General features: G+C 44.4%; 6 protein-coding genes across 6 annotated transcripts; 2 read left to right on the top strand and 4 right to left on the bottom strand.

The window, feature by feature from the left end:
- Positions 1-5,070: 5,070 nt before the first annotated feature.
- On the bottom strand, positions 5,071-9,981 carry CNGA4 (cyclic nucleotide gated channel subunit alpha 4). The gene is made up of 6 exons (XM_016217261.2): positions 9,920-9,981; positions 9,685-9,786; positions 9,386-9,492; positions 8,449-9,094; positions 7,350-7,699; positions 5,071-5,531 (listed from the first exon to the last, which is right to left on the bottom strand). The coding sequence occupies exons 1-6, from the start codon at positions 9,979-9,981 to the stop codon at positions 5,071-5,073; spliced, it is 1,728 nt and encodes a 575-aa protein (XP_016072747.2).
- Positions 9,982-15,108: 5,127 nt separating this feature from the next.
- On the top strand, positions 15,109-37,768 carry FHIP1B (FHF complex subunit HOOK interacting protein 1B). The gene is made up of 12 exons (XM_016217278.2): positions 15,109-15,197; positions 25,226-25,554; positions 25,687-26,325; positions 26,684-26,842; positions 26,988-27,074; positions 27,282-27,449; positions 31,200-31,279; positions 31,473-31,636; positions 32,041-32,817; positions 35,762-35,940; positions 36,099-36,261; positions 37,241-37,768. Exons 2-12 carry the CDS (start codon positions 25,417-25,419, stop codon positions 37,600-37,602), a joined length of 2,916 nt encoding a protein of 971 aa, XP_016072764.2. The 5' UTR covers positions 15,109-15,197; positions 25,226-25,416; the 3' UTR covers positions 37,603-37,768.
- Positions 37,769-38,089: 321 nt separating this feature from the next.
- Positions 38,090-42,860, bottom strand: C11H11orf42 (chromosome 11 C11orf42 homolog). The gene is made up of 3 exons (XM_016217279.2): positions 42,789-42,860; positions 38,474-39,272; positions 38,090-38,220 (listed from the first exon to the last, which is right to left on the bottom strand). Exons 1-3 carry the CDS (start codon positions 42,858-42,860, stop codon positions 38,090-38,092), a joined length of 1,002 nt encoding a protein of 333 aa, XP_016072765.1.
- Positions 42,861-47,960: 5,100 nt separating this feature from the next.
- Positions 47,961-48,923, bottom strand: OR52W1 (olfactory receptor family 52 subfamily W member 1). Its single transcript, XM_016217263.2, has one exon. It carries the CDS (start codon positions 48,921-48,923, stop codon positions 47,961-47,963), a length of 963 nt encoding a protein of 320 aa, XP_016072749.2.
- Positions 48,924-61,699: 12,776 nt separating this feature from the next.
- On the top strand, positions 61,700-62,696 carry OR52B2 (olfactory receptor family 52 subfamily B member 2). The gene has a single exon (XM_016217268.1). The coding sequence runs from the start codon at positions 61,700-61,702 to the stop codon at positions 62,666-62,668; it is 969 nt and encodes a 322-aa protein (XP_016072754.1). The 3' UTR covers positions 62,669-62,696.
- A 3,772-nt stretch (positions 62,697-66,468) lies between these two features.
- On the bottom strand, positions 66,469-67,434 carry LOC107540500 (olfactory receptor 56B4-like). Its single transcript, XM_016217271.2, has one exon. It carries the CDS (start codon positions 67,432-67,434, stop codon positions 66,469-66,471), a length of 966 nt encoding a protein of 321 aa, XP_016072757.1.
- Positions 67,435-69,712: the final 2,278 nt, after the last annotated feature.

Raw genomic sequence — 69,712 nt, 5'->3', positions numbered from 1 at the left:
GAATCCCCCAGCTAGTAAGTAATATTTCAGAACAAAAAGCCGACTCTGGTTCCAAGCACCCGATTCGCTCTCAGCTCTTTCCCATCAGTGACTTGGACCATGACTCTAACCCCAGCTTGACGACTCGTTTCTGATCCAAGCCTCAAGCCAAACCCTAGCTCCAGACCCAAGCTGGAATCCACCCACCTCCTGTCCTGCCTCCTAGTGCTTGCACCAGATCTCTCCTTGGGTTGAATGGCCCCTCTCCCTATGCATATGATTTCCTCCAAGCTTGGTACTTTATTTTCATCTGTCTTGGGGGAGAGGAGGCTAGCAGCCAAATCCTCAGGAAAGGATGAAGTGGGGAGGGCTGAAGAAGCTTCTAGGGGGAAGTAGCTAACTGGGAACACTGAAGAGGAGCGTACACATCAATTCCTAGTTAGGTTGAAGTGTCCTGAGGTTTGTGACCCAAGGAGGAAAGTGGGTGAGATTTTGGTCTGGAAAGTGGGAGCGAGAAGAGCTAACCCAAAAGCAGCTGGGCTCTCAGTAGGAGGCCCCTTGGACAACTCTTGACACCCCTGTAGGAATCTAGCACAGACTCCAAAACCTCTGCCCTCCTCCCACAGCTGCATGAATGGAGTCAGAAGAGCAGGAATTGGCAGCTTTTCTCTAGAGCAGTGGGTGGTCCCTTGTCTTTGGCTGCAGCCCTGAGATCACACTTCAGCACACTGGGCAGGCTGGCTGGTGATTCACAACCTTTGCTCTGCTTCATTGGCTCCTTCTCCCTGGTTACCACTGGCGACTGTCTGTAACAGTCATTCTCAAAAAGGCAGGCAGCTTGCCTGGCCTGGCCTCAAGCTGAGGTAATCCCTTTCCTTATCTCTAAAAGAAATAGTAAGACAGACCTAGGTTTCATTCCATGGCCCTTAGGTTCCCTATGATATGGGGCAAGGTGTATAATCTCCCAGAGCTGTGGTTTCATTTCAAAATGGGGTAATAATAGCATTTTTCTCATATCGTCGTAAGGATTAATTAAGACAATGCATTTAGCCCAGGACCTAGCATAAAATGGGTTGACAATAAATTGTATCTAACATTTTTAGTTGCTCTATCAGTTTCAGTTTTCTGATCTAGAAAAATAAGCATAATAATAATAATTTAAATTTCCTAATATTTTTCTAAGAGCCAAATGAAATAATGTATGTGTAGCAGTCATGAGTGATTCCATAACAGTGTGTAAATGTTTGGCCATTTTCTTGATTCTTTAAATCAACACTTCTCATCTAAGCTTTTAACCACCAGCCTGTGGAAGGTTTAATCTCAGTTGTGTTTTGTGGCTTTCTTTCCATTCTCTTTTTCCCCAACTTAGAGTCTTGCAAAAGTCTCTAAGGATTTTATATTGGACAGAATATTTGGAGGGCCTCAGCCTTCAGACCATGGAGGTTATGCTGATATGCACCTTATTCAAGCTGGCTCTCCACCTATGGGGCGCTGCTCTGAGGCCCATGCCAGCTAGCGCACGGTGATCTTTCTCCAGTTTTCAAAGACTCAGTTCTCAGTGTTCCATATTCTAGGACCCCTGTGGAAGTGGGAGTCCAGGCTGCTTTCCTCCCCAGAAACCCTGTGATAGGTAGAATTATGGCTCCTATTACCTTTGTCCTCTGGTGTTATTCCTGTGATTAGGGCAAAAGGGACTTTGCAGATGTAATTAAGGTTAATAACAAGCTGGCTTTAAAATCAGGTATTATCCTAGATTATTTGGGTGAACCTAATCACATGAGCCCTAAAAAGCAGAGGTCTTTCTCAGCCTTTTAATAGAAGAGGAAGTGAGAGATTTGGAGAGTGAGAAAGATTTAATGTGCCTTTATTGTCTTGAAGATGAAGGGGCCATGTGTCAAGGAGATCAAATACCTCAGTCCTGTAACCAAAAGGAATTGAATTCTTCCAACAACTTGAATGATTTTGGAAAAAGATTGTTTGCCAGAGCCTTCAGAAAAGAGCCTGGCCCAGCTGACACCTTGATTTTGGCCTTGGGAAGCCCTGAACAGAGGACCCAGTTGAGCCACACTGTGTGGGCTCATAGAACTGTGAGATAACAAATGGGTGATGTTTTAAACTGCAAAATCTGTGCTAATATGTTACAGCAGCACAAGAAAACTAATATAATGCTCAAGAATCTCATTCCTTTTTTTTGGTCTTGGAGAATCTTTTGTCGCTGGGCCTAGAAGCTTCTGCTTTTTTTTTTTTTTAATATATCTTTATTGATTTTGGAGAGAGGAAGGGAGAGGGAGAGAGAAATAGAAACATCAACGATGAGAGAGTCATTGATCGGTTGCCTCCTGCATGCTCCTTAGCAGGGATCGAGCCCGCCACCCAGGCATGTGCCCTGATCCTAGGCCGACTCTCAACTGCTGAGCCACACCAGGTGGGGCAAAGCTTCTGCTTCTTCAACTCTAAGCCCTTGCAGAAAATCAGGCACAATTCACTAGGTGAATTATTTTTGTGAAAACTTAGGACTCTTCCTTTTCATAAACAAAAGCTAGGGCATAGAGTTTCTGTTTTTGATGCTGCAATTAAAAAAGCTTTAAGTCTGGGAGACACAGAGATTCAGGGACATTCTTATAGTGCGAGGAGGGATAAAATGAGCCCAAGTGAATATGTCAGTAAAGTTTTCTGCCACATATATAAGTTCTTAGTCTAGTAACTAACATTCTTTGGGCTAAAAAAATATTATTTTGGTTATTCCAGGAACTTAAACTTTGGGTTCCCTTCTGCCCATCTTGATTGAACTCTATCCAGCTTAATCCCAAACTGTCAAAGCACTGTCTTCCACACAGTGGTGGAAATCACTCCATAACTAGAAGGCCCCAGCATGGAATTGCTGATATTCAGGGTGTCTACTGGTGTGGTGGCTCCACCATGAGGAATTAGCTCCATGTGATTTGAGGGCTGAGATGGTATGAAAACCTCTTGAGAAACTGACATGCATCTTTCTCCAGCATTGAGCCTCTGTCTACTTCAACTTTCATCTCTTTGGTTGCCAAATATATATTTGGGGACCTACTATGTGCCAGGTACAGTTTTGGCCCTGAGGATCCATATATGAACTAGAGAGGCTTAGGGTCAGTCCCATGGATCTTATATTTTGCGAAGAAGATATCACAAAATAACCACATATTTTAAAATAATTTAATGTGCAACGTCCTTCACCATCTCTTCTGACACCTTGACTTCAGTCTCAGCCTCAGTTCTTATGGCTATTTGAGAAAGTGTTGTTTTAAGTCCTTCATGTCTGAGTGCACCTGTGTCACCTGCATCCACCATATTCAAAAGGTTGGTCAGCTCTGAAGACACCAACAGCTCTGGGGACTGTCCCTATGACCACACATCAGCAGATGCTCTCCATACATCCTGCCACCCTAGCACTGAGGGCTGCACTCTGCATTCTCTTGCACTACCTGTAATAATCATTCTTGATATTCAGTAATTGATATTGGGTATCTTGAAATCATGGGCCCAACTAATGACCAAAATGGTTTACATCGCCCCTCTTGCTCAGCTTTCACAGGTGCTTGGAAATCATATTATGAAATCTTCAACCATAATCCCCCAAATCTGTGTTTTGCTTTTTGCCTAATAGGAGATATTCCCACATAAAAACTTCACTGCTATAGTAATAAAGGTGTTTTGCCCATGATTTCTCCTTGCTCCTCCTGACCAATCCTGGTTCTTCCTTGTGTGATCCTGCATGGTGCAGTGTGCCCCTTCCTGTTGGGAATTGTAAGCAATCAATTCTTCTTTCAATGGTATTGACCACTCTGTGTCATTACTCAGCCATATTGATAAATTAAGTCCCAGGTACATGTTGAAATACCAACTGGCTACAGCTTACACACAAAGACTGGCCAGGCCCTGGAAGAGCTATAGTTGTGACTAGGAAGAGTGTGACTCAGATGATATCAGACTCCTCCATACAGATCTCACAACACCTTCTCTGCTCCAAACCTGCAGACCTTCCAAGCACGTCAAAACCCTCAAAACCCTCATCTTCAGTTGTCCCAACCATGATAATCCATTCCATCTAGTCTCTAATTTTCACCCTATGTTTTGTAATATCTGCCAGCATCAAGGTCAGCTTCAACAACTGGGTAGGACAGGGCCAGGTGAGTGGTCCTAGGAACTACTCTTCTCTTGGAATTAGTCCTGAATGCAGGGTAGCCCTGACCCCAGGATCCAGGGCTGGGCCAGAGGAAGGAAAAAGGAGCAGAGGTATCTGCTCACACCCCATAGAACTCACAAAGTTGAGGATATACACTCTGCTATGAGATGCAGTGAATGTACCTATGGAAGCGTGTACACACTACAGCAGTGTGGGGTATAAGCCTGCTTCACCTTGGCTCAGTACTGATTCTTGATTCATCAGGTACCTGGGCCCCTTTGAATCCAACCCACCAGCTACTACACAGCCCATGCCCCTCACCCCTGTGACTCAGAATTCAGAGAGAAGTCATATGGCCCACTACTAAAGCCAACAGCCTTTTCCCATCAGCCCTGTAAATGCTTAGTAAGGAGGCAAATACTTTATTGAAATGCAACTTGCAGGGTACACTTGTGACCCCATAGGGGGACATTTAAAGGATATCTTGGAATAAGAGGGCTCTGGGTGTGCTTTTGTGTATTTACAGATGTGTGCACACCTGTGGAGGGCATCTGTGTGTCTGTTGGTGGATGGCTCTCAGTATATGTGTATTTATGAAGTGCATGACTGAATGTGTATATAAGACATATCTATGTTTGAGAGACAGCATGTGTGCCCTGAGAATGGAAACTCCAGAGCATTTTTTGTGGAATGCACAGTCTTGGAGCCAGTGCATGTATGTGCAATTGTAGTGTGCATGCATGTGTGTGTGGGGGTGCCGGTGAGTGCAGGGTGAGTGTGTGCTGTACTCCTACATCTCCAGGTGGGCATCTGCAGACCCAGTTCACTCCCATCTCTGTGACCTAGCAGATAAGATGGCAGAGTTTCTGCAGGAAGGCTTTCCTATAGCTCTGATTCACTTGGAGATGGGGCTCCTAAGGATAGGGATGGGGTTACTCTGGGCCTGGGGGTCCCTCCTGTCCAGCCCTGCCTTCCTCATCCTTGGAAGTTTCCTCCCCAGACTCGCCTTCATCATCGGCCTCGGCCAGTTCCTCAGGCATTGGCCACTCTCGAGTCTGCCACTCGAGCCGTTCGATGCGATAAGCGATCTTGAGTGCACTGGACTCCAGCTCAGCCAGGAGGCGAGCGAACTTGGTCTGTAGATCATCTAGTTGTTGGTCGAGCCCTCGCAGCCGGGACTCCGTGGCCTCCTGTAGGGCGATCTCAGCTGCCTCAGCGTTTACGTCCAACTTGTTCATTTTGAGCAGGATCTCCCGGCCCTTTTCCTCCATGATGGTCTGGGCCTGTGGATACTCACTCAGCACTTCCCGCAAGTCCTCCTTGCTCAGGCAAAACAGGTCGGAATAACCCAGACTCTTGATGTTGGCTGTGCGGCGGTTCCCAGACATATTCCCTGTGGCACATGGGCAGATGGGAGGCTAATTAGTCAGGGTGGGTGTGAGGGAGCATTTCACTCCTGAACAAGGGCCTCTACCTCCATATTTGTGCTTCTGAGGCTCTCTCCTTCAGTAATTCTTTCATTCAGTAACTTACTGAGGGGACTGACCTGTGCTGGGAGGGTATTAGGGACCTGCCTCCAAGAAGTCACAGTCTAGAGGAGACAGACATTTAATTGGATGGTTACATAACAGCATAGCTGGTGCAGGGTGGATGTGTGCATCTGGGTCTGTGGGAGGACAGGCAAAGAGGCCCCCAACCTTAAGGCCGAGACTTTAGGGAAGCCTAGACAAAGTGATGCCTGACTGAGGGGAGGTAACTAGGGAAAGCGGGGCTGGAGCAGCTATGCAGAGGGAGAAACATAAACAGAGGGATGGAGGTAGGAAAGAGTTAGGTTGGAGCAGAAAACAGAAGGCAGTCCAGAGTGGCTGAAGTGTAGAGTGTGAGGACAGTGGAAAGAGGAGGTGACAGCCAGGTGACTACAGGTCTCGTAAGCCATGGTGAAGAGTTCAGACCTTATGCTGAGGGCAATGGGAAAGTACTGAAATATTCTAAGCAGGGGAGCTGTATGACATCATTAGCATTTTAGAAAGATATTGTGGGGGGAGGGTGGGTGGGTTAGGGTTAGGCGGCACACTGCAAAGTCTCAGAGCTAGAAGTACCTTAGAAGAGGCAAGGGAGCTACTGTTTGTTGAGCACTTGCTATGTGCCAGGCACTACTCTGGGTGCCTCATTGATATAGTTCATTTAATCCTCACAAATAACTTTTTGGGTTTTTAATATCATCCTTGTTGGACAGGTGAGGCCTACAAAAGGGAAGTGACTTGTCCAAAGTCAGGTAGACAGCAGCTGACTGCACACAGGTTGCAGAGGGCGGTTCTTGGAGGACAGATGTGAGGCCTTTAGGACAACTGAAGAATGGGATCCCCAGGTTGAGACAGTATCTAGCCTCAGTCAGTGACAGTGTGCTCACCCCCTTTCCAGGTTGTCCCATCTCCCATGACCTCAGTGTCTACCTGTGATAGGAAACTCCTACTGCATAGGCTGATAAGAGGAATAAATGAGCCAATGTACAGTATTTGGCCCTGACTGGAGTTCATGTTCAATAAATGGAAATGCCTTCATTTCCATTTGGCTGTGAGAAAGTTGTTCCTGTACTGACCCCAAATGTGTGTGCTTATTACCTGTGTGACCTTGGACAAGTTTCTAAACCTCTTGTGCTCTAATTTCCTCATATCTATCTATATATCTATCTATATCTATCTATATTTGTATATGTATATATCTATATCTATCTGTCTATCTATCTATCTACCTACCTACCTACCTACCTACCTATCTATCTATATTGATTTTTAGAGACAGTGGAAGGGAGAGGGGGAAAGAGAGAGAGAAACATTGACCTGAGAGTGAAACATTGATTGGCTGCCTCTTGCACGCCTTCTCCCAGGTATCAAGCCCTCAACCCTAGGCATGTGCCCAGGATGGGAACTGAACTGGTAACCTTATGGTGCACAGGACGATGCCCAACCAACTGAGCCACAGAGCACGTCTACTCTCTCTTCCAAGGGCCCACCCTACTCACTGATCTTGGCTTAGCTTCTTTTCATGTACTCCTTCTATGTCCTGCTTCCATCCTGGGCCCTCTAGTGATTCAGGCAAAGGCCACATATCCTTAATCTGTAGGCTCTAAAGTACCATCTGGTCTCAGGGCTGGTTTCTGCTGTTCCCATCCCCCCCAGCCCTGTCTGGAAGCAAATGCTGGGGTACCCACCTTTGATGTTGATGATGCTGATCTCCCCAAAGTAGAGCCCTGCACCAAGCACAGCATACTGTGTGACACCATCGTCTGCAACCACGGCCAGCTGACCCTCGCGGATGATGTACATTTCTCGGCCAATGTCCCCCTTGCGGCAGACATATTCGCCTGGTGAGTAGGTCTGGGGCTGTAGCTTCAGCACCAGCTCCTCCAGCAGGCTGGCCTCACAGTTCTGGAAGATCTGCACCCGGCTCAGAGTAGACAGGTGCACAGACACGGCCACTTCTGCCCGCAACCGCTCTGGCAAGTGCTCTAAGATGGCGACCTCGTTGGTCATCTTCTTGTTGATCTGCAGGTGCTGGTACCTGGAGACGAGGGCAGCACCAGTTCCTCACCCGCCTCCGATGTGCCTCCCTCCATCCCTTCCTTCAGGGCTCAGCTCAGCTTCGCTTCAGCCAAGAGCCCAACCACACTGCGATCTCACAGGGGTCATGGGAACTCTGGAGGGTGGGCTGATGAATACCTTCAGTCCACAGTCGCCTTTGTGGGTCACAGATATGTTTTGACCTTTCCTCCCTCACCCAGGGCCTGGAAGCCTCCCTCAGCAGACAATGAATGAGACACCCCTGACCGCCTGTCAGTTTCTGCCCACCAGCCGGTGATGTCTCGTAGCACCCAACCGAGAGCCACTTCAGTCACCAAGCCCCATCGCCTCCAAAGGCTTCTGCTCTTGTTGGCGACACTTCCTTTCGTTGGGCCCACAGAGTGGACTAACCGTGACATAATGGACCACCTTGCTTTTGGCCAGGCCCTGACGGGTGCTGCCCTGAGGCCTTCCGGGGCCTTCGGAGCCTTCCCAGGCAGGGGCAGTTCCCAGGACCTAGGTTATCCTTCCTTGCGCATGAGTTTCTTTCCTTATCAGTCTCACCCAACCCCTCCCTCCAAGTCCAGACCCAGTTACCCAGTTAGTGGATGACATCCCTTTCCAAGTCCCCCCCAGTGAATGCTCGTCCTGCCTGCCTTCCTGCCCCCCCCCCCCCCCCCCCCCCCCCCCGAGGCCCCAGGCCCCGGGCCCTGTCCGGCGCCCGCCCCGCCCGGCCCCTCCGGCGCTCACCAGTCAATGACGCGCCGCTCCAGCCGGCGGTTGACCCGCTGCAGCTTCATGTACTTCTTCACCAGCGCGTGGTCCGGGTAGAAAGCCGCATCCGCCGTGTTCATGTTGTAGATGACAGAGCTCATGCTCCCCATGATGGTGGCGAACCCCATGACGGCCAGCAGGAAGTCGCCCGCCATGAAGAGGTACTCCTCCTCGCGCGCGGGCTGCGGCGTGTCGCCCACGGTGGTCAGGATCAGCGTGGAGAAGTAGAAGCTGTAGAGGTACTGGCGCCGCAGGCGCGCGAAGCCGGGCCGCGCGGGGTCCGGGTACACCCAGGCGTCCCGCCCGAAGCCCAGGTACTGCGACAGGGCGAAGTAGAGGCAGCTGTTCCAGTGGATGACCACGAAAATGTAGAGCATCAGCTTGGCGATGCGGAAGGCGTTGGGGTGAGCCGTGCGGGTCTCCGTGCGGTCAAACGCTTCGAAGAGGCGGGGAGCCCGCAGAAAGCGGTTCAGCCGCAGCGTGGGCGTGTGCGGGCCCAGCCGCGCGTAAGCCGCGTCCGTGGGCAGCAGCGACGCCAGGTCCAGGCAGAAGCTCCAGGTGCGAAGGTAGCGACGCCCGATCCTACCCTTGTCCACCACCAGGATGCCCTGTTCCAGGAATCCTGGCGGGAGGAAGGGGAGGGCGGGGTCGGGGGTCGGACGCCATGGGGCAGGCGCGGGGCTGAGCCAGGCGCCCGCCTGCCCCAGCAGCGAGGGTGAGGATGGGCAGGCCAGGGTAGGGCAGGGAGACAGCGGCGGGGAGAGGCGGGGCAGGTGCAACCCCGCTGCAGGCTGCCTGGTGTGCGGCAGGTGCTGTCGGGCACAGAGGCATGTGAAAGTGCTGGGGGGGGGGGGGTCACTTTCTCTCTAGGAAGAGAACTTCTAACAAAGGGTCAGTCCTGGGGCTCACTGACCCGTGTGGAAGCGCACCACGATGTCCAGTAGGTACAGCAGGTCACTTGTGTAGTCCAGCACTAACCAGGCCACCAGATAATCGTGTTGCAAGTCGGGAAAGCAGGCTCTGCGTGGCAGAGACAGAAAGGATTGGCTTAAGGACACCCTTTGTGCATGAGGTGGTCCCCCCAAGCCACTGAGCACTCCCCACGGGGCCCTCGCTTAGGCCCCTCTGGTCCCCAGGCCCTGCCCCTTCTCCCGAGCCTCACTCTTTAGCCCGAGTCTCTGCTAATGCCCCTCACTTAGCATCCAGCCAAACCTGCACACGATGATGACGAGGTTATACATTACTGGGAAGACCATCGTGTTCAGCCACCAGTAGTAGTAATCCCCAGATGGGTCCAGAACAGGCAGTGCCTTCCTGTGGGCAAGAGGGGAAGTCATGTTTCATTTATTCATCATGCAATGTTGAGTTTGTGACTGGGGTACCAAGAGGAATCCGGCTCCATCTCATGAGGCAGACAGATCTGACACAGGAGACCAGGATCGCTCACCTGGCCTTGGACGGGGCAGGAGGGCTGGACTCTGTCGTCTTCACTTTGCTGTCCTGGCTCATGGTTCTGTGGCCTGGTGCCTGGGTGTGATATCAAGGGCTTCTGCTGGTAGGAGGCTTCAGGAGGTGGGGGCTCGTGCCTGCCTGCCTGCCTGGAAGAGGCTGCCCTTAGTCTCCAGCTGCAACTCCTCTGTCTTTGGCTTCTGAAGCTCTTAGCAACACAACCAGAGCCAGGTTTCCTGAAGGGGTGGAGGCAGTGTGGCTCCAGCGCCCCGCCCTGTCTCCCAGGGCCTGAGTTTACACCTGCCCAGCTAAACATCTCTAATGAGGTCCCTGGAGAAGGTGGGGGTGCATGCCTCCACCCCTCTCCCCCACGCTGAATTACATAGGGGCCTTCTAGTCAGAAGACTTTGGTGACAGTGTAGGCTTAGGCCATTCATTCTGTTTTACTTTGTGCAAGTTCCCAGCTTGGGCCTCAATATTTACACATTTAACTCTTTACTAAATGGCTCATTTGTGATAGGTGCTGAACTGGTCTCCAGGGACAAATACGTGTCACATCAGATGTGAGCTCTGTTTTCATTATCTGTACCTTATCTTACAACCACGCTCATCTTACTTAATTCCTGCTGGATGAGTGTTATGGGGCCATTCTGTGGTGTTTTTGCCCCATTTCCTTCTTGTTACTTCTAGTACCTGATCCCACTGGCTATTCCATGTGTTTTCTAGATCCTTCAACTCTTTCATTTTCCTTTCTGTGAATATGCTTAGACCTCTCCCATACCAAAACAAACACAAAACCTAAAACTTCTCCCTCAGCTTGATGTCCCTTTTACTACTATAGCACTTTTCAGTCAACAAAGAATAATGAGAATACTTGCTACATGCCAGGCCAATATTATACTAAGTATTGGGGATAAATGATGAATGAGAAGCACTCCTTGCCCTCTAGAAACTCATAGTCTGGTAGGGGAAATAGTTGGGTAGATAGGTAATTACACATCTGTCTATCTGATGGGTACTCTATTAGGTGGGTATTTAGAGGGCTGTTACATTAGGAAGGTTCTCAACTGAGCCTGGGTGCTGCAGAATGAATAGGAGTTAGGTTATAGAAATGGGAGGGTAAAGAGCACTTGAGGCAAAGTGCATGTAGTGTGCAAAGGCACAAAGACTTCAAAAAGCATGGGTGCCTTGGGGGAACATTCACTGGTTTTTGTAGAGAACTGGAGGGGCTAGTAGTGAGAGAGGTGGCTGAATGCTGAACAGAGGATAGCTTAGGGAGAGCTTTGTCAGCCATGTTAAGTGATGTGATCAGATTTGTGTTTTTGGAGTATTTCTTGGAAGGAACATCTATAGTCCCCAACATTTTAATTTTTTGAAATCCTCTGTTCTCATAGCTTCTGTAACACTGTAATTTATTTTTTTAAAAAAAATACTTTATTAAATTTATTGGAGTGACAATGGTTAACATGAACATACAGGTTTCAGGTGTGGGTTTCTGTACTACAAGATCTATATATTGCTCTGTGTGCCCACCATCCAAATCATATCTTCTCCCATCACCATATATTAAGACTCCCTTCACCCCCTACCCCTGTACCCCCTTCCCTGTTGCAACCACCACACTGCTGTTTGTGTCCACAAGTTTCAGTTTATATCCCACATATGAGTGAAATCGTATAGTTCTTACCTTTTTCTGACTTTTATTTCACTTAGCATGATATTCTCAAGGTCGACCCATGTTGTTACAAATGGCAGTATTCCATCCTTCCTTATGGCTGAGTACTATTCCATTGTGTATATGTATCACACTTTCTTTACCCAGTCCTCTACTGCAGGACACTTTGGTTGTCTCCATATCTTGGCTACTGTGAATAATGCTGCAATGAACAGAGGGGTGCACATATCTTTGTAAATACATGTTTTCTAGTTTTTCGGGTAGATACCCAGGAGAGGGATTTCCGGGTCGTATAGTAGCTTTATTCTTAATTTTTTGAGGAATCGCCAGACTGCTTTCCATAGTAGTTGTATCAGTTTACATTCCCACCAGCAGTGAATGAGGGCTCCCTTTTCTCCACAACCTCTCCAACACTTGTTATTGCTTGTCTTGTTGATAATAGCCACTCTAACAGGTGTGAGGTGGTATCTCAATATAGTTTTGATTTGCATTTCCCTAATTGCTAGTGAGGTAGAACATCTTTTCATATATCTATTGGCTGTTTGTATGTCTTCTTGGGAGAGGTGTCTGTTCAGGTCCTCTGCCCACTTTTTGATTGGGTTGTTTGGTGTTGAGTTTTACGAGTTCTTTATATACTTTGAAAACTAAACCTTTGAAAACTAACCTTTGTCGTTTGCAAATATCATCTCCCGTCTGGTTGGCTGCCTGTTTGTTTTGTTGTCAGTTTCTTTTGTTGTGCAGCAGCTCTTTAGTTTTGTATAGTCCCATTCATTTATTTTTGCCTTTACTTCTCTTGCCTTTGGGGTCAAGTTCATAAAATTCTCTCTTTGACCATGGTCCAGAAATTTGGTGCCTATGTTTTCTTCTACGTAACTTATTGTTTCAGGTCTCACATTTAGGTCTTTGATGACACCATAATTTCTTGGTTTTACTTCTTCTTAGTCTCTTCCGTCAGCCTCTCTGCCCATTCCTTGTGTTGGTGTGCTTTAGGACTCTGTCTTAGGCCTTCCCCCTTCCCATCCTCCCAGTTCTCTCTGGCCAATCTCAGTCACCTACGGGAATTCCTTTGCCACCTAATGACTTCCAAGAACTCTCTCTTAGCTGCAGACCTACGTATTCCACTAGCTGCTCACTGGGTGTCCCTGCTTGTATATCCCACAGTCACCTTCAGCCCATTGGGTCTGTAACTGAGCTCTCTATCTTCCTCTATCTGCTTTTTCTCTTATAATCCCTGTCTCTGGCCTTTCAGCCCAAACACCTGGCACCAATATTTATTATTACTATTATCATTGTTATTGTATGACATTTTGGAGGTTTTTAAAAAGAGTCACGAATTCTGGTTCTTTTTGGAATGCTCCTTGCCTGGAAGCTCCCTCTCAGGATGGCTCCTCTTGGAAACTAGCTGCCACTTTGTGAGAAGCCCAAGCCACAAGGAGCAGTCACATGTACTTTGACAGTCCCAGCTGAGCTCAGATTTTGAATTGTCCCAGCCCAGGTATCAGACATGTGAATGAAGAAGCCTCCAGATGATTCCAGTCGCCAGCCTCAAGTCACCCGCAGGTGTCTGAGCATCCTAGATGAGGTTCCAGACATCATGGGACAGATATGCCGTTCCTGCGGGCTTGTTTCAACTCCCAGAATATCTGAGCATAATAAAACAGCCTTTGCTTTACACCACTAAGTTTGGGATGGTTTGTTACACAGCATAATAATCAGAATGAACATACGTATAGAAAAGTTCATATTTCCTAAGCATACAGTTTGATGAATTTCACAAAAGTGAACACACTCATGTAACCAGCACTCACATCAAGACCCCCACTCTGCCCACTTCCAGTCAGTGCTTTTCCAAGGATAATCACTATCCTGACTTCCAATATCACAGTTTAGTTTTGGCTGTGTTTGAACTTATATAAATTAAGCATCAGTTTTTAATACTCTTTATTTTCCTTTCATATTCATCCAATCATCAATTCCTGGTGACCTGCCTTGTAATGTCCACATGTCCATTTCTCTGCATCCTTACTACTCTTATTTCGACCTTACTGATCTGACAATGTTTAAAATTCTTTTACAGTTCTCTATTATCCTAAGGATAAAACCTAAACTCCTTAACATGGCCTACAAAGCTCTCTAGTACCTGACCTATGTCCATGCCTTCAGCCTCACCTAACAGTGTTTCCTCTACATGTTCTCCAGGCTCCAGAAACGCTGTACTGATTGTAATTCCCAGAGCACTCCTGACATGCTGACCATTTTTCCTTGCCTTGGTAAGTGCCTTTGAACTGAAACCTCCATTTCTTTTAAAACATTTTTTTTTTTTTTTTAAAAAAAAGACTTTAAATTTCCAACTTATTTCAGGCTTGCAGAAAAGTTACAAAAACAGTACAGAAAGTTCTTGTAAACTTCTTACCCACGTTCCTGTTATCATCTTATATAACCGGAGTACATTGTTCAAAACCAAGGAATTAACATTGATACAATCCTTTCAACTAAACCACAGACCTTATCTGAAACTTCTGTATCTCTTAGTTTACCTTTCTCTAGCATGTTTCACAAGATTGCTCAGACACTGTCTCCTCCTGGAAGGCTTCCCTAAGGCCCTGAGCTCTTATGTTCCCTCAGCCTCTATACGCCCCAATCGTGCTAAGTGCTGCTCTTCCATGGCACTTTTTACACTGTGCTGCACTCGTCTGGTTAAAGCGCTGAGCTCCTGGAGGGCAGAGGCCGGTTCTGATAGATCTGGGATCCCGCCTGACATGGAGGCGCTTATTAACCGTGTTTCAAAGAAGCTGAATAAGACAGTGCCCAAGGGGTCACGGGGCAGCAAGGTGCTGAGTAGTCGAGAGGAGCGGTCATCGCCCAGGTTCTATGCACAGTTGGAGCAAAACCCACCCAGGCTGTTAGCAGTAAGTCCCTCCTAGGGCTCCGCTTTTCCAAGGCCCCGCCCCCCTACCGCCACCTCCCCTGAGACCTGCCCTTCCGTGCTGGCCCCGCCCCCTTCACGCCCTCTCTTCCACTCCAAGCACCGCCCGGGACCCGTGGCCCAGTCCCTTCCGTGTTTGTCTCTTACAGCCTCATCTCTCTCCTAAGCCCCGGCTCTCTGGTCTTTCCCGGGCTCGTAAGGTCGCGTCCCTCCTTAGATGCCGCCTTCTGCCCACAGGTTCGACCTCCCCTCTCCCCCCTGGGCTCCGCCCCTAGCCCGTGGGCCTCCGCCTCCCCAGAGGTCTACCCCAGTGACCCGCCGGAGTCCTCCTGAGGGGCGGGGTGTACAGCGCGAAGGGGCGGGACCTGGGGAAGAGGCGGTACCTCTCACTGGGCGGGGGAGGGGGCAGTCGGTGACCCCGCCCCTGCGCTCGGCCGTTGCCAGGAAACAGACACCGACGCTCTGGCTTTGGCCCGGTCTAGCCAATGAGCTGGCACGCCACTGCCCAGTCGTGCGTCTCTGGGCGGTTACGTGTGGTGCGCGGGGGCGCGGATTGCGTGGGGCGCGGGGCGGGGCGCGGCTGGTGCGCCTGAGGAGCGATGGCGGCGGCCTGAACTCACCTAGCGGTGCCGCGGCGGTGGGGCCTGGTCAGGGTCCAGGTTCCGTGAGTGAAAGGTAAGTTTGGGCGGGAAGGCTCCGAGGAGAGCGCGTGAGGGGATGAGGCCCTGGGCCATATCGGCTCCTGGTTTGGTGACTGTACGGGTTGTGAGGGGACAGGGTGAGGGGCTGGCATGTGGTGAGGGGCCGGGTGTGTGTTTCAGGTAGGGGTGCAGGGTTAGAGCCTAGGGGTGTGTGCGCAAGTAAAGAGCTGGCCTGTATGGGGGGCTGCGGTGCTTTCCGAGGGGTCAAGTGGAAGGGGCTTGTGAACAGGAGGGGCTGGGGCTCCTGTGGGCAGGAGTGAGGGACGCCCCGTGTCCCGAGTGTGGGGGTCAGCCCTGTGCGGGGAGGGGAGAGGAAAGGGCGAAGGTGAGAGTGTGCGGGCTGGTGGTGAATTGGCGAGGGAGATGAGCGCAGGGCACGGAGGAAGGACTGAGGGTTGGCTGTGAGACTTGGATGAGGGTGAGAGCTGGGTTCTGAAGCCTCCTTGGGTGGACTGTCCTGGCCAGTGAGAGCGGCAACTCTAGTCTGAGTAGGACAGCCTGGGTGGAAGTGTTGTGCACTTGGCACTTCTGCTGCCATGGGCCCTACTCATTTTGGGGGACAAAAAATATGAAGGCATCTCGGGTCATAGTAACTGTGATGTCGTTTTTCTGGTCTTAGTCTTCAACTGGGTAATAACTGGGACCCCGTTCCCTCAGGTTCCTCCTTGAGACTGCAAACTTGAAAGATGGTGCCTCTCATGGAGGTGTTTTGGCTGTGACTGCCTATGCTTGTTTTCTCTCCACCTGCTTCTGGGCGACCTTACTCCTCTGCTGCTCCTCACCCATGCTGAGCCGTGGGGCTTTGATGGTTGTCATATATATTGAATTAACCACATTCAGTTGGTAATTCTACTTTCATGGAAGTCACATGGTTTGTTACATACAACATTATATTTAGGTTTCCAAACAGGAAGGCTTTGCTCTCATATTCTTACAGTTAAAACAAAAACAATTGAGGTAAGTTTTATGTATAGTAAACTGCTGTTTAAAATGTACATGTGTGATGAGTTTTGACACATGTTTACATCTGTGAAATCATCACCACTTTCAAGTTACTGAACATTTCTACTACTCCCGAAAGTTTTCTTCTATACTTTTGCAATTTGTTCTTTCCTCCACGACTTGATACTGGGTTCACTTTATTAGCACATGAAAATTTAGAAAGTTCTGGAAAGCTGGCTTGGCACTCAGTGATAATAGTCACTTTCACACCAATAAATTTTCCTCTCTGCCGACAGTCTACCACACAGCCTAGACACCTTCCCCAACAAGAGGAAGAGCTAGGCCTTTCCTATCTAGACCCTTCTCTGAGAATTGGGGGCCGCCCACATTCCCATTCTGCTCCAGAGTCTCAGCATCAGAACCAACTACTACTATTCTGTCCCATGGTATGTTTTCATTGCTTCTGTTTGGAGCCAATCAGGTTTTCATGCTGGTGGAATCTGTGGCAACCTGCACAGACAGTCAGAACCCTATAGAACCTATATGTATCATAACAGGGTTTAGAGCAGTGATTCCTAAACACTGGGCCAAGGGTTTTGCTAGTCCATGATAAAGTTTTCATCCATCCAAGGTGAAAGGAGAGAAAGACAACATATGAAACATGAGTTTTTCATAAAGAAATTTATTCTGAGATTATTATTTCTCTTCTTTTGGTGTTAAAGTGTTCTCCCACTAATGAAATAATGGTGATAGTATATGGCAGGTGTAAAAAAATGGTCTTATTTGCCCAAATGAAAAGTAACAGCCCTGTATTTTAATATTTAAAAAATATTTCTACTAGTTAATGAATTCCAGAAATTCAGAGTGATGATGATGTGGCTGTTGTATTATTTTGAGGAAGCATGTCTTTAAACAGTAGTTCTATATAACTTCTGACATCTGAACAACATTATGCTTTACATAGCAATCTGAAATTTTACTGGATTTATAGATATCTTGTGAAGTAGGTAAGGGCAGGAATTCTTGTTTTATAGACGAGGAATCAGATTCAGAAGCCAGAGGTCAACTAGTGGTAAAGTGCCAAAGCTGAACCTAAAATTTGGTCTCCTGAGAGTAAGAGTGACTTGGAGAAGAAAGTTTGTTATAGGGAGTGAAGGTGATGTGGACTAAAAGGAGGATATCATACCTGGCAAAAAAGTCTTTTTTTTTTTTTTTTTTATGATTTGCAATTTTTCTATTTCTAAAAGATGAAAGATATTTTGAGGGTGATATAGGGTTGAGAGTTCTGCTTAAATTGTGGCAATGACCTAGGAACAGGTATACATAATACTTGGATCACATCATGATAGTGATAGGATGATTCGAGTCACATGTCAGAGGGTTCTTTGGGATTGTCTAAATTCTTGATTATTTTGGAGAAAATATTGGGTTTGGTAAGCTTATTATTTGTTATACTGAACCCTTTGTTGAATAGTGGTACATTACGTGTAATGGATTTTGACTTTGGCATATAACTCAGTGGTAGACCTGAGAAGATGAAGCCTAGATGAGCATGAGGATGCAGAGACAGAAACACGTTGTGTGTAACCATTTATTCCACATCTGCTCCTGCCAGGCATTCTCCATGTGCTGGGAGAACAAACTCATTCATATATTAATTCATTTATTCATTCAGCAAGTACTTCTTCAGCACACAGTGTGTCCTTGCGATGCTCGCATTTTATGAGATAACAAGATAAATAAGACATGTTCCTCTGAGGTTTCAGGGAATTCTCAATCTAATTGGGAAAGATAGATGAAAAAGTAATTTCAATTTAGAGAGAGAATATGAAATAAAAAACATATAATGAGGTTATTACTTCTCTGTATATAGTCTCAGTCTCTCCCTGTGTTCCAATTATATATATTCAGTGATCTGCTATATATCTCCAAAGGTATCTCAAATTTAACATGCCCAAAACAGAACTCATTGTCTTTGCTCTGAAAGCCTGCTTTTGCCCCTCCTGCCCCATCTCAGTCCAGGCTAGGACTTCAGTGTCATCTTATGTTATTTCTGCTCCTTCACCCCTTGCATTTAATCATTCACTAAAATCTTAATACATTTTCTTATGTTATCTATCTTCTCTTCATTTCCACTGCTACAACCTCACTGTTAAAGTTTTAGTTTACTTCCTCCTCATTTCTCATCTGGAGCTCTTTTTCCTCCAACAATCTCCTGCCTTCAAACTTGATTTTTTTCTAGTCCATCCCTAGAATGATCTTTCTAAAAATACAATTCTGGTCATGGAACTCCTGAGCTTAAAAACTTTTGGCTCTTTGTGTACTGTAGGACAACATCCAAATTCTTTAATATGGCTTCATTTGGCCTCAACTCACCTCTCCAGCCACATCTCCTGCCACTCCCTCCTCTGTGTTCTAGCTTGAATAAATTGTTCACAGTTCCTTAACAAACTTGTTACTTTTTTGAGCCTTGAAATCTTTGTAATAGCTGCTTCCTCTGATAGGAATGCTTTTTCTTCTCTGCTCAGTGAACTTTCCTCATCTTTAAGATCTAGTTCAGCCTCACCTCCTTTTTGACATCTTCTTTGACACTCTCACCCAACAGGTAGAGATAACCGTGTGTGACGTGGGAATTCACTGTTGTAAAGGGGAGTTAGGGTGTGATTCACGTTGTGAGTTACAAGGGCTCTGCTGGAGTCAAATGAGGATTCCCTGTGAGAAGCAGAGGTACTGGGGAGAGGTGAGGTAGTGATTTGGGACCATATACTGATAGCCTGTTTGTCTTACACATATAGGCAGAGGGATAGACAAGATACGTAAGCTGAGCTCTAGGTTGATAGGCTTCTTTGAAGTGGGTTTTAATCCATTCTTTCTACTTTCACTATTTAGGGTAACAGCCCATCCATACCTCTTATATCAGTATCAGTTATCTTGCCTGGGAAGAGCCATTGTAGGGAGAGGAGCCCTAGAATTTTACTGACCTATTCTTAGAAGGTCATTCTGGTCCCTTCCTATCTGCTGTGCATGTTGGCAGGTGCATCCCTGCCCCCATCTTCCTTTTTCTCTTTGCCTCTCCCAGGGCAAAGGTTCCTAAGTGAGACTGAGCCATTTCCTGCCCTGTGCTTGCTGTTCTGAGGTTGGTGAACACTTGTTGAATGTGCCTGTAAGGCTGTATTTTGGACTCTAAGGAGAGTGCCTGACCTTGGCTGTTTGTGAGTCTGAAAGATCATCTCCTCTTCCCCTTTTTTTCTTTGTGGCTGGAGCCTGAAGGTAAATCTGTAAAGAGGGGGTCTTCTTTTTTCTAGACTTTACTTTGGGAGGAAGAGGGTGGTGACTCCACAATCTTCTTTGCAGAGTTAACAGAGGGAATCCGGAAATCTAGGTGATAAGAGACACCAAATTATGATTTCTTAAGTTTCTGCATTATGTGAACAGGGCCCAGGTTAACTGTTGGCTTTAGGTGCTGAGACACTGATTCCAGCCTGGCTCTTGTCTTGGAGGTCTTTGTAAGAAGATGGAGTGGGGGTGAGGGGAGGTACTAGAGGCCAGTTCCTCTTCAGCCTGTGAGCAGTACCCTTTGTTGGTCAAGGAGTGGAGCACAAGTGGGCACTCCAGGTATAGTGCAAGGTAGGTTTGTTAATCTTTGGAATTGAGTTCTACAAGCTGGAGGCAGTTTAGTTTTGGGCATGTTAATGCCTTACTTTGCTGGGATTGGATGCTTGGCCTTTCTTCTGCTGACTGGGGTATAAGTGTGAGGTGGTGAGGATGGACGTGTCAGGGCAGGTTAGATCTTTCCTCTTTCAGATATGAGGACACCTTGGTCAGACAGGATCAGGAGTGGGAAGTGGGGAAAGATAAATGTCATTTACAGTGCACCTGCTTTATGGAGTGCTACACAGTGATCTTATTTAATTCCTAAAATATTAACTATTTCATCAGAAATTTATAGATGAGGAAACAGGCTCCAGTGTATGAAGTGATTATTTAAGGTCACATAGCTGGAAAATGGTGGACTGAGATTCAAGCCTTTGTTTGAGGGACCCCAGAACTCATGCTTTACTTACTTCTATTTGCTTCTCTTTCTTGAGCTTAGGGCCTCTATTTGTTTTCAGTACTCAAGATGTGATTGAGAAAGCAGTCTGTAAACAATAATATTCCTGTCTCAGGGTCTTTGCAAGTAGCAGATGACACAAATGGGGTTTGGGGAAAATTTAATAAAGGGATGATATTTACAGTTATATGGACAGAGGTTAAGGAATCCAGCAGAGATTATGCAGTATCTCAGGGCCAATAACAGTGAGAGGGCTAGGAAGGCTAGTAACAGGAGACTTCTTACTGAGATTCTCAGCTGTTGTCTTTGCCTTCTTCAACCCATGCCTACTTGGGACCGTAAGTATTTGGGTAGATGGGTAAGTCCTTTTCTGGTGTATTCTTGCTGCTGATAGTTACTAGTTTGGACAACTGTGTTTGATGGTTTATAGGAAATCTGGTATGTAAGACTGAGCATCCATTCTGTGGCTCTACCACCTTCTCAACCCTTTTCTCCCTCACCCCCACTCTCTTGGGTGCATGATGGAGGAAAGGTTGGGTGGGGATGGTAGTGATAGATGTTAGCTCCCCTCTTTCAGATTTTGGATTTACTTGAAGTGGCACCCATCCTTTATTTATTACTGTTGACCTCCTTTCTTAGAGAAAGTGGTATACCTCTTTTTCTCAGACTAATCCTATACCTTATTTTATTTGTCAGTTATTCCCATCTTATTTACCCATAACCTGTTACTTTCTTCAGATTTCTTTTCCTCACTTGACAACTACCTTTGAGGCTCCCCCCATCCTAAAACCAAACCAAACCAAACCAAACCAAACCAAACCAAACCAAACACTAAGAACTCTTTCTCTTGACTTCCCACCACCCCTCCCAGCTTCTTTAAACTATTGTCCTATTTTCATCCTTCCCTATATTACTGAATTTCCTGAAATTGCATCTTAAGTATCTTTGGCTCCTAGTCATTCTTTAACCACTTTCGTAAGTTTGTCTAAAATATGATTCCTAAAATGGACTGACCATTTTCAATCTTCATTCTACTTAATCTCTCTAGACTATACACTATGGGCAACCTCTAGTTTCTTGAAACATTTTTTCCCTTGATTTCTAGATTACCGCTATTTCTTGGATTTCTCCTTCCATTTCTGGCTAAAGAAAACCTTCACAGTTTTCTTTAAAGACTCCTCCTCTGCCTGGCTGGTGTGGCTAAGTGGTTGAGCATTGACCTATAAACTAGGAGATCACGGTTCGAGTCCCTGTTCTGGGCACGTGCCCTGGTTATGGGCTTCATCCCCAGTAGGGGGCGTGCAGGAGGCAGCCGATTGATGATTCTTGTCATTGATGTTTCTATCTCTCCCTCCCTCTCTGAAATCAATAAAAGCACATAAAAAATTTTAAAAAAAGAAGACTCCTCCTTTGCTTTCGTAAATCCTTGTTTTCCCCAGGAGTCACCCTTAGTTCTTTTTATGCTCTTTTGATATCTCTGGATGATTCCACCCACTTTTATAGCTTCATCTACCACTTATAAGCTGGTGACTCCTGGATTTATATCTCTAGTCTTGAATTCACTCTTGACCTCAAATATAATATTTTTACTTGCTTTCCGGACACGGATATCCTATAAGTGTGTCAAAACTTAACATGTCCAAAACTGTTCTCATTTTCTTTTCTAGAACAGTTCCCTTTGTTATGTGTTTCTAGTTTATTAATGGCATTATCTTTTACTGAGTCTCCTATACTTCATATTAGGGCCTCTTTTATCTTCCATTTGTTTGCTATGTCTTGTTGCTTCTATTTTATGAGTAAGTTAAACCTGGAAGCAGATTTTCTACATATGTGTCCGTCTTGCACTTATTAGCTAGCTAGCTTTGACAGCTATTCAAACTTTCTAGACTTTGATTTCCTCATGTGTAAAATGGAGATAATAGTACATCTAGGGTTTTTATGAGGTTTAAATGAGGTACTACATAGACTAGAGCCTGACATATAGTGAGTACTCAATATACGTTAGCTGTTATAATTATTTTAAGTTCGTTATTCAGTTCTACAAGCATTTTTGAATGCCAGGCACTATGTTGCCACTTAATGTCAGAGAAGAATGAATGATATGGTCACTCTTGGTAGGGAACTTCCTATTAATGGCCGAGATATTATAGGTGTAAATAATTTCAGTATAGGACATGCTAAGATAGAGGTGAATCTCAGATTTACCTTTTCTAATCTTGATCTTACTACCTTAGTTCATGCCATCCTTTTTCCCCCCTTTAAAACAGACTATTGAAATAGATTCTTATAAATTGTCCACTGCCATCTGTCTCTATGCTCCAACTTATACTGCTATCTGACATATTTTTAAAGACAAATTTGACCTTGTCATTTCCTTGTTTAAAAACCTCCTTTGTCTCCAGGTGTCCATAGATAAAGCCCAAACTTCTTAGCATGATATTCAATGATATTTATAACCTTCATCCATATTTACCCTTCAACTCAATATTGTATCTCTTTTCTGTAGATAGTCTGTAAGCGGCAGCAAACTTGTAACTGTTCTTCAGATTTGTCATGCTCTTTTATAGTTCCATATTTTTGTACATACTGTTTTTAATATGAAGAAGGCCTTTCTTTCCCTCTGTTCTCTTTGTGGCCAATATCTATTGTTAAAGATTTAAGTCAGATACCACCTTTCTGAAGTCTTCTTATAACCTCCCAGGCAGAATTAGTTGCTTCCCCTTATGCTTCCATGGCACTTTTGTAAATACCTCTGTTATAATATTTACCGGAGTTTTTGTTTATGCTCCCCCAGCATTTGTATCCATTTTTGTATTTCTAGTGCTTATGCAGCACAGTGCCTAGTACTTTATCAGTGTGGATGTACATTGACTTAATCAGTGAGTGAGTCTTGTTTGCTATGTAGAACTGCCCCCACCCTTTATATAAGACTGTCTCCTGTTGTATAGAAGGTTTCCTTAAGCATAGTTGCTACATTGCTTTAGTTGTGAGTTGGCATTGGTGAGAGAGAGAGTATCTGGGTTGAAGGGGATGGCAGTGTGGGGCTGTTGCCTGGTCTTTGGGTTTCTTCAGCCCTTGTTGAGTAGAAAGAGGAAGGACAGCTGAACCACACCTTTCCTCTGAAGTTTTTACCTTCTTGAAAGACAATACTGCTCAGGGGGGTGATGGGTGTGATGGAGAAGGAACTGAGCCAACAGTTATTTTGGCACTTTTCCCCTTTCTTTAGTGAAGGTGTCATGTCATGTCCCCAGGAGTGAGTGTTGGTTGTATATGACAAGAGTGGGGATTATGTGTATATGGGAGTGTGTCCATGTGTTCCTTGGTAGAATGAAAATTGTTCTGCTCTTTTGGTTTGGCTCTGCATTTCTACCTTTTAAGAGTATTCAGACAACTCAAGGTCTATTTGTCCTCCTGGGTGGGCTTCTAGGAAGGAAACTCATAGGCAGAACAAAATTTATTCCCTAATAGTATCAGAGGGCTGAAGTCAGAGCAAGACTGAGTTTCTTGATTGTTCATATGTTCATTCATTCATTACTTCATTCACTTAAGCATTTATATATTCAACAAATATTGAGTCTTTAGGCACTGAGGATACAACAGCAAATAAAACAGATAAACCATGCCCTCTATGTCCTTACAGTCTAGTGGGGAACATAGGTAAATAAATAATTTCAGGTAGTGAAAACTGCTAAGAAGAAAGTAGGATTAGGAAGTTAGAGAGTGAAGGTAGGAAGATGCACTATTTAGATAGAATTGTTGAGTGAGGCCTCTCTTAGGAGATGGCATTTGAAAAGAACTGAGTGATGCGAGTAACATGAAAATCAGAAGAAGAGCATTCCAAGCAGAGGGAATGGGGAAGTATTAACAAAGGCCTATATGGGTAAAGTATGTGTGAGGAGGGGGATGGTAGGAGGTTGCACAGATTAGATTATGTAGGGCCCTATAGGCCAAGGTAAAGGGCTTTGGATAATTTCTAGTATGATAGGAAATCATTGGAGGGTATTCAGCAGAGGAGAGAGATAATTTATATTTTAAAAATATCATTATGACCCGGCTGGTGTTGCTCAGTGGTTAGAATGTTGGCCTGTACACCGAAGGGTCACGGATTTGATTCCTGGTCAAGGGCACGTACCTGGGTTGCGGGTTCGATCCCTGGCCCTGGTCAGGGCTTGTGCGGGAGGCAACCAGTCGATGTGTCTCTCTCAAATCGATGTTTCTTTCTCTCTGCTCCTCTCTCCCCTTCTCTTTGTCCCTCTCCCTCTCTCTCCCTCCCTCCCTTCCACTCTCTAAAAATCAATGGAAAAAATATCCTTGGGTGAGGATTAACAAAAAATAAAAAAAATCACTCTGGTGGCTATGTGTATAGACTCTTAAAGGGCAAGACTGGAAGTATGAATACCATATTGGACACTGTTGCAATAGTGAGACGTGTTTTGAGGGTAGAGATGATAAGGTTTGCTGATGAACTGGGTATTAGAAGTAGGGAAAAGAAATAAGGATGATATGCAGGATTTTGACCTGAGCATGTAGGTGAATGTTGATATTTATTGAGATGGAGAAGGCTGGGGGAGTAATAGGTTTATTGGTAGAAATGATTTCTGTTTTATTTTTTAATTATTTTTTAATCCTCATCTGAGGATGTTTTTTCCATTGCTTTTTCAGAGAGAGTAGTGGAGGGAGAGAGAGAGGGAAAAACATTGATGTGAGAGAGACACATTGATTGGTTGCCTCCCGCACATGTCCCGACTGGGGCTGGGGATCAAGCCTGCAACCCAGGTACATGCCCTTGACCAGGAATTGAACCTGAGACCCTTCAGTCCATGGGCCGACACTCTAACCACTGAGCCAAATCAGCTAGGGCTAATTTCTGTTTCAGACATGTTAAGTTTAAGATGATGATTATGTGCGTGTGTGTGGAGTTTTCAGTGGAGTGGTGGCTGAATTCTTCCTGCTGGGTAGTAGAGAGCTGCAAACTTCTGTTGATCTCTTCCATTCTCTTTTTGAATTAGATTTGCAAGTCTGGACTGGTCAGTAACCTCTGGGCTTGCTACTCCAGCCTGGTATATCTTCTGGCTCCATGGCCAGCTACTGGCTCCTACAGACCAGATGAAGCTGACTGGAAACACAAGTGGAGAAAGCCTCCAGCTGGCAAATTCTCAGAGTGTGCTCCTCTGGCCGCTGGCCCTGCCCAGCCTGCCTCATGGAGAGGATGAACTGGTTGAGCAGACTGGCCTCCCGAGGCCCTGGGCACCGTGTACCTCAAGGTGCCAGTCTGCAGACCCCTGTCATGGCTGACCCTGAGACTTGCCTTATGGTCTTCAAGAATCACTGGTCCCAGGTAGGAGACTATATGCCAAAGGCCCTAGTCTACTGGTTTCCTGAGTCCTCCTAACTTTTTTTGTTCTCTCAATGTCTCATTTAGTCATTTTATTATCATAGATTACCTCTATCTTCTGTCTTATGTCCCCAGGTGGTGCGAATCCTGGAACGGCAAGGCCCTCGGGTAGCTCCTGGGGGTGCAGATGATCTCAGTGCTGTGCGCAACCATACTTACCAGATGTTGACGCTGCTGGCAGAGGATCGTGCAGTCCCTTCGGCCCCCACTGCCCCTGGGCCCCTTCTGGAGTTTGCTCTGCGCGAGGATCTGCTAACCCGTGTGTTGGCATGGCAGCTTCAGTGGGATGAGCTTGGGGATGGGGTTGAGGAACGGCGGGCTGAGCAACTGAAACTATTTGAGATGCTGGTGAGCGAAGCTCGCCAGCCACTGTTGCGGCATGGTCCAGTTCGTGAGGCTCTGCTGACCTTGCTGGATGCCTGTGGCCGCCCTGTGCCCAGTAGCCCAGCACTGGATGAAGGCCTGGTGCTACTTCTCAGCCAGCTGTGTGTGTGTCTGGCCCGGGAGCCTTCATTGCTTGAGTTCTTCCTGCAGCCACCTCCTGAGCCTGGAGCTGCCCCCCGTCTTCTCCTCTTTTCTCGCCTTGTTCCCTTCGTCCATCGAGAGGGCACCTTGGGCCAGCAGGCCCGTGATGCCCTACTCCTGCTTATGGCTCTATCAGCTGGGAGCCCCACCGTGGGCCGCTACATCGCAGATCACTCTTACTTCTGCCCGGTCAGCACCTCCTGGGATGGGGGGGGGGGTAGGGTATGGTGTGTGGGCACTGGACAGGAGATGTAGAGGGCCTGTGTATCAGGACTCTTTCCTCAGGAACTAGGCTCCTGGGATTGAAAGGAATGCCTAGAGTTGGGCTGGGGATGAAAACATGGCTTAGGTGGATAAGGCAGGTACTAAGGCTCTTCATAGGACAATGTTCCCAGGTGATGTCCTGGAACATTGGGTATCTAAATAATCTACTCTGGTAATAGCACTTCCCCCTGCTCCAATAAAAACTCTGTATTAGTACCTCCCCTGTTCCCTTTTTTTATATTGTTTGAGCCTTTGGTAACCTGTCCTTGGGGATCACCCCCAGGTGCTGGCCACAGGGCTGAGTGCCCTGTACTCCTCACTGCCCCGGAAGATTGAAGTTCCAGGGGATGACTGGCACTGTTTGCGACGGGAGGACTGGGTAGGAGTGCCAGCCCTTGCGCTCTTCATGAGTTCCCTAGAGTTCTGCAATGCGGTCATTCAGGTGCGATTGGGATTTCCAGGTCTGGCCCTTGGACATTCTGGGGAGATGGGGTTGGAGGGGGTGCATTCCCTGGAGTTCTGCTATTCTGTCATCCTGAGCGTGCCTACTTATTCAGCCCTCTTTCCTCTTTCTCATACCCGTACAGGTGGCTCATCCTCTGGTGCAGAAGCAGCTGGTTGATTATATCCATAATGGGTTCCTGGTACCTGTCATGGGCCCTGCCCTGCACAAGGTGACAGTCATGGGTAGCAAGACAGAATAGGGGATTAGGCTGACAGATGGCAACTTCAATGCCAAGACCAATGTGGGAAACAGTGGGCTAGGTACTCCTCCCTCTTTCCCTGTCTGCTCCTGGTTCCTCCTTGAAACTCAGGGGAAATGACTCAGTATATGTGCAGGGAAGTTCTAAATTTCCAATCTTTCCCTTCCCTTCGTCCAGACCTCTGTGGAGGAGATGATCGCCAGTACTGCCTATCTGGAACTTTTCCTACGGAGTATCTCAGAGCCTGCCTTGCTCCGTACCTTCCTGCGATTCCTGCTGTTACACCGGCATGACACCCACACCATCCTTGACACCCTCGTTGCCCGTATTGGCAGCAACTCCCGGGTATGGCCCTTACCTCTGTCCTGGCTTACTTTGGTGAGCCATCTTCTCTCTCTGACCTTTGTTCTGGGAGGGTGTTACTGCCCTTCTTTGGCCTTTGTCTTCAGCAATCACTTTAAAGTTGATGGCATTTACTTTCTAGTATTTAACTTTTAACCATTTTGGGTACAGATTTTAATCTGCTTTTGTAATATATGACTCTAGAACACAATTTCCTTCTCTGAATGACTTTAGCTGCTCATTATGGCTCTAGGTTTGCCATTGTGCTACACTTGTGATGTATCACTGACATGAGGTTCTTTTCAGCCGTGTAGTGCTCTGTGGCCTGTTGTAGATGACTCAAGATTGCTTTTTCAGGTTTTGTGTCTGCTTTGATAGCTGACCCAGCTGCTACTGGCATGCTTACCTTTTGGATTTGCTGCATTTGAACTGCTATAACTTGGGTCACCCACCCACACCCACCTATCTACTTACGTTCCTTCCTCTTGAGCATCTGACTTCATGGCGCTTCCTATATTATAGAGGAGGTAGACAAGCAAACACATTACTAAAATAATTGAAAATTGTGGTCATTGTAATGAAAACCAAACGGTGCTTATAAAATAAGATGGTGGTAAAAAAAACTCTGAGGAGGTGACACTGAGCTGAGACTTAGAGGTCATGAGGGAATTAGCTTATTGAAGAGCAAGTGGAAAAAGAGTCTAGGCAGAGGGAACAATGTGCAAAGGACAATGAATAGGGAAGAGAATGTATTTGAGGAAATGAAAGAACAGTGTGACTGGAGGTGCAGTGAGCAAGGGAAAGAAGGGAATGAGGTGAAAGTAAAGAAGTAGGTAGGGTTCAGATCATGCATGACTTTGTAGACCATGGTAAGAAGTTTGGATTTTAACCAATAGAAATGTGTATAAAATAGGAGTAAATAGTTTCCAAGTAATAAAGACCTGAAGTCTTTCTTGGGGAATAAAGCTTTACTTTAGCCATGACATTTATTTTGGCTTTGGAACCATTTTTGTTTCCTTCTTTTATTACAGATAATTGGAGTTCCTTGGGTCCTTGTGTTAAAAACAGAATTTCTTAGATCACTAAGGGTTCTAGAAAACTGTTCTGGATAATTGAGGTACTTGGTAGCAGGGTTCCAGGTAGGTGAGGTTTCCAGATATGTTTTGTGTAGGTGAGGTTTCTGAATAGCTAAGTTAGGGTTTATATGAGATACTCTAGTCTCGCTCTGATCAGACCAGTGTTTCTGAATTAAGCGTACACTTCTGAATTTGAAAATGACAATAACTACAACAACAGATTCTAAGCTCTGCCTTAGATCTCTTGAGCTTTAATCTTTGGGAGTAGGCCTCCAACATGTATTTTTTAAAATGTTCCAAAAAGTAATTTTGAAACATGCCTTGGTTAAGAATTATTGGTATAAACCAATAGAGAATAGATGTCAAAGCTTTAATTTTACAAAGATATAATACATTTTATTTTTCACTATGCTAACATTAGACCATGGTCTTATATCTGTTTGACCTCAAGAAATATCCTGTTTATGTTTCGGGATAGTTGATTTCCTTCTTGAGGTCAATTTTATTTATTTATTTATTTATTTATTTATTTATTTATTTATTTATTTATTTATTTATTTATTTATTTTATTGCTGTCTTTTATCCATCTTGTTTTTGTTGTAATCTTATCCTAACTTCTCTGACTTTCCCGCATTGTCTAGTCTTTAGCATGTATTTCTATTAGTCTTGCAGTTAGTCTCCTGGTCTCAGGAACCTTTTATGTTCTTGTGGTATTTCTTCTTGGTTCCTGGTTCTTGGAGGAACCAGATATCTTCTGATTTCAGGATGCTGGTGTTGATCATGCAGATCTTTCATTTTTGCTGTTTGGCCTTTTTAAGCTTGATTCTTTTGGCCTGACTTTGTAACTTCTGTAGCCTCTTTTGTGGCTTAAAGTAAATCATGCTGACTAGCCAGTCTGTGTGCCTAACTATTTGTATTAGTTTCCTATTGCTATAATAACAAATTACCACAAACATAGTGACTTGAAACAACATGAATTTATTATCTTACAGTTCTGTAGGTTGTATGTCTGACATGATCTCTCTGGGCTAAAATCAGTGTTGGTGGGGGGCTGCATTCCTCTCTGGAGGCTCTAGGAGAAGATCCATGTCTTTGCTCATTTGGGTTTTTGTTACAATTTATTTCATTGTAGTTATGGGACTGAAGTTCCTGTTTTCTTGCTGGCTGTCAGCTGAGGACCATTTCCAGCTTCTAGAGGCCAGCTAATTCTTGGCTTATGGCCCCCTTCTTCTGTCTTCAAAGCCATCATTGGTGGATTGAGTCCCTCTCATGCTTCAAATCTCTCTTCCTTTTTTTTTGACCCAGCTGGAAAAGGTTCTTTGCTTTTAAGGACTTGTGTGATTGCATTGGGCCTACCTTGATAAGGCAGAATTATCTTCCCAGGTCAAATTCCATAACCTTAATCATATCTGCAAAGTCCCTTCTGCTATGTAATGCAAAATATTTATAGGTTCTGGAGATTAAGACCTTTCAGTGAGTTTGAATGTTTTCATTGCCAGTTAAAATGGTCATTTAGGGTAAACCTCCTAAACAGCCATGCTGTCCAAAATGTGAACTGCTGTCTCATCTCTTTCCCACTATGGATGGCTTTTAATTCTCATTCAGTAAATGATGAGTGCCTAGACTGTGCAGATAGTGCCCTAGAGTAAGATCCAATAGTTGTCTTCAGGGAGCTCAAGGTATCTGACATACTTGCCATTAGGGAAGTTTATAGAAAGTGTCATGAGGATTCAGAGTGAGGGAGAGTTTACATGTATCTGTTCTCTTCGCCTACTCAGAGGCTAACCACCCTACTTCCTTTTCTAAAACAAAAGGTTTCCCCTATTCTGGACCCACCTATTTTTTCCTTTTCCTGTCAGCTGCCCTTGGGCTTTTCTTTATCTTACCTTCTGAGAGAGAACACTAGTGTTGGAGAGGTGACTCAGACTCCTGTTCACAGCCCTGCCCACTTCCCAGCTGGTATGCTTCCAGGTTCCCTCTGTTTCCTTGTTGGTAGGCATTCAGTTACTGGGCTGCTACAGTCTCTTCTGACAGGTATTCACCCAGTTATCATGTTGCTGTTGTCTCCTGTTAGTCATTCATTCAGTCTTAGTATTTCCTAGGGTTTCTTTTCATGAATATTCATTCCATTTAAGTATTGCTGGAATATATCTCACTGGTGAATATAGCCGAGAGTTTGCTGATATGTGTATGGCCTGTAAAAATATATTGGTTTTGACACATGGTTCATCCCTATCTGTCTTGCCCACAAACATCATGTGATCACTTTTTTTTAAAGGTAGCATCCTTTTTTTTTTTTTTAGTATGTTTTTTATTTCAGAGAGAGGGAGGGAGAGGGAGAGAGAGAGAGAAACATCAATGATGAGAGAGTCATTGATCAGCTGCCTTCTGCACGCCCCCCTAATGGGGATCAAGCCCGAAACCCAGGCATGTGCCCTGACTGGGAATTGAACTATGACCTCCTGGTTCATAGGTTGATGCTCAATCACTGACCCATGCCGGCCGGGCATCATGTGATCATTTACTGAATGGCGATTATGTGCCAGGCCCTGTGCACATTGTTCCTCTAGGAATGGTTGGTTGGGCCTGGGATTGGGGGGTTTCCTATTTGGTAAACATCTTGGAGGGTAGAGAGCTCTTATGGTGATTCCCTTCCTCCTCCCCCATTTCCCCCAGCTCTGCATGGTCTCTCTGAGTCTCTTCAGGACCCTACTGAACCTCAGCTGTGAGGATGTCCTGCTGCAGCTGGTTCTCAGGTACCTGTGTGGGCAGTGCTGAGGGATGGCTGACCCTGAACTTTCAGTGCCTTGTGCTTTGCTGGGGTAATGGGTTGTATTGGGGTTGCTCATGGGTTTCCTCTTGGAGGCAGTTTCACTGGCCTGATGTTCTCCAAAACCCTGTCCTTCCTTCCTGATCTACCTTGTGTCCCTTTTCTGCTGTCTTTCCCAGGTATCTTGTCCCATGTAACCATGTGATGCTGAGCCAGAAGCCAGCTGTGCGTGATGTGGATCTATATGGACGAGCAGCAGACAAGTTTCTCTCCCTAATCCCACGCTGTTGTCGACACCGTGCCTCCAGCCCACCCCGTTCAGAGCATGCCTCGTGGGCACGAGGTGGGCCTAGCAGAGAGTCAGGGAGAAGGGAGGACACCACGGGTATGGCCTGGATTCCAGGGTAGCCTAACAAGAAGGGGTGGGGGGATGGAGGTGGGAATTCAATGAGGGGGTCTTGCAGGGTAGATCCTTAACTCCACCAAAGAAATTTAGCTTCTGAACAAAACTGTTCCTCTCTAGTCCAGTATTCTTCATGTTTCCATTGTCCTTTTGATGGTGGTGGTGGTGGTGTGGGGTAGTGGATGAGGAAAAACTTCATTTGGAGGGTAGAGAGTTGGCTGTCTGAATTGGTCCCATGTTTTCTGCTGCCTCATTACCTTCTCTCTCAGTTTCCCTAGGTGTCATCTCTTTCCCCCTGGACCTCTGTTTTTTTGATCCCTCTTATGTTTTTTTCCTATCTGCAGGCCCTGGAAGCCCAAGTGTTGACTCCTCTTCTGTGGTGACAGTACCCAGGCCCTCCACGCCATCTCGTCTGGCCCTCTTCCTGCGACAGCAGAGCTTAGGTGGCTCTGAGTCCCCATCCCCAGCCCCTCGCTCACCAGGGCTTGTTTCATCCCCGACCTCCAGCCCTGGCCGACGGCCAAGCCCTGCAGAGGAGCCTGGTGAGCTGGAAGACAATTACCTGGAGTATCTGCGTGAGGCGCGCCGTGGTGTGGACCGCTGTGTCCGAGCCTGCTGTACCTGGTCTGCTCCCTATGATGGCGAGCGTCCGCCTCCTGAGCCCAGTCCTGTTGGCTCCCGGACTAAGAAACGCAGCTTACTGCCTGAGGAGGACAGGGACAACGTGGGAGAAGGGGAAGAGGAGCTGGGGAGTGGGGGGCTGACGGGGGGTGCAGGGGAGGGCCCCGGCCACCTGCCTCCTCCTCAGCTCAATGGGATGCCAGGACCATGGCCTGAGGGGGCCAAGAAAGTCCGTCGGGTGCCGCAGGAGGGAGCTGGGGACCTGCTAGGGGGCACCTCTGAGGGCATGGCAGGACTAGAGGGCTTTGGGCAGGAGCTCCGGGAACTGGAGGTGGCATTGAGCAATGGTGGGGCTGGCTCAGAGCCTCCCCTAGAGCCTCCGCTACCTCTTGAGGAAGAGGAGGCCTACGAAAGCTTCACCTGTCCTCCTGAGCCCCCAGGCCCCTTCCTCAGCAGCCCTTTGCGGACACTCAACCAGCTGCCAAGCCAGCCCTTCACTGGTAAGCTCCTTACCCTAGGCATTCTCCTTTGTGTACTCTGCATGTTTTTGACGTGTTTGTGCTGGTTTCTGAGACTTCTTGGCCATGTCATTTCTGTGTACTTGCCTAGCTCCTCATCCATTTTGCTTGGGTTCCTTCCAGATACATATCATGTCATACTTGTGTCTCTGTGTCTGTGTGTACATCTTCCATGCTTGTGCTGTTTTGAGTATTGATTATGTCTGAGCCTTGTATGTCCTATGTGCACGTTCCCCCTCTTACTGACTCTGGCCACTTCCTGGGATTTGTGATCAGGATATTCTCTCCTTGGCGTATCCTGGGGAATCATAGCATTATATTTGAACCAAGTGGAAGACATACCTGCTGTCCAGTGTATGAGGCACCTGTCTGTAAACTATGCTGTTCTGAGCTTTTTCCACCAGTTGTCTGTTTGGGTCTTAGCTCTCCTGTCATCTCTTCTGTGGTCCTGGATCAACTGTTCTGGTGTTCTTGCCCTACTCAGCCCTGGCCTCCTTTCTCCCAGCCTCTTCTCGGATTCAGTTTTAGGTTTCTCCTGTTCTCTGTCCTTGTACCTTGTTGGTTGCTATCACTATCCAGTAAGACTTTCTTAAGGATGAATGGTTAGTAGTAATGAATGAAGTAGGTAGTGAAATACCTCTTTAGGGCAAATGACAAAGTATAGTTCTGAGCTCCTCAGCTGAGTTCTTTTGGTCTCTTTAGGATGCCCTTGGAGCTAGATGTAACCCGAGTGGCTAGGCCGGCTCCTCTTTGTTTTCGTTTGAGAGCCAGTTCTACCCACCCCAGCCCTAAGCTGGTTCTTATTCTTACTACACACCTGTGTGAGGGGGGAGAAAAATGAACAAAAAATCACCTCTGGGAAGCAGTGTAGCTTTGAACTAGACATACCTTGGATTAAGGTCCCATCTATGCCATTGATGCATGTAAATCACTTACTACGATGCTGGTACATTGTAAGAACTCAGCATGTGGTAGCTTTTTACCAGGATTATCATCTCTTGAGCTCATGGCAGATATATTTATATTTTAATCCTCACCTGAGGACAAGCTTCATTGATTTTAGAGAGAGAATAGGGAGAGAAACATTGATCGGTTGCCTCCTGTAAGCACCTCAGTGTATGTGCCTCAACTTGGGGATTGAACCCTCATCCTAGGTGTGTGCCCTGCCTGGGAATTGAACCCATTGTCCTCTTGGTCCATGGAACGATGCCTAATCAACTGAGCCACATTGACCAGGGCTATTACATGGCAGATATTGGTTGACCAAGGCAACCACCTATCTCCGGTTGTAGTCAAGTTGTCATGCCTTGATCAGTACCTGTTCTGATGGCCTGGGATATGCTGCCATCCTGCTTGCACAGTATCAAGGATTCTGCTCTGGAGTCATGATGACTCCCTCTTGCAGACTATAAAAAACATATCTTTTCATTTATTTATTTAGTCTTTGCTTTGCTCCTTCCTACTCAATACCACTAGGAGGTGGTGTGCAGGTTTTACCACTCTCTTGAAACATTAATTGAAGCTTTGTCCTTTTACTTTTTTGTAAACTCATCTGAGCTTTTGAATTTTCTCTTATAAGAAAATGCCAGGAAATGAGAAGAACAGAAGAACAAAGTTATGGGTTATCTTAGGACCCTGTTACTCTAGAGTTGTTTTGGAGCTAAAGCTGATTATGTGCATCTGGAGTGGAGAATGTTCTAGAATCTTTTCCAGGATTCACTGCCTCTTGCCCTTCATTGTTCTCCTGTCTCAGTTCATAGTGCAGTTCTTAGGTTTACTTCCTTTCTCCCATAGATCCCTGATCAGACAGACTGTGATGGTCTGGAGTGCTAGTGCTGGGGCTCTGGCTCATTGAGGCCAGTTTTCCCAGTGGAGCATTCTGAGCCCTTTTATGTTTTTTTAAAAAATATATCTTTTATTGATTTCAGAGAGAGGAAAGGAGAGGGCGAGGGAGAGATAGAAACATCAATGATGAGAGAGTCATTGATCGGCTGCCTCCTGCACGCCCCCGACTGGGGATCGAGCACGCAACCCTGGCATGTGCCCTGACTGGGAATTGAACTCCGATCGCCTGGATCCTAGGTTGACGCTCAACCTCTGAGCCACGCTCGGCCAGGCGTGAGCCCTTCTGTTATCCTCGCCCCACCAAAGAGTCTGCCCTGAATTGGTTTCCTCTAGCTCTCAACTCTCAAGTTCTTTTTTCCTACAGATTCTTTTCCACCTGTTCTTGATTCCTAGCTCCTGAACAGAGCTGATTTCTTTGGTCCTCCAAAGATTTCTCCTCTGACTTTAAGTTGGCTCATGTAGTCACCTTCTTTGCCTTTGCTACACTTTCCTTTTGCTTTCTTTTTGACTCGAGTCTAATGTTATCCTCTGTTTTGGGTGTAACCTGATTTCTTTTGGTCCTAAACACTTTCTCATTCTTCTGTTGTGCCTCTTGGATGAAGTTTTTTAAAAAACTGTGAAACATTATGTAGCTTATAGTTATTACTGAATACTTATAATTTGCAAGATTTTGGACTAAATGCTTTATGTTTGTCTCTCTTTCATCCTCATAATAACTTATGAGTTGGGTATATTTTCTTATTTTACCAAGTAGGAAACTATGCTTGGAGAGTTTTGATTCATCTAATAACTAGCAAAGGATAAAGCTGAAATTTGAAACCAGGTCTGTCTGACTTCATAGCCTATGATCTGGCTCTTCAGCTCAAGTGTGTGTAAAGCTAGTATCTGGACTCTTGTGTGTCCATGTGGTGTCTGCTATTTTATCTTCCCCAGAATAGGTGTTCACAGGATATTTAAACATACCCAGAGACTGACGTACAAATAATTATCATCTAGTGGGGGGGTGTCTCTTGTTTTTGGGAGGAATGCGTGTGATGTGCATTGTGTTCAGGCCTTGTATCCTTGTGCCCACCTCCCCCAGGCCCCTTCATGGCTGTGCTCTTTGCCAAACTCGAGAACATGCTGCAGAACTCCGTCTATGTCAACTTCCTGCTGACGGGGCTGGTGGCCCAGCTGGCCTGTCACCCCCAGCCCCTGCTCCGCTCTTTCCTGCTCAACACCAACATGGTCTTCCAGCCCAGTGTCAAGTCCCTGCTGCAGGTGTGCGATGCATGCATGCATGGGTGCGTCCAGGCTCCATGGTGGGCCAGGCCCACAGCTGGAGTGGCCCTGGGTGGCTGGGAACAGGCCCAATGTGACTAGAAAGGACTTTGTCAGTCTAGAGCTACTCAGAAATGTCATGAAGTTGTGCTTCATAGGTGTTGGGCTCCGTGAAGAATAAGATTGAGAGCTTTGCGGCCTCCCAGGAGGACTTCCCAGCACTGCTCTCCAAAGCCAAGAAGTACCTCATTGCTCGTGGCAAGTTGGACTGGGCTGAAGGCTCTGCAGCAGGACCTGCTCCTCGCCGCTCTGATCCTCTAGGTGAGGCCTACCTACCCTACTACCCCCTCCCGACCCTCCCTATATAGCTAATTAACCTAGGTCAGTTGAACACTTATTAAGAGTTAAACCTTGTGCTGGGAACTGGGAACTTGCAGAAAATTAAGTGTTGGTGTTTGTTCTCAAGCTTCTGGTCAGAGGATAGTATACTTTTTCCCACTAAGAGCCAAATCAGCAGTACCAGCAAGAACTGCTCCAGTAGTTGGGAACAGGCAAGGGGACAGAGTAGTCTACAGGTTAGATATTGTTACAGCTTGGTAAAGGACATGGCATTTGACTTGGGCCATGGAATCTCGACAGAATTAGAGGAGAGAGGTCAATATTTTAAGTGGCTCATTTGAGTTTAAGCTGACATGAAGTTGTCTGGCCACAGCCAATGGGAAGGTGGCTTTGGTGAATATAGGAGAGGGACTGATAGAAGGTGAAGCAGCATGGGAGAGCGGGTCTTGGAGAGACAGTGGAGTATGACAGAAATGATAAAGTCAGTGAACTATATGATTGTATATGTAGCTTCTCTGGGTATTGAAGGAGCAGAGGATGTGGGTCAGGTGATACAGATTGTAGGGGGAAAGTGGAAGTGGGAAGCGGTTGACTCTAGTTCAGCATGGTGATAGGAAGCATGATGTAAAGACATGTTATGGATTGAGGAGAAGTAGCTTGGTGATGATAGAATAGTGATTGGAAAGAGGAGAGATAAGAGACTCCCTCAGGGTGAAGGGGCATGGGAAAGGAAGGGATCTTGGCTGGGAATGAAGTGGCTGAAATGTTGACTGGGAAGACAGGATGATGGTTTGCTGGGTGGGGAGGCTGGATAGAGGGAAGAAGGCTGGGCAGGCAGCATTTTGGTGTTAGAATCCTAGTTGAGAAATCCATGCACCTAGAGGGGTAGGGAAATTTCATCTTTTAGACCAAGGGAGTTTGCCTGACATCTGCACATTCATGATATCCTGTTTATTTGCAGTGAAGAGCCGGAGGCCATCCTTGGGGGAATTGCTCCTGCGACACACGCACAGTCCAACCAGGGCCCGGCAGGCGGCACAGTTGGTTCATCAGCCTGGGAGAGACAGCACAGGACTTGGCCTTGGTGGGGCCTCCCCTGGGGCTTCAACTCCGGTTCTACCTCCCCGAGGTGGGGCCACTGAGCGCCAAGGTGAGGCTCTGCGAGTCAAGAATGCTGTCTACTGTGCAGTCATTTTCCCCGAGTTTCTCAAGGAGTTGGCTGCCATCTCCCAGGCCCACGCTGTCACCTCGCCTTTCTTGTTGGATACTTCAGAGGAGGGAAATGTCCCTCCTGTCTCAGGCTGTGGGCCCCTCAATCCTTAACTTCCTTCCATGGACAATCAGGGCCTTGAGTGGCCTGGGTTGGGGCCAGGGTACAGGCTCCTTTTTATGTTTGGAGGGAGTGGCAAGAGGACTTTTTAATTTATTTCAGATGAATGTTTTATGGAGAACTTGTTGCAATATGTATAAAAGGGAAATCTCTATTCTGTGCTCATTCTTCTTTCTTACCCTTTTTCTATGAGGCTGGGCCTCAAAAAGGTTGTACATAGGTGGGGAAGTAGTCAGGGATATTTTCTTTATGGTGAGAACATTGGTGCCAAGGTTTGAAGGTACCCCTTATTCCTTTAGAGGGTGAGGGGACTTGAAGCCTAGGGAAAATGTAGGGACTCTCCCCCTTCTCCAGACCCCAAAAGAAAGAATGAACAGGGGACCAGGATGGTTTGGGGGAGCAGCAGCTGATGTTTATTGGGGACCAGTATCCCTATGCCAGATATTGGGGGCCTTGCCCCTTGCATCTCTCTCCACAACTTCATTCGTCGCTGTCGAACTCCGAGGACAGACCCTGCAGCAGGGGCAGGGACATGGAGTGCCGGTCGGGGTCCCCGGGGCCCCCACCCTGGGCTCCTGGTGGGGGGCTGCGGGGGCTGAAGAGCCAGTTGTCTGCCAGGGTTGGGATAGTCACAGCTTGACTCAATGCCCTGGTCTTTTTGCCTCCCTGGTCCCTCCCTCTGGTTCTCTGAGCTGTGCCCACCCCCACACCAAGACCATGCTTCCATCTCACTGTCCCCTGGCTCCCTCACTACATCCCCCTCACCAGGGTTATGGGTGTCCCACATATTCCAGAGCTATACTCCCTATGCCCTCTCCCTCCACCTTGTCCCATCCCTTTCCTTTTCATTTTCCCCAGTAGTACCTGAGAGCATCTGGGGCCCCCTTCGGAATGGGTTTCGGCCCTTGTAGGAGACTCTGGTGAGCCTGCCCTCTGGCCCTTCCTGGGGAGGTGGTGTAGATGGGGCTGGGACAGGTTGGGGCACATCAGCAGCTTCGGGGATATCGTCAGGGGCTGATGGGGATGCCAGAGGTGGCATGATGTTGAGGTTGGGTCTGACCCAGTTGGTCCCATGGAACAGTGGGTCTTTGGTCAGGGCCTTTTGTGGTCCCAGCACTCCCTTGGGCTGCAGTGAAAACTTGAGGCATGAGAAGGCGATAGGCAGTGACCGTTGTAACCGGAGCATCTGGGGTTCATGGTCTGTAGGTAGTAGCCACAGTTGCATCCAGGAACAGGAGAAGACCTGGTAGATGACATAGATGCTATGGGTGCTTCGGAGCCAGGGAAGAGTCTTCTGTAGGCTCACCTGTCCTGGTGGCAGCAACAGGAAGGCCACCTTTTTGCGCAGGCCACCCATATGTAGGCGGATCCGGCAGGGCTGCCCATCCAAGAGTCGCATTTCTTCATAGGCTAGCTCTCCTCCACTTTTTGGTGAGTATTCCCGAGTGCAGTGGGAAAAAGCACCCTCAGACCCTGCCTGCTCCAGGAGGTTCTGTAGTGGTCCCACTGGTTGCAGTGCCCTCCGGCCCTGCCGACCAGTCAAAGCCAGGCGGGTGTGGCCTGGGCGGGACTGCTTCACTAGCACACCCAGTAGGTCATAGCAGGCTGCATCCGACAGGAAAGGTACTGCCACTACATTGGGCCCAAAGCGCTCTTCGATAACCTGCAGGTGGCCAGTTTATGGGACCGGGTTAGGGTCAAGAGTTACCTGGTAGCTTCCTCTAGACTGACCTTCCTGCTGTCACTATTAGATTACATCTCCACAGTGTGCTCAGACTGTCGTACTTTCTACTTACTTCCCGGTTCTATCCTGTAGCAAAAACCTTGAATGTTTATTATGTGCCAAACTCTGCTAGATACAGGGAATGCATTAAAGAATGAGACTTTGTCCTTGCCCTAATATATAATATAGCTCAGTCTAATGAGGGAGACAAAAATGTAAGTAGTAGTCAGCTAAGTAAAAGAAGATCAAGACATGTAGGAGATTAGAAGTGATTTAACAACCTTGTCTTGGGTAGAAGAGGGTCAAAGAAGGTTTCTATGTGATAATACTTGAGCTTTGAAGGAGTTAGCCAGGTGGGAGAATGGTCCATCCAGGCAGAGGCCACAGCAAGTAAAAAAACCTGAGTTTACAAACTAAGGGGCACATTTGGGAACATGTAATTTCATATTGTGTAAACGTAGGGTATGAGGAAGGACAGGCACACAGGAACTTGATTATGAAAGGCCTGTGTGTATGCTAAGTGATGGGGATTTTATCTTGAGGACAGTGGGAAGCCACTTGAAGGGCTCTGGTCAGGGGCAGGATTAGATAGGCATTTGAAAAAGCTAATTTTGAATAGGAAGGCATAAAATAAGGAGAGAAAAAACCAATTAAGAGTATTGTAATACTCCAGGCAAGACATGGTGAACCCCTCAAATAAAGTAACGGGAAGATATTTAGGTTATAGAATTAGTAGAACTTGGTCTCTTAAGGAGTGGGGAAAAGGAATCCTCAAGGATTATTCTTAGGTGATTGGTTAGATGGGCGATGTCATTAGCCAAGAATGGGTATACAAAAATAGGTTTGGAATGCTCACTCTCACACTGTGTCTATCACCCCTTAATATACACCTCTGCCCTAGCTGTAGGGGGTGGTTCTTTTAGGGCTTTGAGGCCTCATCTTTTTAATGCTACTTCTAATATGCTGTAAGGGATTGTAGTTCTTCTGAGTTTTGTCCTTTTTTGTCTTGTCTTTTTTGGGTTTGGTAACCCAATTCTGGAAAGTTTAACCTCATGAACACTAGGAAAACCTGTAAGATCCTCTCTTGTAATTGTAGTTAGGTATGATAACAACTCATCCAGGATATTGTTGGAGGAGACTTCTGGCTCCATGTTCTGCTAGGGAGCATACAAAATTCTTTTTTGGGCCCCTTTCATGTTAGAGCCCTATCCTTCAAGTGCTGTGTGCTCTACTCTCCTCCCTCAGCCCCCAAATCCACATCTGTGACCCTACTGATGGCATTGTCCACTTGGCTGGCCTTCCCCTGTAATTCACCAACGGTCCCTTAAGGCTGGTCTGTGTTTTTTTTGTTTTTTTTTGTTTTTTTCTGTGCTGTCCCCAGGCATAAGAGGAGGGTAGCTAACTGGTGGAGTTGTGTCTACTTTGGACAAGCTGAGGTAGCTTGAAGATTACTGTCTTTTGTCACCTAGCCAAGGAAATAACTGGTGTTCTTTCTTGGTGGAAATTCTACATGGAAGAATTTCCCAGCATTTCTTCTTTGCTTCACTGAGACATGTAACACTTACTTTTGGGTGGCGGTACCAGGCAGAAGTACAGGGCTCTGAGAAAGGCTGGTTGAGTTTCCAGGGGTGAGAATAGAGCACTGATGGGTTGGCATTTCTGTATAGAATGCTCTGCCTCATGACAATGAAAGCATGTCACCAAGCATAACTTAAGAATCTTACCCTAGCTGCTCCATTGGTGCCTAGGAGTCTATACAAGTAAGACAAATGGGAGTGTCTCCAGAAGCAGTCCCTCTAATGGGTGGACATTTAAAACACCTGGTTCTTATCGTCCAGGTTTCTGCTAAAAGGTGAATCCCTGAATTAGCTGGAGACTCTCAGAATATAGACATGAATTTGCCATGGAGGTTTATTAGGTCCTTTTTCTTACCCTTGAGGGCCTCAGTAGTTATCCTAAACTAGGAAAAATAAGGTGCTCAGTTCTATGCTAGGGCTACTGTGTTCTTGGTAGAATCACCATTTGAGACCACTACCTGTTCCCATTGCACTTTTACTTCTAGGCGGAAGTTCTATGGAACTTAGAGGCCCGCAAATTTAGATTTCCCAGGGCCAGCCCAGGAGAGTGATGGTGGATGATTATCTTCCTGGATGTAACTTGGCTCGTTTGAATTCTAAATGGGGAGCTCTTAGGGCACATCTGTTTAGCCAGATGTTCTACAAAGTGCTCAATAAACTTAGCAGTTCTGGAGAGGGAACTGGGTCTCTCAAAGGTGTCCTACTCCTTGAATTTGTCCTACCTCCAGTGATTTATCCTGTGTGTCTCTACTCTGACTTCCCTGACAGTTTTCTGTTTAAATAAGATTGGGAGTTTTTCTTATACTCAGAGATGGTGTAGCTTTCGAATAGTTGAAGACCCCATTTACTTTCACTCTAATTTTGATCGATCTAGTCCAGGACTAACTTTTTACACTGCTGAAACCAGTTGCCCCAATACTTGGGAGGACCTTGGCTCTCATGCTTCTTCTTCCCTGGGAAGCTGACCTTTGTGGTGAGCAGCCAGTCCATTTCCAATGGGGGCTATGTGCCATTAAGGCTGCTTCGAGTATGGTAGGTACTACTTTAAGATGGTCATTTTAAACTTGGTGGGCTGCCTTTTACAGGTGCTTTAAATTCACTCTCCTTCAGATCACATAATCAGAACCTGATCCTAAATTCTCGCCTCAGAAATCTGTGGCCATCTAGATTTGGTGGGATTTGTTGGATATCTGCAACTCAGATATAGTTGAGATCTGCTTGCTCCTTGAAATCTACATATTTGGCTCAAACCCCAAATTTCTCATTCTGTGGATGGAATATGCATGAAGAGGTCAAAGGTAAAGTTCAGGTTCTTTAGAAAGCTTAAAAAGCCTTTCATGATTAGCCCCTGTAACTCTTTGACCTTATTTTTACCACTAATCGTTTGAACTCTGCTCTAGAGGGTATTTGCAGTTCATAAATCCTCATTTTTCATTTTCCTATCCTGCCTTTGCATATGTTCTGCCTTTAATTAGCACACTGTTCTCTCACCTACCCCACTGCTCATGAACTCATTCAGTGTTTATTAAGCACTGTTTATGTGCTAGGTATTCCTCTTCCCTCAATGTGTGAATAACTCCTACTTGCCCAGCTAGAATGTCACTCTCTTCAGGAGTGATCACCTAAGTCCTGCCTCTGACTTAGCACTTCTCTCTGCTCTCGCAGCTCTCTATACATTCAAGGAAACTTCCTTATTGCTTCCGCAATTGTGATTCTATTAGACAGTTTGTGCAAAGCACTTAATTCAGTGCCTGGCCCATAAGTAAGCACTGAATAAATGTTAGTTATTATTATCTTTATGCTTCCATACTCATAAGCTACTCAGACCCATCTAGGTCACACTTTGTTATTTCCTCTTTAGCCCTCTTACTTTACCTACTTTGTCTTTGATGAGGGTCCAGCTGGCATCAGCTTCATCCAGTGTTAGCAGTTGGGGGGTACCAACCAACATGGTGGGATATGGGAGGGGTTGGGCAGGGCAGTGGCTGCTGCAGGAACCCCAGGCTACCCAGGGAGGTGAAGCCTGGCCTTAGGCTCTGACCTACTATCACATGAGGTCATAGAGGTCCTGCTGGGTGATGGGGCCTTTGAGTGGGGAGAGGGCAATCACTTTCCTAGCCTTACTGTCCTCTCAGCCTGAGTCCGTTCGCTTGAGTCACCTATCCTGCTTTAGGGTAGGAAAATGCAGGTACCATTAGGGTGTGTGTGTGCGTGCGCGTGCCCGTGCGTGCACATGTGTAGTTCTTTAAGGAAACAGGATGAGGTCTCTCCTCCCTTCAGTAGCCTCCTTGAAACAATTTGATATGTTCTCTTGTCACCTACAGATGACTTCTTTGTGAGGTTGCATAGGGGGCCTTAAGCACATTGGAGAAGAAAAGATCAGGACTGAAACTAAGAACCCAGTAGTGGTTCTCAATCTTGGCCATACTTTGGAATTACCTGAGAACTTTAAAAATTACTGATGCCTGGCCGGGCCAGGCCAGTGTGGCTCAGCTGGTTCGGCATTGTCCTGTGCACTGAAGGGTTGCTGATTTGATTCCTGGTCGGGGCACATGCCCGGGTCCTAGGCTCGATCGCCAGTGTGGGGCGTGCGGGAAGCAGCCGATCGATGCTTTGCTCTCTCGCATTCATGTTTCTCTCTCTCTCCCTCTCCCTTCCTCTCTCTCTTAAAAAATTCAATAAAAAAATTTTTAAAAAAATTACTCATGCCTGGATCCTACCCTCAGAAATTCTGATTTAATTGATCTGGGGTGTGCTTGGGCATCAGGATTTCTAAAAGCTCCTCAGGAAATTTTAATGCGCAGTCAGGGTTGAAACCTATTAACGCGTGGGTTACAGTTGCAATGAAAACCAGGTGTGTGTGTAGGAGAGTGCCATGCTGAACTGTGACAGTGTGGAGGATAAGAATCTAATTGGGGTACTGTTGCCTTAGTAACTGGAGAGAACTTTTAGGAGCCAGAATTACCCAGGTAAATTTGTGGAAATTTTTATTCGTGCTTCACTCCCTGTCTTAGCCTAATCCGTGTCTAGTAAGTACTCTCCTACGACAGCCCTAAAGTGTGTGTTTTCCCCTTGTGTCTCTGACTAGACATCTTAACCTGCCCTTTTGCTGGAAGAGTGGTATTTCCTAAGAAGAACCATTCTAGAGAGTCTTTCTGGTAGCTGCTCTCCCTCTCTACCCCTTATCTATCCAAAGAGCTCTCTTGAGTCCCTCTGTAGAGTCTCCTGTATGCCCAGAAAGACCCCTCATGTATGGGGTCTTCCCTGTCCTGGCTCAGCACGTGGAGCTATCCCACAAAGTCAGTAATGTCCGAGCTGGCCGAGGTAGTATGAGTGTGGAGCACAGGAAAATGTCCTACAATGGTAGCAGAGAGTGTTGCCAAGAAAAGTTTCCTAAAGGAGATGTAACTGGGCAGGTATCCCTAGACAGAGCTAAGGGTGTGGGTGCCAGGTACTTGAGCAAAGGTTTGATAGTGGGCTTGAGCCGATGCTCCAGGGGAGGAATTAATATAAAATATTTGTTGAACTCTTACATGTTGGGGGCTGTGCCAAGCACTTCGAGTGCATTATCTTAGTTAATCCTTTTAGTAACCCCTTGAAGTAGGCACTATTATTTCCCCATTTTATAAGTGAATGAACAGGCTCAGAGTGGTTAAATAAATTAGTACAAGTCTACCTGATTCCAGCTTTTACCATCCAGTGGTAAGTAGTTCCTTTTAGTGAAGGGAGAAACCAACATGTTCCTTCTGCTTGCCTGGATGTGTGATGGGAGGGGTGCATGCTAGATGGAAGTGCAAAGTGGTGGAGTGAAGAGGAAATGAGTAGGATGAGAGAAGAGTTGCAATAGACCAAACCAGAAACTCCACGTTTCCTGTTGAGACAAGTGAAACCAAGTCTCTTCCTCCTAATGCCCCATTAGCACATTTTTTGTTATGGTTGACAAGGAGAGGTCATCTGGTATAGTATGGTTAGTACCTCTATTCCCTGCAGAAAGGAATTCTGAGAGAGATACACAAGGACGAGACACAGACATGGAGCAAAACTAACAGTGGAAGGGGACAGAGATGCGGAAGTACAGAGACAATGAGAATTATTGATAAACAGGGGCAGAGAATGGAGCACATCCATATATTGAGGAGATTCCAGAATGAGAAGGGCCTGGATGAGGTAGGTGCAGAGATGATAGGCTGTTGGTAAAATTGATTGAGGATCTCTTTCGGATTTTTGTTCAAAGAGGAGGCTGAGGGGAAACTGAGTACTAATGAACTCTACACCCAGAAGCCTATATCTGTCTTGTTTTTTTGCTGTCTGATTACCATAATTCTCCAGGCTTCCTAAATTCCATACTGCCCTACCCTGACATTAAATAAGTTTGTCTTTCCTTTTGGCTCATAAAGTCTGAGACTGAAAGTTGCTGAAGGAAAACAGATGACAATTGATTTCTGAATGGAGTTGATGAGCCCAAAGGCTGGGCTGTGTGGGCCATTTTCTGCTCATGGGGTTTGCCTCCTGTGTGGCATGTTCTGGGGCTTCCCTGGGGAAAAACACAGATCATCTGCAGCATATGGAGTGACCAACTGGTAGGGACTGATTATCCAGAGAACATAAGGTTCTCAGCAACCTCTAGGGTAGGATAGAATGGTGTGGATAGCAAAGACTTTAGAGTGATAAAGAACCCTAACACATCTCTCAGGCTACAGGGGTAACTGTGTAAGGTTCTAACCCATCCCTCATTTGAAAACTTTAGGGATAGATGTGTTTTGTAATTCAGAATTTTTTAGATTTTAGAAAGGGAAAATAGTATCCTTATGTAAGACACAAAGACATGAGGCAAAACGGACTGAGAGTGCAAGGAGGAGACAGAGATGCAGAGGTATGGAGACATACCCCAGTGCCCTGTAATCAAACACATCAGTATTTCTGTAGCTAATATATGAATAGTCACACTAAGATAAATATAAATACAACTGTGAACAGTTTAGGTGACATTCTGGGCCAAAGTTATGAAAAAACTTGTTTGTTCAGAGATTTTTAAATTTTGTAATTGTAGATAAGGGGTTGTGGGTTTATAATTCTCAGATTGCTATGAGGAGCAAGAGAGTGCTGGTAAAGCCTTCTAAACACGTCACATGGTAGGTAAGTATACAGTCTCAATCCAAAACAAAATACAGTGTCCAAAGGAGTGGATTTTTAGCTTGCAAGGAAGAAAGTTCTTACAACGAACAATGCACAGCTTTGGAATCAGCTGCCTTGGGGAGTTGTGCACAACCAGGGGGCGAAAGTGCCTTAGAAGAGAGGCTTCCTAAAGTGCCTTAGAAGAGAGGGTGGCAGAATTCATTGCTTACAAACATTGGCTGCCTATGATTTCCTTTTCATGCACCAGAGGGGAAAGGCAAAAAATGGTGTGCGTGCATGTGTGACATAGGACTGTCACACACATTGTTTTACAATGTAATAAATATTGCATACATCTTTGTTCACATCTCTAATTATTTTGTCAGGATAGATTTATTGAAGAGAAACCTCTAAGAGAAGGATATGGACATCTTAAAGACCTGTGTCCCATTAAGATTAGAATTTTGTCACAATTATCTACACAGTTATTGTCTGGAGGGCTTTTTAACTCAGAACTTCGTGAAAATTACTGAGCTCACACTTGGGTTGAGGAAAAGTGTAGATTTCTTCTTCCACGTGGTTGCAGTATGACAACGCCTCTGAAAATCGTAGCTTCTGGACTATCCTTCAGTTCCTTGAAATGAGGGCCTGATGTGACCCCACGTGGTCCTGTAGTTGGTGTCTACCTGCTTTTCAGCTCTGCGACCTTCTGTGTGGTATCCCATGGTGTGTGGTCCAGCTTTCTGCTGAGAGGTCAGCGTTGCATCTGAATTCAGGTCTTTATGGCTAACTCCAATACTTGTGATTGTGATAGTTTTTCTGGAGCACTTGGGTCTGCTTGTGCAGCCTGCAGCTTTTTATGACCTCATAACAGTGGCTCCCCGCCTTGTGTCTGAGATTAATCTCATTCTGGACTCCATGCTGGTGTGAAAGATATTTTGTGCAATGTCCATCCTAGTGTGGAGTGGAAAGTGAATCTGCTGTTGGGCAACACCATGGCACATCCTGTTAGTATCTCTCTTCTCTGGCAGCCACAGCTATGTGAAATATTCCTATTTCATCACATTGCACCAGCACCACGTACTTCTGAGATGTTGGCCAGGACAAATGGGGTCGTCGATGAGGCTTTTATTTGGGAATCTACGTTCTTGACTGAGAATGCGCAAAAGAGCAGGTTGGTAAGATACCATAGTGATTCTGAACCTCAGGCAAGCAGGCGACATGGTTACAATGATTTTCTGGGATATCAAAATTTATTTCAGTTGGACTCCTGACCCACGAAGGTACAAGCCCAGGGAGAGAACTTCTAGCCATTAACTCTTAAGACTTTGGCAGTGGAGGGGTGGGGTTAGGGGAGAAAGTGATTACACACAAGACCAAGAGGATTCTCTGATCTAAGAATATCTTAGTTTCATCAGTGTCCTGGTGAAATTGGGATCCCAGGACACATTATCCAGATCCTCAGGGTGGGGGATATGCCTGTATGACTTCTTTCCTATAGACTGGCTGAAACAGAATCTGGTCTCCAGAGTCACTGTCCCTCTTCCCGGACCCCTAGATTCAGGACCCATAGAGGGGCTTTCGTGAAGGAACATGGGCAGAATTAAGTTAAAATTATGGGGAGAGGCAAGGAGGGGAGTTTTCTTTAAGTTAAATCTTGTGTACTAGGATCCTATGATAATTCCTGATCTTATTTTCCCTGCATGGTAACACATAGCACCCTGCCTCCTGCCTCCCCTCAGGCAGGATATGTGGCTTGACTAAACTACACATTCCAGAGGTACACATAGTAGGGGCTTCACAGCAAATATCTGTTGAGTGATTATGACAGTCATATGCTGATAATGGGACCAATAACATAATCCATACCTCCAGACACCAGATTCTCTGAAAGTCCTCCAGCTCCACCGCTAGGCTCCATTGTTTTCACTGCCCATTAGAACTGGCTTTTTCTGAATGTGAAGGTTTCCAGGAGCCAGTCCCTGATCTGCTTGGTGCGGGCCCCATAGATGAGAGGGTTGAGGGCAGGTGGCAGCAGCAAATAGATGTTAGAGAGAAGGATGTGCACGGGCTTGGGGACAGTGTGATGACCAAAGCGGTGTGTAAGGTAGGAGAAGAGACCAGGCACGTAGAAAGCCAGAATGACACAGATGTGGGAACTACATGTACCAAAGGCCTTAGCGCGGGCCTCCTTGGTAGGCAGCCGCAGCACAGCGTGGGCAATGAGCCCATAAGAGCCAGTGATGCCCAGAATATCCACACCTGACACTGCCAGTGAGAGCGCCAGCCCATACAAGTTGTTGGCCCGTGTGTTACCCACCACCAGCTCCACCACCGCCATGTGTGCACAGTAGGCATGGTCTATAGTCTTGGCTCTGAAGTGTTCAAATCGTGCCACCAGCAAAGGGAAAGGCACAACAATAGTCACAGCTTTCAGTGCCAGTGCCAGGGCTGCGCAGCCCACACGAGCTTTGGTGACCAGGATAGGGTAGTGCAGTGGACGCCCGACTGCCACAGCACGATCACAGGCCATGGCCAGCAGCACACCAGATTCCATGGCAGTCAGCGCATGAACAAAGAACATCTGGACCAGGCAGGCAGCGTAGGGCATTGGGCGGGGCCCGAGCCACAGCACAGCCAGCAACCCTGGGGCTACTGACGTGGCCAAGCCCAGGTCTGTGGCTGCCAGTGTGGCCAGGAGTAGAAACATGGGCTGGTGCAGTGTGGAATCTACCTGCACCACTGCCAGCATTGTCCCATTGCCCAGCAGGGCCAGCAGATACATGGGCCCAAAGACTAGTGTCAGCCAGGCCTGGGCACTCCCTAGCCCTGGAATGCCAGTCAGTAGAAAGAAGGCTGGGCGTAGGAAGGTGGTGTTGAGCTGTGGAGCTTCTGCCATCCTGTGTGGGGCAAAGCTTTAAGAGTCATGGGGGCATGACTCTTGAGAGGGGAAGGACAAAGGGAGGGATTTTTGGGGTGTCACAGTGGCACAGACCTATCCATATAATATGAGGGGTAGTGCAGGGATGGGAAGATCACAGGATTATAATCTTTAGTTGGGGATTTGAATGGATAATCAAGATCATAACCCTAGCTAGGATGGGAGAATACTTTGCACCTGAAAGTTCATGAGGGTGAGGGAGAAGCGGGATAGTTGTATGGGGAAGGGGGTGGTCACTGCTGTAGTGGCTGGGACAGTTAGAGCCCTTCGGTTGGAGGCCAGCTGAAAGTGGAGCTGAGATGAATGTTTTTCTTCCCCAGCATCCAAATAGTCAGTCTCAGTCTCTGGCGATGGGGAGAAAGCCAGTGCTGGGTGGGGATCAGGCCTCAGGCTGGCCCTGTCCCTGACTGTGGATCCTTAGGCACAACTCCTGGGCCTCAGCTTCCTCATGTCTACAATGGGGGTGGGCTTAAGTGTTGCTCAGCTTTAACATTCTGGGCACTAACCCTCCAAGAAGAAAGGGGAGAGTAGTGAGAAAGGGCGAACAGAAGAGGAGGTAGATGGAACCTGGAGTGAAGCTGGAAGTCTGGTGTGACAGAAGACCGTAGGTTTTGGGGATGTGGGGTGCTTACATTTTCTTTAACTTGATGCTGAAATAGTGAACTTGAACATCAGCTGGAGAGTTGAAGTTGAGCCTGGGAAGCAACGGAGAAAGGGAGAGATGGTAGCAAAAAGGAACGTCTCTCTTTTCCTTCTTTATCATCCAGAAGGGGGTCCCACTAGAGTCTCATTCCTGGTGTGCCAGAGGGAGTGGTGACAGGGAGGAGGGAATGGCACTCAACCTGGAGAAGCAGCCATAAGAGGAAGAAGCACCTCTGGGGCTGGAGGAGTCAGGCTGAGCAGAACCGATTCCTCCAGAGCGGAGCCCACGGCAGAGGCTTATCACTGCTGAATGAACAAACAGAGGAAAAAAACAGCAGGAGACATGACCGGGGGAAAGTTCCCCTGCACAGTATGTTGGCATCTCCTTCTCGCCTAGACCGGTGCCTGTGGGGCCCTTTATGTGACTGTTCTACCTGCTTCCCTCAGGGCCCTTACCCCTCCCACCTGTGCCACATTAACTCTTCCCTGTCCTGACTTTGCTCAGTGCCGATAGGGAGGCAGAGAAGGGGCGACAAGGAGAGAGACTGACTTAGGGGAGTAGGAAGATCTGGGAAAGGGGAACACGTCCCCTGGGAGGTCTTTGCTGCAGGGAAGACCTTGCTTTATTCTTTAATAGCATCCCCTTCGTTGTAATTACTTGTCTATCTTTTCCCTGCTAGACTGAAAGAGTTAGAGGCAGTGCTTCCTATTAGCCCCAGCATCTCCACAGTGCTCACCACAATGCCTGGCAAGTAGTTGTCTATGAATAAACATCTATTGCTTTTAATTGTGGGGCAGAAGTGCTGACCCAAACAGCATTTGCTGACTAACAGGGGCTCCTACAGTTTCAGCAGCCTTAAGTGTCCATGGAGATGAGAAAGAAAGAATTAGTCGCCATCAACCACAAGTCCACTGAGTATGATTCGTTCTGTTATAACAAAACGTATCCTAAACATCATCACCCTATGCAAGATAATGCAATAAAGAACACAGGGCTTGGAGGAAAAATGGGAGGAGGGGAACAACATTCACAAACTTCATCAGTGACATGTTTAAAAAGGAGAGTAACCTAACAAAAATGGTAGCACATGTTAAATGATTAGAAAGTACATAAGTGCACCAGTAAATATGACATGTCACCTTGAAAAGACCTGGAGTTTTCCCTTTGGAAGTGAGTGTTGGAAGCAGCTTGTGAACTGTTTTTGCTAGTTGGTGCTTTTAAAGATGTTTTTAAAATTGATTTTTAGAGAGAGAGGAAGAGAGAGGGAGAGAAACTTTTTCTTTCTTTCTTTCTTTCTTTCTTTCTTTCTTTCTTTCTTTCTTTCTTTCTTTCTTTCTTTCTTTCTTTCTTTCTTTCTTTCTTTCTTTCTTTCTTTCTTTCTTTCTTTCTTTCTTTCTTTCTTTCTTTCTTTCTTTCTTTCTTCCTTCTTCTTCTTTCTTTCTTTCTTTCTTTCTTTCTTTCTTTCTTTCTTTCTTTCTTTCTTTCTTTCTTTCTTTCTTTCTTTCTTTCTTTCTCTCTTTCTCTCTTTCTCTCTTTCTCTCTTTCTCTCTTTCTCTCTTTCTCTCTTTCTTTCTCTCTCTCTCTCTCTCTCTCTCGCTCTCTCTCTCTCTCTCTCCCTCCCTCCCTCCCTCTCTCTCTCTCTCTCTCTCTCTCTCTCTTTTGTTTTTTTAAATCAGGGTATTTTTCCCATTGCTTTTCAGAGAGAGTAGGGGGAGTGGGGGGGGAGATCAATGTGAGAGAGACACATCAATTGGTTACCTCCCACACGTGCCCCAACTGGGGTCAGGGACTGAGCCTGCAACTGAGGTACATGCCCTTGATTGGAATCAAACCCAAAATCCTTCAGTCTAAGGGCCAACGCTCTAACCACTGAGCAAACCCAGCTCCGGCCATAGTATTTTCTTTTAATCTCTTGCATTTCTGTGGTATCAGTTGTCACTTCTCTTTCATTTCTGATTTTATTTATTTGGCTCCTCTCTTTTTTCCCCCTGATGAGTCTAGTTACAGTTTTATCAACTTTGTTTATCTTTTCAAAGAACCAGCTTGAAGAGGAATTTTTTTGACTAAGTCACTCTGATCAATATTGACTGGGGAGACCAGTGCTGAGATGATCTTCCAAAGACTTTCCTTGCAGAAGATGAGTAGTTTCCTCTAAAGGTTCTGTAGCATTTAGAAGGGACTTCTGAATTGACTACCTTTTAGAAGGTGGGGCCACCTTTCAAGAAATTAATTCCAGGAAATTCTTTTCTGAGATAACAGGTAGAGCTTTTATCTTCTCCCATTATTACCCCCCTTCCTCCAAGCTTATATTACATGGATGACTCTTATAACCAGGAAAAGTACTAATGTCATTCACAGAATCCAGAAAATATTATTAAGAACTCATTATATGCCAAGCACAGTATTCTGAATGGGGAAACAGCCTTTCTTACCATTAAATTTAAACAGCAACTAAGGGCCAGGTCCTTGAGTTTGTGTATCTGTCTCCTCTCTCCCCCACACTGGAGTATATCCTATTTTCTATCCCATAGTCTTAGAACATTGCAGCAGCCTGTAACTGATACCCTTGACTCTAATATACCTCTGTAATTTTTGTCATTTTATTTGAGAAATGGCTAATATATATACACAAAGAATAAGAACAAATGCACATGTATCAACACATCCAGAACTGACAGTTATTAACGTTTTGTCCCATTTGTTTTACTTTCTTTTTAAAATAAAGGCAGTAAAAATTACAGATAAAATTCAGGTCTCTTTTATCTCCTATACTGTTCCATTTTCACCTGGAGATAATAATTATCATGACATTAGTGTATATTTCTAATTCAGTTTTTAATGTTTTTGCTAGTTGGTGCTTTTAAAGATTTTTTTAAATTGATTTTTAGAGAGAGAGGGAGAGAAAGAGAAACACTGATGTGAGAATGAAACATCGATTGGCTGCCTCCTGCATCCCCCTACTGGGGATGGGGCGGGAAACGGGGGCATATGCTCTGTGGGGAATGGAACCAGCAACCTTTTGATGCACAGGAGGGCGCCCAACCAACTGAGCCACACCAGCCAGGGTTAGTTGGTGCTTTTAAATATTTATATAAATTATTTCTTACTGTATACAGAAAATTGTTAAAGTTCTATTTAGGCAGAGACATAAATCTTTATCATCCCTTTAAATAGCCACATAGTTTTACAGCATGTGATAATGCCAAATCATATTTATTTACTTATTGATGGACTTAAAATTGTTTCTGTTTTTTTTGTTTTGTTTTGTTTTGTATACTTCTATTAGCATCTTTATACATGCCTTCATTTTCACATGTACGGAAGCTTCTCTAGAGTATACATCTAGAGAGGTGGAATTGTTAGGTCATAAAATGTACAAATTTTCACCGTTAGCAGATATTGTCAAACTGTTCTTCAAAATACTTGTTCCAGTTTGTATTTCTACTACCAGTTTATGACAGGTCCTGTTTTTTAACACCCTTGACAACATTTTATGTTATCAGACTGTTACATTTTTGTGAATCTGATTAGTAAGAAATATTAGCCCATCATTTTAATTTACATTTTTCATATAGTTATTGGTCATTTAGATTTCTTCTTCTATAAATTGTCCGATCATTTCTTTTGCTTGTTTTTCTGTTTAGTTGCTTTTTTCCCCCTCTTGTATTTTTTGTAGACTTTCTCTGTATATTCTATATTCTAATGCTTCCTGTTGGCAATATAATTATCCAGTCTATTAATTATCTTTTAATTTTGTTTATGATGTCATTTACCTTATAGGAAATTTGAATTTTAATAAAAAGCACATCTAAGCCATATGCTTTTTGTGTGTTATTTAATAAGTCTTTTCCTTCCCTGAGATTGTAAAAATATTATTATGTGTTTTCTTTTTATAGTGTATAGATTTTTTAACATTTTTTTTTAATCCCTTTGAAATTTATTTTTGTGTGTATGACATAAGGCTAGGTTCTAAATTTATTTATTTTTCTTCTAAGGACACTCAGTTATTTCAGCACTTTTCTTCACTGATATGCAATTATTATACACGAAGTTCCCATATGTAACAGTTGATGGTCTATGTAGCCTCGGCATGAACTATCTCTTGAGTCTAGATAATATGTTGTCACTTAATAAAGTTTCTCATTCTGATGTTAGCTTCTTGTGCTTAGTTTGTTGTCAGTGAACCTCTCAGCTTTCTTCTCTTCTTGGGGCCTCACCACAATTTCCTTGCATTTGCTTCACTTATGGTTCTAAAACATAAACTTCAAAATTTTTGTAATATAAATCATGTACTCTTGTAGAAAATATTAGAATGTAGAAACAAGGGGAAAATAAACAACACTCCTGATATCACCTCGTAGAGAGCCTACTCATTGTTAACATTTTGGTATCCATATTTCCACCTTTTTTTTTTTTTTTTTTTTAATATATCTTTATTGACTTCAGAGAGAGGACAGGAGAGGAAGAGAGAGAGAGAAACCTCAATGATGAGAGAGTCATTGATCCAGCCCACAACCTGGGCATGTGCCCTGACCGGGAATCGAACCCCGATTGTCTGGATCCTAGGTCGATGCTCAACTGCTAAGCCACTCCTGGCCGGGCTCCACGTTTCTGCTATATGTCAGCTACTTAGAAAAAAGACCAAATTATAAACTCTGTTTTTTCAAGCATTTGTCCTAACTATATATGTATCTAAAATGATATATATTAGACCTCTGCCTTAATTTTTTTTTTTTTTTTTTTGCTGCTGGGGTTTGTTTTATGGCCCAGGATAAGGTCTGTCTTAGTAAATGTCTTTGGGTGCTTGGATATAAAAAGTATATTCTGCTGTTGTTGGGTGGAGTCTTCTAGATGTTAACCAGATCCTGTTGGTTGATGGTGTTGGTCAGTGCTTCTACATCCCTGTTGATATTCTCTTTAGTAGTTCTATCAGTTGCTTATCTAGAATTTCAGCCCCCAGGAGGCTGTTGAAGTCCTAAATTATAATCATGATTTGATTTGTCTATTTTTCCTTTCAGTTCTTTCGGTTTTTTTCCTCATGTGTTTTGAGGCTCTGTTCTTTGGGGTGTACATACTTAGGATCATTATATCTTCCTGGTGAATTCATCCTTTTATCAGTATGTAATGTGTCTCCTTGTTACTAGTAATTTTGTTTGCTTTGAAGTCTACTTTAGCTAATATTAATATAGCCACTTCTGCTTTTTTTGGATGAATGTTTGCATGATATATATTTTCCCCCACCCTTTTATTTTCAAACTACTTGTATTATTTGATTTTAGGTGAATTTCCTATAAACAGCATATAGTTGGGTTATTATTATTATTATCTAATTTCTTTTAAAAAAATTAATGATATTTATTTACAAATTTTTTGAAGATCAAAGAAATATTAACCAGGACTCATACTTGGATTAAAGTAGACAGCAAAAATTAATCTCACAGATTAATTCCTTACTCTACAAAATAAGCAAAATTTGAATCATGATTTTTTTTTCTTTATAGCAGAACTTCCTTCAACCCCTCCTTATAACAATTAGAAGAGTTAAATCTCTTCTATTTTATTAGTAACAAAGTAATAAAATATTAAAAAAATATGTTAAATATCTTATTTTACATTTTTATTATTTAAAGTGATATACAAATCATTAAGATGAAAATAGTGATTTTAGGTATCTTTTAAATCAAATAAATATAATTTTTATAAGTAGTGTTGCTAAGTTAGAGTCCCATCTCAGAGGCCACATTTATTTTTATTTTTTGTTAATTCTCACCTGAGGATATTTTTTCCATTGCTCTTTTCAGAGAGAGTAGAAGGGAGGGAGGAGTGGGGGAGAGAGAGAAACATCGACATGAGAGAGACACATTGACTGGTTGCCTCCCTCATGCACCCTGACCTGGAGGCAGGGAGTGAACCCACAACTGAGGCAGTGTTCTTGCTGGGCAATCAAACCTGCAACCCTTTGGTGCACAGGCCCCAGAATCTCACCACTGAGTCACATCGGCCAGGGCCAGAGGCCATATTTTACAGTTTTTATGTACTATCCTGCACTGATATGTTGGAGGAAAGGGAGGAATATAGAAATTGCTCACTGCTCCAAAAAATTACCAGTTGGTTTACCCAGGGAAGCTCACTTCATTTTCAAGAAATTTCAGGTTCGTTTTTTTCATTTTTACTTTGAAATGTTAGGACTTGTTGCTTATTTAAGTCAGTCCCAGCTGGAGAACCATGTAAAAGTCTTTTAGTCACAGAGCCAAGTCAGCATGACTGTGTCACATAAATGTTGGGTATTCATTAAACACATAATGAAATTAAAACTCAAGTTATGTGACAGAGACCAGAGACCAATAAATCAACAATGTGACAGTTGGTATGAAGGAGACTGCCAGTTCACCAAAATCATTCTTTCCTTCTTCTTGGGCAACTGAACAGTAATCTCTGCTTTTTAATTGGTCTATTTAGACCACTTCCAGTTAAAGTAATTATTAATATGTCAGGGCTGAAGTCTACCATTTTATTTGTTTTCTGTTTCTTCTGTGTCTCATTCCTCACTTTCTGATTTCTTGCCTTTTTGTGGGTTATTTGAACATGTTTAGGATTCCTTCTTGATTTAATTATAGAGTTTTCTTTTAAATTGATTTCAGAGAGAGGAAGGGGGACAGAGAGAGAGAGAGAAACATCAATGATGAGAGAGAGTCCTGCACACCCTGTACTGGGGATCGAGCCTGCAACCCTGGCATGTGCCCTGGCCGGGAATCAAATCGTGACCTTCAAGTTCATGGGTCAATTATCAACCACTGAGCCACACCGGCTGGATTTTCAAATATATAGTTTTTATAGTTCTCTTTGAAGTTGCTCTATTAAAATATATACATGTAACTCATAGTCCAGTTTTACAAAAATGTGGAAACCTTGGTTCCATTTAGTTACCTTTACTCTTCTCACTTTTAAATATCATTATCTTGGTATCAGATAAGGTTATAATTTTTGTTTTAATCATTGCATGTGATATAAAAAACCATGAGAAGAATTTACCCATATTTCTGCTCCTTTCATTTCTCTTTCTTTCTGATGCTCCAAAAAAAAAATATTATTTTTTTTTGACAAATGCAGACAGCATGTAACTGACACTTCTTTCAAAACATAGAATATTTCCATCAAAGAAACTCCCTTCTGCTTCCTCCTACCCCAGAAGCAATCACTATTCTGATTTCTATCACCACAGGCTAGTTTTTGTCTGTTGTAGAACCTTATATAAGTAGAATCAGCCAGCTCAGCCAGCGTGGCTCAGTGGTTAAGCATCAGCCTAGGATCCAGGACACTGAGGTTTGATTTCCGGTCAGGACACATGCCCGGGTTGCAGGCTTGATCCCCGGGGGGAGGGAGGGGCGCAGTGCAGGAGGCAGCCAGTCAATGACTCTCTCATCATTGATGTTTCTGTCTCTCTCCCTCTCCCTTCTTCTCTCTGAAATCAATAAAAATATATTAAAAACAAAAAGAATCATCCAATATGTAGCCTTTTGTATCTGGCCTCTTTCATACACATAATAATCTTGAGTTTCATCTGTGTTGTTGCATGTTCTAGTAGTTTGTTTAATTGCTGAATAGTATTCCATTGGATGAATATATCCTATTTTATTTATCCATTTTTCTTTTATTGGACATTTGGGTTGTTTCCAGTTTTTGGCTACTATGAATTAAACTGCTGTAATGTAAACTAATAGTGGAATTTCTGGGTTAATGTTCCTTTTTTTTTGGCCTTATTGGGTTCCTAACAACATTTTTGCTCCAAAGGTTACAAGATGAGTGGGGAAGAGTCACTCTCCTTCCAATGGTGCTAGAGCACTTTAATTAAGTGATCACACAAAGTGTAATTTGTTTTTAATAGTGTAAACAGTTTAACCAGCCATTCATTTACTCTGTCCCTTTTTTGTTCTTGAATTTACCTTGAGTGACTGAGCTGCAGGTTTGCTTCAAAATGATCCCCCTCATCTCCCTGAGTCACAGTCCCAGACTGAACGTGAACACTTTGATATACTCACCTGCGGGCTTTTGTCTTCCCTCCTTACCAGCTACCTAGTCTCTCTAACCCTCTGTTTTCTCATCTGCCAAATGAAAAGATTAATAGAATCTTACCTCATTCGGGTGTTCTGAGAAATAAATTGAACAATTTATGTTAAACCCTAGCACAGTGACAGGGACATAGTAAGGGCTCAACAAATGTTAGCTGTTATTATTTTGTTGGGAGGATTTCTGCCACTGCTCCTATGCCTTGTTTTCAAATGCATTTTGTCCGGAGCTACTAATTTCCCCTAGAGTTAGTGCTCCCTCTTGGCATCAGAGGAAGGGTTTTCATTTCTCCTTTTGGTTCATTGACCCAATGCTCAGTGATCCCAGGGGTGACCCTGGCACCTGCCTCCAGAAGAAGGAAGCATGTGACTTCTCTGTCTTTAAGTATAAGCACCCTGTGCGGGGCAGGAATAGTGACGCTCCTCATGCCATCATGGTCAGTCCAGTCTTCTTTCTTCTCGATCCGCTCCCCTCAGAACGAGCAAAGTTTTCAGCTCTCCTGCACCTCTTCCTCGGTCCTTCAGCTCATACTGTGATGTAGGTGAGTTGAAGGGCGTTGATGGTGTCAGGGGAAGGGCTTGGCAGGAGTGTGTGTGTGTGTGTGTGTGTATTTAGAAATCTATATAAAGGAAAAAGCTTAGAGCTGGGAGAGAGGAAGTGGATATGTGGGAGAAAGAGGATCAGTGAGACAGAGGATGAGGGAGGGATTGCAACATAACAGAGAACCGGGTGGGGGTATGGGCGCTGGGCGAGATGTCAGTGGGACTAGGAGGATGACACTGGTTAGAGATAGAAATGGGAATGCAGGGGGCGTCAGGAAAAGCACCAGGAAAGAGACTTTTTAATAAAATGTCTGAGCGCATTTTAAAGAGCAGTCCAAATCCGACTGTTCCAGGACAGGAGCTATCAGTGGGGGCTGTTCATGAAAATGGCTCAGGTTTTGATCACCACCTTGATGCAACAAACAAATCTAGTAAAATATTAATTGACCAGTCCCATGGTTCATTTGTTCAAATAGTTCCTATCTACCTACAGTGTGCCAGACTCTCTGCTTAGGGCTGTGAACTCCTCAGTCCCAAAGTGGGGACTCTTGAGGAAACTTTCTCTTGTTAATCTGAATTTCAGGTGTGTCTAAACTGGAAAAACCTTCCTCACACCATCTCCCGTCCTGCATACTGTAGAACAGGCACAGATATTGGGAAAGGAGAGGTTGTGCCTTGAAGCTGGGGTTCTCCATCATGTTTTGCCAACACATCATAAAACTATGCAGGTTATATTTACACGATATGCCACCATATGCTTACTCAAATTTTGACAAAATCCCAAAACCGTTTATAGGGGGTGAAACAAATGGGTAGGTGGGAATTTTTCTTGAGATGTTTATTAATAAACTATTAAGGGTGCATCAGTGAATTAAGGGTATCTCAGTGCCTCTGCAGTGTAGAGAAGACTGGTTTTAGATTATGAAAATATTTTACATGCTGGCTTTAAGTGCATGTGAGCAAGAGTAAGGTTATTAGAGGTATAAATTTGAATTAGCTTCAATTTATGAAAAGGGTAAACCATTTACAAATTTTGATACCTTATTTTTTGTTAGAAATAAATTTCATGTGAAACATCTCACAATGAATCCTTCTACATATTGTGGTGCAAACAGAGGCCACCCTTATGGTCAGCCCAGGGTAGGGGACAGGCTGTTTTATCCACTAGGGACATGGCTTCAGGGTGTGGAGCCTGCACATTTGTGGAACCTAAGAATGGTGCAAAACATGAGACCACAAGCACATGTACAAGAAAAAGGGCAAAATAAAAATAACACTTGTTGCCCAGCCGGGCGTGGCTCAGCGGTTGAGCATCGACCTAGGATCCAGACGATCGGAGTTCGATTCCCGGTCAGGGCACATGCCCGGGTTGCGGGCTGCAGCCGATCAATGGCTCTCTCATCATTGATGTTTCTCTCTCTCTCTCTCCCTCTCCTTTCCTCTCTCTGAAATCAATAAAGATATATTTAAAAAAAAAAGAATCTAAAAATAACACTTGTTTAGTTAAATGTCTAAATAATACAACTACACACACAAAAAATGTAACTGGCTCCACTCCCATGTAGTTATCTAACAATTTTATTTGATGTGGGTTGTGGGTATAATTTAATATGTTGTTTATAATGTCAAGAGAGTCTTTCAAAATTAACATTGTATAAAGACATAAAGGACCTTCCCCTAAAGAGGGAATGGACATAACCAAAAAATAGGGCTGGAACTCACAGGAGGAAAAGACACTCGGTAGAAAAAGGGAAAGAAGAAAATTGAAGAAGTGACTCCATTTCTCCTTAGCCTGGACTGAATCTCTTCCTGCCATCGGTGTCTTCACTACTGAGGTTATAAAACATCATTAGAATTGTAAGCAGAGCCAGAGTTGTTTTTATGAGGATTTATATTAGGTATCTTGCATTGAGAAGTGATATGTAAAAGGAAAATGAATTTGATTTCTGATGAAGTTTTGTTTATATAAATTTGGGGCCAAGGCTTTAGAATAGAGGCAGGACAATGCTACCCATGGCCCTTCTCCGTGCTTATCCCAGTAAAGCTCAGCCCCTCCTATAAATAGAAGATAAATGAATATTTAAAATATATTGTCTGGAAGAGTGCCAAATTATTAGCCCACCTGGGACCCTTACTTGTCTGAATCTGGCCCTGTCCCCTTTCCTGTATCTACCTGGAGACTCACTGCTCCCTTCCCACAGCCCATCATGCTCTGGACAAGTGCATCTGCATCGAGGCAGAAGGATGGGCTCATAATTGGGGCTTTCATTCCTTTGGATGCCTTCCTTCATGGGACCCTCTGAAAACCATTATCAGTAGGTCCATCTAGTATTTACCTGGTACCTTTATACCCCTGATTCTCTCCTATTCTCTCCATGGTCCCTTTTCTCCATGTTCCCTTCCAGATTCTTAATCACTCATTCTTTGCCTAGTCCTGGTAGCTGACAGATATTCTAGAGCTTCAGAAGCATGCAGATCTTACCTGAGTGGTGGGAAGAGCCAAGGCAGGAAGGTCTCTAGGATTAACCCTTCATAGCAGCAGGGAAACCTCAATCTTTTTGAGGGTTAAGGAACAAGTAGGCAGGGGAGGAGGGCTATGTTAATGGAACTAGAGCGGTGTGTATTGATTTCCTATATTCAGAATAGTTTTCCTGGTGGCTCTTAAGGAAAAGGAGATCTAAACACAACCTTTAAGGAACCATCTGGGGAAGAGCCTGAGAAGTTCACGAAGATCAGGCAATGGGTAAGGTCCTTCTCAATTTCAGTGGCTGCCCCACTCCTCACTGCCTTTAGAGCAGGTCTGAATCTGGATCAGTGTGGAGAAACATCCCTTAGGCTCCTTCTGGATTTCTACTTTGTGCTCCGCTTCCATGCGCAGGGAGCCACAAGTGACAACTTATTAGGCAAGTCTCATGTGAAATGTTCAAGGAAATAGCCGGATAAATTTAATGCGATTAAGTATAATCAAGTTAAAATACAGTTTGCCTAATAGGTCTCCAGGAAGGAGATGTATTGTTATGGACACAGGCCATTACAAAGTGGTTTGTCTTAAGGAAGTATTTTAAGGTTAAAATTTGAATAAGCAGAAATGGAAGGGAAGGGAAATTCCTGTAAACACAGAAGGAGCAAAGTCTTAGAGGGAGGAAAAGGGCAGCATGGGTAATGGGGCAAATGCTGCTTGTGTGGAAATGGTAGAATGAGGTCAGAAAAGTAGGGTTGGGTCAAACTTTGGGGTGACTGGAGTCAGGTGAAGTATGGTTGATGCCGAAGTTCTACCTGCAAGTGAACACGAAGGGCCAGAGGTTATTCCTACACCCAAGTGAGCGTTCTCTGGAAGGACTTTCCCCTGGAGAATCTCACAATTTAGAAATCCCTGCTGCCTTTGTGTTCTCAGCACACACTCAGAGATGCTTTCTGTTCCTGTCATTTTCAGCAGATTCATCAACTTCTAAGTCATTATAGAGGGGATCCTAAAGTTCGTCATGACCCACATCAACCTTACCATCTCCCACCCAGCAGTTTTCGTCCTACTTGGCATCCCTGGGTTGGAGGCGTATCACCATTGGCTGTCCATACCCCTCTGCCTCATGTATATCACTGCGGTCCTGGGGAACAGCATCCTGATAACGGTCATCATCAAGAGTGTTAACCTGCATGAGCCCATGTACTTTTTCCTTTCCATGCTGGCCGTCACAGACATCCTGCTGTCCACCACCACTGTACCCAAGGCCCTAGCCATCTTTTGGCTCCATGACCATGACATTGCCTTTGATGCCTGTGTCACCCAAGTTTTCTTTGTCCATGTGATGTTTGTGGGGGAGTCAGCCATCCTATTAGCTATGGCCTTTGACCGCTTTGTGGCCATCTGTGCTCCTCTGCATTATTCAACAGTGCTAACATGGCCTGTTGTGGGAAGAATCACTCTGGTCATTGTCACCCGAAGCTTCTGTATCATCTTCCCAGTGATTTTCTTGCTGAAGCGGCTGCCCTTCTGCCGGGCCAACATCATCCCCCATTCCTACTGTGAGCATATTGGAGTAGCCCGCTTAGCCTGTGCCGACATCACCGTTAATATCTGGTATGGCTTCTCAGTGCCCATTGTCATGGTCATCTTGGATGTAATCCTCATCACTGTGTCTTACTCACTGATCCTCCGAGCAGTGTTTCGTTTACCCTCCCAGGAGGCCCGGCACAAGGCTCTCAGCACTTGTGGCTCCCATCTCTGTGTCATCCTCATGTTTTATGTTCCATCCTTCTTTACCTTACTGACCCACCGCTTTGGACATAACATTCCTCGACATGTGCATATCCTGCTGGCCAATCTTTATGTGGTGGTACCACCAATGCTCAACCCCATTGTCTATGGTGTGAAGACTAAGCAGATCCGGGAGGCTGTAGCCCACCGACTCTCTGACCTCAAGGCTTGTTGCTGTGCTTCCCCTCTGGGCTGATGGCTCCCCATGAATCCCTACTCCTGGCTTCACCAAGGAGACTATGTGTGAAATATATAGATTTCCCGAGCTGAGAGGGTTTTTCCTTCTCTTCCCCATTCTCTTCCCACTTCTTCATCCTATTTCTCCTCCATTTCTCTTTTTTTCCTCTCTTCTGGCTCTTTCTCTGCCCCCTTCTCCTATTCTTTGTTTTCCTCTTCTCTTCTTGTATTCCTCCCCCACAACCCACAAATAACAACTAAGTGTTCATGCCTCCGATAGGAACATTTGGTATCCTCAGTAGACCAGATGTACTCCAGAAACACAGGGAGATGAATAGCACATAAAGTAAGTTATGCACAAATGGGTAAAAATAATTTTATATTCAATATCTGAAGGGGTTCCAGTTTTTATCCCCAAATGTGCATTTATTATTTATATAGATTCAAGTAGCTCTCCACCTGCTTCTAACAGTGGAAGGTGTTTTTGAAAAATAGCCATGCGTGCATGCCATTTAGCCACCTGGAAAAGTCCGGTTATTTCTTCAAATTTCAGTTCAAGAATTACCTTCCCTGAGAAGTGCTTCCTAATTTTTTCTAGCCAATCCAAGACTCCTATCTTTGTATGTCTATTGCATCTTGTACAAATCTCCAAATATATGTAATGAATTATAATGGGTTGTTTATTTATTTGTATCCCCAGTGGACTATAAACTCTTTGAAACCCGAATAGTGTGTGTCATTCATATTTGTACTCTTAGTGTATTACAAAATACCTGGTACATAACAAACGTTTGAGAAGTGAATGAGAGCACAATTACCTCCCTGAAGTTAGAACATGCGTCTCTATCATGCACTGAAGTGATAATGCCAGAAGGGGAAGAGAATAAGCAAGGAATAGAGAATTTGTTTGAAGAAATAATGGCAGAAAACTTCCCTAACTTGGTGAAGGAAAAAGTCACAAAAGTTCAGGAGGCACAGACAGTCCCAGGTAAGAAAAATCCAAAGAGGCCCGTGCCCACACATCATAATTAAAGTGCCATGAATTCAAGACAAAGAGAGAATCTTAAAGGCAACTAGAGAAAAGCAATCTGTTACCTACAAAAGAACTCCCATAAGGCTATCAGATGAATTCTCATCAGCAACTCTACAGGCCAGAAGGGAATGGTATGAAGTATTCAAGGTAATGCAAAACAAGGATCTGAACCAAGACTACTCTATCCGGTACTCAGTTTCCTGGACCACTTAGGACATGTGAAGAGTCTGGTGTCTGTTCTTCCTGAACGTATGTACAACCTTCCTGTCAGCCAGCCATCTGTGGAGAGATTATTAACCCCTCTATGCTTATCTCATCTGTAATATCTCCCTGAAAACCTCTAGTTAGTCTACAGTCTTCTACTCGCACTGACCAATACTATAGCCTCTGGTTAGGATGGCTGCAGGACTTTCCCACCTGGCACTGGGTATGGCTTTTCCACTCTTCCTTCCAAATGAAGAGTCCCTTCTGGCAGTGAAGCTATTGGTTTTACACCCAGTATTTCCCCGGTAAAACTATCACACTGACCAAACTGCAGCTGGAGGAGGTTGTATGGGAGCAGCCTCAGGCAAGGATGACAGAATACTATGCATCCTACCTGAAGTTTAGTAGCTGTTCATGAAAAAATGCCTCTCAATTTGTGGTTTTCCACTGGTTCATTTCTAGAGCCACGAAATGAGTATTTCTGATCATTTTCCTAATTTTACAATTGTTTCCTGTGCAAAGGATTTATGACCTCCTCACACTGCCATATCATATTGTATTGCCTAAATTTTTTTTTTGAGGGAGGATGAGTTCATTTCTTCAACATTATGTTTGGTCAAGCATGCTCCATACTTGGGCTCCCAAGTTCATAGCCCTTTGGCTTGGAGTTAGATGCTTAGTTACTCTTCCCAGAGTATTCCCATAGAGTCAGAGGTGTGCCATCCTTAGCCATATGGAGGCCCGGAAGCAATTTACTCCCTGTAGGGTTTCCAGATAAAATATAGGACATCAAGTTAAGTTTGAATTTCAGATAAACAAGGAATACTTTGTAGTATGAGTAGGTACCAAATATTGCATGACACGTAATTTTACTAAAAAATTATTTGCTATTTATGTGAAATTAAAATTTAACTGACATCTTGTATTTTTATTTGCTAATCTGGCAACTCTTCCTGTCCTTCTTTGCCATTGGGCCCAGGACGTTAGTCCTACTTCCTCCCAATGTGTGCGCATACACACACACACACACACACACACACACACTTTACTTATGGTGAGATTTTCCTTTAAGGGATCTTCTATGATCTTTGATGTAGATAAACCTATACTCTGTTGGGGTCACTTTCATCTACTCATCAGGGGAGGTCATATTATATTAAACTCCAAAACAAAGAGATTATGGGGCAGGTGATTTCATTACCTTTCTTCCAGGAGCCTCCTTGGCTCCAATACAAATTAGCTCCATATATAATGAGAGAGGTCAGCCTTTATCAAGCCACAAAGTAATTTATGTTACATTTATTTATGACATTCTTGTCATACACAATTAATTTTTACTATGCTAATTATCTAGACAAAACAAAATATGCTGTCTTCACTGTTAAACAAGCCTCTGGCAATATTTAAAAAAAACACACAACTTGAAACTATTATGATATTTAATGTCAACTGTAATTGAAAAATTAACTTAACTTACATACTATATATTTAACATTTTAAAGCATACAACTCAATGGTTTTTAGTACATTTATAGAGTTGTGCAACTATTACCATGATGTAATTCCAGAATATTTCCATTGCCATAAAAATAAACTGTTACCCGTTAGCAGTCATTATCATCCCCCCATGCCCAACATCCCCAGCCCCTGACAAACACTAGTCTACTTTCTGTTTCTATAGACTTGTCTTTTGTGCACACTTGATATAAATCAATTATACATGACCTTTTTTGTCTGGCTTTTTTCACTTAACATAATGTTTTTAAGGTTCATCCATGTGTCAGTACTTATAGCATGTATCAGTACTTCATTCCATTTTACTGCTGAATAATATTCCAGTATATGGATCTACCTCATTTTATTTATCCATTCATCAGCTGATGGATGTTTGAGGTATTTCCATGCTTGAAACTTTTATTTTTTTATTTTTATTTTTTTAATTTTAATTTTTATTTTTATTTAAAATATTACAAATGTCCCTTTATCTCCCCAATGACCCATTCCACCCCATCCCAACCCCCTTCCCAGTCCCCCTCTCCACCATTGTCCGTGTCCTTGGGTTGAGCATATATGCATATAAATTCTTTGGTTACTCTCTCCCCCTCCACCCACCCGCCCTCCTCCCTCCCTCTGACATTCATCAGTCTGATCTATGCTTCCATGTCATTGAATCTATTCTGTTCATCAGTTTATTAAGTTCTTTAGATTCCACATATAAGTGAGATCATGTGATGTTTGTCTTTCTCTGCCTGGCTTATTTCACTTAGTGTAATTTTCTCCAGGTCCATCCATACTGTCCCAAAGGGTACAAGAACCTTCTTCTTTACACATGCTTGAAACTTTTAAATGTCTATTGCTCCCATTAAAAACAATGTACATAATTCCACTTAGGCTGGAACTACCTCTCATTTATTTTCATTTACAATATTTTTATTTCTAGAGAATGTGAATGCTTTTTTATGTGTTAGCTAATACATTTTATTTCCTAATGAAAGAGGGAAACCAAATCCCAACCGGGGTCTGCTGGGTTTCAAAACCAGTGCTCTTTTACAGTATCACATATTCCATGCTTTGAGTTTGTGTCACTTCTGGGACACGTTCCCATCTAACCTAAACACCCTCTGGAAGCCCACTCTGAGCTCCTGGGCCCTAAGAGCATATACCATGGGGTTAAGGGCTGGGGGGATGACAATATTAAGCACATTAAGAAGAACAGGGAAGATGGGAACTGCTTTTTCTGCCAGGTGGGCTATAGACACTACAACAATGGTTATGTAGAAGAAGAAGATGATGATGAGATGGGAACTGCAGGTGCTCAGAGCTTTGACTATGGCCTCAGCAGAGTTCAGCCTCATCACAGAGTGAAAGATCAGAACATAGGAAATAAGGACCAGAGTCATGTCACTTCCACCAATGACCCAAGCCAAAGCCAACTGATAAAACTTATTAATGGTGGTGTCATCACAGGCCAAGCCAGTGACTGCTGGGTTAGAACACAGGCAGTGGTCAATTTCATTCTTGGAGCAGTAGTGTCTCTGGGCAGCCAGTACTGGCACTGGGACGGTCAACAGGACATTCCTAAACACCATGAATACTACGGCTTTGACCACAAAAGCTTTAGTAACTATGGAGGAGTATTGAAGTGGGTGGCAGATGGCTACATATCTATCCACAGCCATACAAAGAAAGATACCAGACTCCATGCTAACAAAACAGTGAATAGCATAGATTTGAGCAAAGCACTCAGGGAGGCTGATGGCCTTGGCATCCAACCAGAAGATGGCCAGAATCTTGGGCATGATGGTGGTAGCCAAGCCAATGTCCACTATAGCCAGGATACTAAGGAATTGGTACATGGGTTGGTGTAGGTTAAGCTCATGGTGAATGGTGATCACGATGAGGAGATTGGCACCAAGAGCTAAGAGGTAGAGCAGAGCCAGGGGCAGGGAGAGCCAGTGCTGCCACTCGTGAATGCCTGGGAGTCCCATCAGGATGAACCTAGACACATGAAGTCTTGAGCTATTGGTTATACTCTGGGAGATATCCATATCTTGGGGTATCTTAATCCTTAGTGCCTGTCTGTAGATAAAGGGAAACAAGAAGGAAGCTTGGTTAAGTATTCAGCTGAGATTCATATTTAATGTAAAGATATAAGATCGACTCATAGTCCCTTTGATCATGATATTCCCCCATGTCCCTTTTGTCTGGAAAATGATCCAAAAAGAGCACTAAGCCAAAAGAAGCCTTAAAAGGAAGATTATGGCAGAAACAAAGAGAGTCAGAGAGGAGTTGTTTACTGGCTTCATGTCACTCAATGGTGTTTTCTTACATGGAGAGAGGGGACTTGATACAAGCAGGAGACACGTTCAATCATCGTGAACAGTCTGATTTCTCAGGAGGTAAATCCTAAGGGCAGAATAGATATATTCCTTTTTGGAGGTCTTCCAGAGAAGATCGGAAGTCAGATCAGAAGTCATGATAATGGCTTTGTTTTGTATAGGGCCTCAATGTTTTCCCAAAAAACACCTTTGAAAACCTTTTTCAAATTTGAGGAAATTGAGATTCACAGAAGTTAAATGGCTTATCTGAGGTTAGAGTTTTAAGTGACGAAAGAGCTGGAGCTAAAATCTTAGTATTCTGTGTTTAGTTACTGTGTATTTTCTGTTAAACTATTGCTGATGGCTTAATACAAATGGCTCTTTTAAGGGGTAAGCTTTCCCCCCTTTTTGATGACAAAAGTTAAATTGAAAACATATTAAAATCTATATTTTTCAGTTTATTGATTTTTCACCTCTGGATTTTAGTAAGACTTCCCTAAGGGAATTATTTAAAATACATAATACTGTATTTTTAAAAAGAAATTTTAACATGTACTAGATTTAATTACCATAGAGATTTTGATATTTACATATTTAGATATTTATACTTGGGTGAAATCAATGTTCACCATATATCTTTTCATGATAGTACCTCCCCATTTGTGAAGTTTTTATTTTGATTCAGATCTTGCATGGCTGTAGAACATGTTTGAGTTATCTTATCAGAAAGAGCAAATGGGCAATATATCATGAATGAATTAGAAAATTGTCTTCAACTCAAAATCTTAATTAATATTCATTTTTCATTACTTTTAAAAAACTTAATGGTTATTTCCAAAGAGGTAACTAATTGTATCTTTGTTCTATAGAGGAGAGAATATATTTGTATTTTTAAAAAATAGTAAAACAATAGTTTTAGTTTCTTTTTCTATTGACTGCTGATGCTTCCTGTTGTATACAGTAAGTTCTTCTATGCACTGGGTCTAATTTATTGTTTCGTTTTCTGTCTGTGCATTGTGATGAGAGTACCATAGTGAGTAAAACACTTCTAGATTTATGAGATTTAACACACATTAGATCTTTTTTCCACTTATTATTTTACATTTAAGTTTTTAAAGCTTTTGCTAATGTTTAGACTGCAAGGATCATCTTAAATTATTTTGTGAATTTCCAAAATTTCTAAATTTAATTGGGATCCTATGAAATATAAAAATTAATTTATAAAAATTACATAAAAATATTTTTCTTTTTATTCAGCAAATCGGTGCATCTCTTCCATTTCTTAAATTTTCTTTTACATCTGTCACTAAAGAACATTATATGTCTCAACATTTCACATTTTTTTTTTTTTTTTTTACTACATTTAAAGTTTTTTGAGTGGAGTATTTTTCTAGAGTACAATTTCTAATTAATTGTTGCTAGTACCTAGGAAATCTGCTGATTTCTGTTATTTTGCTTTGGATTCACTTTATTATTTTATTGTCAGTTATAATAATTTTTTAGTTCATTTATCTCTCTGATTTTTTAAAACATAAAAATGTCAATTTGGATCTCTCTTTTCCAAATATTATAACTCTTATGTATATTTTTATGTTGTATTTTAATCAGAAAAATGTAAAACAGTAATGATAGTAACCCATCTAATTTCTCTGTTGGTTGATTTAATAAAAATCTATTAAGTTTTACATGGAGAATGTTGTTGGCTTTGTGTTTTACAAAACAAGTTAACACTGTATTTTATATACTACAAGAGTTCCAAATCATGAAAGAACTGAGCTTCATGATTCATAAAATCCTCTTATTCTGGGAATCTTTGCTTCATAATTTAGCATGTGAGAAACATTTAGTTTGGTCATTTACTCACCAAATTTTACTGAGAGCCTCCTGTGTGCCTGATACTGTGAGAGGCAAGAGGGTTTCTTTGCACATTCCTCTGGCTGGAGAGCCCCATCTTCTCTAGCATGGCCAAGGCAGAGCTCAGCCTCATCTCTTCGGTCTCGTTCCCAGA

The sequence above is a fragment of the Miniopterus natalensis genome, chromosome 11 (assembly GCF_054644295.1).
Source record: "Miniopterus natalensis isolate mMinNat1 chromosome 11, mMinNat1.hap1, whole genome shotgun sequence".
NCBI lineage: Eukaryota > Metazoa > Chordata > Mammalia > Chiroptera > Miniopteridae > Miniopterus > Miniopterus natalensis.
The sequence above is the reverse complement of the archived record's forward strand: the minus strand, read 5'-3'. Positions and strand labels throughout refer to the sequence as shown.

Coding starts and splice junctions, on each gene's coding strand:
- CNGA4 (XM_016217261.2), bottom strand. CDS start 9,981: ATGAGCCAGGACAGCAAAGTGAAGACGACAGAGTCCAGCCCTCCTGCC. Junction 9,493..9,684: donor CTCGTCATCATCGTGTGCAG/GTTTGGCTGGAT, acceptor TCTGCCACGCAG/AGCCTGCTTTCCCGACTTGC. Junction 9,095..9,385: donor CGTGGTGCGCTTCCACACGG/GTCAGTGAGCCC, acceptor TCCTCCCGCCAG/GATTCCTGGAACAGGGCATC.
- OR52W1 (XM_016217263.2), bottom strand. CDS start 48,923: ATGGCAGAAGCTCCACAGCTCAACACCACCTTCCTACGCCCAGCCTTC.
- FHIP1B (XM_016217278.2), top strand. CDS start 25,417: ATGGAGAGGATGAACTGGTTGAGCAGACTGGCCTCCCGAGGCCCTGGG. Junction 31,637..32,040: donor GCATGCCTCGTGGGCACGAG/GTGGGCCTAGCA, acceptor TCCTATCTGCAG/GCCCTGGAAGCCCAAGTGTT. Junction 35,941..36,098: donor GTGTCAAGTCCCTGCTGCAG/GTGTGCGATGCA, acceptor TGTGCTTCATAG/GTGTTGGGCTCCGTGAAGAA.
- OR52B2 (XM_016217268.1), top strand. CDS start 61,700: ATGACCCACATCAACCTTACCATCTCCCACCCAGCAGTTTTCGTCCTA.
- C11H11orf42 (XM_016217279.2), bottom strand. CDS start 42,860: ATGTTGGTTGGTACCCCCCAACTGCTAACACTGGATGAAGCTGATGCC. Junction 39,273..42,788: donor GGACCCTCATCAAAGACAAA/GTAGGTAAAGTA, acceptor GGCCACCTGCAG/GTTATCGAAGAGCGCTTTGG. Junction 38,221..38,473: donor GGGGCCCCAGATGCTCTCAG/GTACTACTGGGG, acceptor CAACCCTGGCAG/ACAACTGGCTCTTCAGCCCC.
- LOC107540500 (XM_016217271.2), bottom strand. CDS start 67,434: ATGGATATCTCCCAGAGTATAACCAATAGCTCAAGACTTCATGTGTCT.